The sequence below is a fragment of the Canis lupus genome, chromosome 15, assembly GCF_048164855.1.
Source record: "Canis lupus baileyi chromosome 15, mCanLup2.hap1, whole genome shotgun sequence".
Classification (NCBI taxonomy): Eukaryota; Metazoa; Chordata; class Mammalia; order Carnivora; family Canidae; genus Canis; species Canis lupus.
In genome coordinates this window covers 54,894,739-54,964,680 of record NC_132852.1, presented here as the reverse complement: position 1 = coordinate 54,964,680, position 69,942 = coordinate 54,894,739, and the positions used below count along the sequence as shown (strand labels likewise).

Genomic DNA, 69,942 nt, shown 5'->3' with positions numbered 1-69,942 from the left:
GCTGCAGGCACAGGTTTTCCCTCGGGTCCAAAAAACAGCCAGCCAATACTTGTAAGAGTTGCCCACAGCAGGCAACATGGATCTTTCAACCATTTGGAAATATTCTAATCCTTCTTTTATTTTTATAGGTGAGGAAATTGAAGATGAGAATTTTCTAAGGGTTCCTAAACCAGCACAGTAGAGCTGTGATTTGAACCCAGATCTATTTGATTCCAAGGCTCCCTGATGTTTCCTCTACTTCATGTTGCATTTGGAGCGTAAATGAGATCTAGTGAGGTCATTAGCGGCACATGGAACATAGAGTCCAGCTTTGATCAGTTCAGTAGCTGACTCCGCCTGTCCAGGTCTCAGATCCCATGTGCGGGGATGAAGAGGATACAGATCCCTTGGCTGGCTGTCAGAAGGGTTCCTTTCCTCAGAGCTGAGCTTCTTTTGCTTTGAATATCCTGGAGACCTAAATCTCCTGAGCTCTGATCCACTTTTATCTCCTTTTCAGCTACCCAGGTGACGTCCTCTAACAGGTTTCTAGCTTCAGAGACTGAAATCCCTTTTCATCATCCTGCCAATGTCACATTTTCTCTGATGGTTATTAAAGACTCAATGGTCTCTTGGAGGAGCCAGAGAGTCATCTCTTGTTTACAGGTAAATAATAACCCTTTAAATATATTTACATACTAGAACTTCAGCAGGATTTCAGTAAAGATAACGTACAGGGTAAAGCTGGTTCCCAGGGAGGATGGGGTGATTCATCACGTACTTAAGAAAGGACCAGCCTCATTTCCTCCCCAGCTTGAGGGGAAATGATCACTCAGTTCTGTGGCAGCAGATCTGTAAGAGGGAGGAGCCCTGTCACCACTCTGGCCCAGATGAGGTGTCAACCATACTAGCTGAGCTGAAGCTGGCTTGAACTATGCCCTGCTATCTCCTTGCCCTTCTCCTGGGCACTTTCTTAGGTGGGTGCTGTTCTCTCTGGCAGGCGTCCTCTCAAGTCCTCACCCTCAATGCTAACCCTATGAATCTAGAGTCTCAGTTGTTGGATTGACTCCCTTTAGTACATTCCTTCCATTTTCTCGAATGGCTACTGGGCTTTAATCCTAGTGGTTGGTATGCTGAGTCTTGGTTTTCTCTATCCTCTGGGAAGGAGTTCGCTCTGTTTGTCTCTCTTTGACCAGGGCCCTTCCACACCCTTGGCCTTTCCAGTCTACTCCCTGCTGTGGATCCCATATGCCTGGGCCATGGGAGGACTTGAGCCACCCCTGGGTCAAGGAGGAAGGCAAGTTCAGTTGGGGTTCTTCACTCTAAATGGCCTTTTACACTTCCCTCAGGTGTCAGAGCTCAGACTATCCACCAAAGGCCGCTTGCCAGGGTGCAGCTTGTGGGCAGCCTGCTCTCCCTGGAATGTACCGTGCAGGGGGCATCGAGCCCTTATCTCTACTGGTACCGGCAGTCCCTGGGAGGTGCGCCCCAGCTACTCTTCTCCTCATTAAGTGTTACCCAGATAGTCCCTGAGACACCGCACAACTTCACAGCCTCCAGGCCCCAGAACGGCCAGTTCATCCTGAGTTCTAAGAAGCTCCTTCTCAGTGACTCTGGCTTCTACCTCTGCGCCTGGAGTCTCACACTGAGTGGGTGGGGGGAGACATCTGTGCAAAAAACCCACCCTCCCCCAGAGCCCTCCCTCTGGGGCTGGGTGGAGGATATCCGGGTTTCTGATTGTCAGGCACTATGAGAACAACGGAATCAAGTCTGATTCTCCCAAAGAAGTTGACTGAGTTCTCAGGGAGAACAAAATGTATTTGCGTGTAGGGCCTGTGGATTGCACGCATGTCCTCGAGCTCATGGAGCACGGATGCATCGTCCCAGGCTGTTAACCTCCAGCCCTCAGAGTGAGCTGGGCCTTGCCTCACGCTCTCCTCTCCCCCCATTCCTGTCTGTCCACACTGGGGAGGGAGGCAGGTGGGTAGCACCAGTAGCGGGTTGCGGCGTGGTGGCAGGCAGGTGGCCGAGTGAGAGGAGGCCCACTCGGGTGACTTCAGTGGTTAATTCTCATCACCTGGAGAGTCTCCTTCTGTTGTCCTTTCTGCAGAGAGTAGACGTCTTGGGGGAAGCTTTGATGAGGCTCTGTGTCCGGGAAGGGGCGAGGCCTTCTGGAGACTGTCCTCTGGTGGGCTGGCAGTGTGCTCCTGTTAGTATCAGAAACCACACTCAGGGACTTTGATTATTGTTTTGGATTTTAGGCTTTTTAATTCGTATCCTACTGTGTCTCATCCCTTCCCTTGTAGCAAAAGGGAGCAGAGAAGCGGATGGTGACCAAAGACACACCAGAGACGAGGAAAAAGCTGAGGACACGCGTATATTATGGTAATACCCTAAAAAAGAGAAATTATTTGGATGAGAATGAAGGAGAGGAAAAGGCTTCTGGGGGTGGCTGGGAAGAGATGCTACGGTTGCCTTGGCAACCGAGCTTCCTTCCTCATCCCTGGGTCCCTCATCCCTCCCTCGTCCTCCTTATTCTTAACAAGCTTTTCTTTTCTACTGTCCCTTGTGCTCCACGAGGGGGCACACGAATCTTAAAATACTCTGTTCCTGGCATCACTTTGTCTAGGACAGTTCAGATGTTTGTTTCTTTTCAGCGCCATTGGATCTGCAGAGGAAAATCTGAGACGGCCACGCATGGTGATCCAGACAGTATTTAGGAATTCCTGGGGGCTCTCACAGCCTGCTTCTGCATTAAGCAGCTCTCCCGTGCTGGGAACTCTGAGCCATCAGAGGGATCAGAAAGAAAAACGAAGTGCACTCAGGATGGTGCTGGGTGGAGTCACAGCATGGCTTAATCAAGGCACTTGGTTTACTTCCCCCCCCCCCCCTTTATGGAAATACTCAGTTACTAAGGCAAGCGGTAGTGCCACGACAGTAAAAGTAAAGACGGGTTTACAACTCAAATTTGGTTCACACCTAAAAGTAAACAACGTTTCAAGCTATTGCTTGCTTGTTAGCTGGTTATTTAGAATTGGATCTCTCCCTGGATCTCTCCCGGTCCTGCCAGATTACTTTCAGTTACTAGACTTCAGGATTTGGAATGGGCTTAGAGAAACATAAACACTAGCAGATAATTTTTTTTAAGATTTTATTTATTCATGAGAAAGAGAGAGAGAGGCAGAGACACAGGCAGAGGGAGAAGCAGGCTCCCTGCAGGGAGCCCAGTGTGGGACCCGATCCCTGGACTCCAGGATCACGCCCTGGGCCAAAGGCAGGTGCTAAACCGCTGAGCCACCCGGGTGTCCCAACACTAGCAGATAATTGAGTGAATTCTCATATTTGTCCCTCTACTCCCCTGGTTTCCCGTTATTAATATCTGGCACATTTGTTATTTTTTATGTGGTACCTGTCTATGGCTTTTGACAAAGGGTCCTGCAGGCAGTTTTACTAGCCCAGAGCTCCTGTGCTTCACCTACTGACTTCTCTCGTTCCCTGATCTTGTCCCAGTCTCTGTATTTGTAAGGCATCTCGGTCTTTCAGTCAAAATTTACCAATTGCTTTAACTTGGGCTCGTGATCTCATCTCTCTCTTTCCTCACCTTCAAACTTCCCTCATTGGACTCAGTGTAGTGAATGAGATGTTCTAAAGCCTCATCACAGGGTCCGATTTTCAATAGATACGATTTTCCTCTTTTAGTTTACAAGATATTTTGATCCCAACTTACCCGAAAGAAAGACTTACTTAAAATAAAATATTAAATGTTAGGCTATGTAATAAATATTTTAAAATGCCAAATATACTCAGATGGCAAGCCAGTGAAACTTGTCCCCTGTGTGGTACCCATTCAGATACAGGTGGTTTCTGGTGGGGTTTTATGCAGCCTCAGAATCCTTCCTAACACAGAGCTGGTCCAGGTAATCACTACTACTAGGCAAGTGATGGGAGAGTGAAGAGAGATTTTCAATTTTTTTTAAAGATTTTATTTATTCATGAGAGACACAGAAAGAGAGAGAGAGAGGCAGAGACACAGAGGGAGAAGCAGGCTCCCTTGGGGAGCCTGATGTGGGACTCGATCCCAGGACCTGGGATCACGCCCTGAGCCAAAGGCAGTCGCTCAACCGTTGAGCCACCCCGGTGCCCCCAGATTTTCATTTTTGTAAGATATTCAGAAGTTCTGCAAAATTTCACAAAGGAGATAGACATTTAGTGAAGGTTAGGTTTTTAGGAGGCTCGGATTTAGATAAGCAAAATGACGTTCTCAGCAGGAGAGTCTGTTTGAATAGAAATGTGGAAGTCCCAGTGAATACTGTGATCTCTAGAAAAGCGGTGAGTGAACAACCCTGATCATTGCACAGAGTGACAGAGAGACAGGAGGACGTTACTAGGAAAGGGGAGGCTGGTGAGGGAGAGGCTTGAAAGCCTTCCAAGTTCATCAAAACAAATTAATATCCTCCATATTACCTGCCCTATTCATGAGTAAGACTCCTCCTCCCCAGTGGTCTCCCTAAGTCTAAGGACTCAGGAATCTACAATTACCTTAGTTTCTGGGGGACAAAGCAAACCAGCTCAGGATGGCAGATGCTGCTCAGATACACTCTCCCCTGCCAGGAATTCATCAATCTCACTTGTGCCTGGGGCAGATGAGGCTGCCTCCTTTCTAGGAGAGCTTCCAGGACCCCTTCCTTGGCTGACTTTGTAGGCGTGCCAGGATGACAATTCCCAGGCATGTCATTCCTGGGCCACTGGCACGTGGGGGGCACCGAGCCACATGCTGTTGGCCAAAGAAACTCCTCTCAAGTTGTTTTGCCTGAATGTCGGGCACTCACGGGATTGATATGGAGTGAGCTGGGGGCCTCTCAGCAGCTGAGGAAGGCAGGGAAGGCCCAGGGTGGGAGAGCTGGTGATGCTGAAATCAGGCTGCTTCGTATTTTTGTCCAGGATCATATGCTTTGCGTTGAGAATGTTATAGCCCCGTGAGCTGCTACAAGCACGCTTGGCCTGTGACACAGCCTATCATTTACCTACTCCCTCCTCCGGAGGCTTCTCTCTGTCTGGTCCTCTGTTCTCTCTGCATTACCTTCTCCTCCTCCTCTTACCCAGCTGAGATAGAAACTGTCCATCACACAGACCTCACAGGCCTCAGCAGGAGGGGATGAGGCTTTAGAGAGGCCTGGTGAGTCCAGCACACAGACTAGCTCAGATATCCAGGGACTGCCCATGTTCTGTCTGTTGATTATCTGGGGCTCTTTTCCTGTGACTCATTAGCACCTCTCATTAGATGAATGGAAGGAAGCGGGAGGTTGCAAAGGAGGGGGGGTGCATGAAGGGAACAGGTGGGAGGAGGGAGTTGCTGGAGTGATGTGGGGCCAGGAGGGACCCCAATTGGGTCAGAGCGGTTTGCAGCTGTTTTTAGTCTTCACTATCTGCTCTCTGATCTCAGGGGTCACCTCCAGCAGGTGTAGAGGTTGTGTTGGGGGTGGGGTGGTCTGCACGGGGAGCTGAGGTGCCCAGATCCCCCTCTAGAGGGCCTTTCTTCTCCCTGCTGTAGTTCTATTTCCACTGCTAGGGTGCTCACCAGAGGCCCAGTAGAAAGAGTGGCAGGGAAGGGGTTGGGGCAGGATGTGGGGAGTGTGGTTCTCATGATGCTCAGAAGGGGGGGGGGCTTTCACAGGCCCCCAGATGCAGGACCTGGTAAATGTCAAACCACATCCTGTTGTGAGTCCCTGAGATGAGCTAGGGGCAGGTGGGTGGCTGTTGTGATGTTGCTCAGAGATAAACAGCTCAGCAGCCAGCCCTGGGCTCAGACATCCCCAAACCTCCCCCAGTTGTCTCCTAAAAGACCCCAATCTGCATCTCTTTACTTCCTGCCTTTGATTCAAGGCCACTCTCCTTCAAACACTATGTTCTTCTCCTCATTCACTGCCTAACCAGGTCTCCTTCTGGAGGAGAGCCAGCGAACAGGTGTCAGGGTACCAGGTGCCTCTTGTTAACTGCGGGCTTCCAGGGTTGGCACCCCGCCTCCCCACCAGAGACGGCTGCTGGGGCCATGTCACTGTGCGAATGATTTGCATCTGGGAAGAATTAGATCCCCAAAGCTCTCTTCCTCATGGTGACTTGGGGCCTGCAGACTGTGAATCACTGAATCTCAAGAGCGGAGTTTGAAGATTCTTTAGACATCACTTTACCTAATCTCCTCACTTCACAGACGAGGTGTCAGAAGCCCCACAAAGCAAAATGAGTTATCCAGAGCCATGCAGCTGTGGACAGAGGAGGATCAGAAGCTAATTATCTATGTTTGAGCAGCTCCAGGATCTCAGACAAAGCTTAGAGGAACGTGGACTCTGTATTGAACTATGATCTTGCTGTGGGTTTTATGAGCCACTTCTGTAGAAACACATAAGGTTCAACCATCAGCCCTGAGTGGCATGAGGATGGAGGGGTCCATACAATGACCCACAAAATTAGATTCCTCAGAAATCAGACAGGTTGAAGAGATGAGCTGAAGAAATGCGATACAATTCAACAAATCCCCCCATCTCCCCTCATCTTCCCCTGAAAAGAGAAAAGCAACTGTCGGCACATAGCAAGTCTCATAGCAGGACCTGTGAAAAAGACTCAGGGTCTGAGTCAAAAGTGAATTCTGTGAGTGGGTACAGGATGTTGAAAATTGCCCTAACAGACCCAGTATAGGCAATATCGAGATTCAGGGGGTAAGCGCTCTGTCTCCCTGATATAGGTCAGAACCCACCTGGCACGGTCTTCCGTTCCGAACACCAGGCTTCTAGAAAACTGAAGGGCGAAAACACACATAAATGTTTTCAGAAGAGGGTGGCTGGGCTGTGGGGAGTTGGAAGTGCTCAAAACTGGGTCATATGCGAAAGACATTGAGAGAACTGGAAATGTCTAGCCAGAAAATAGACTTTAGGCTCCTAACAATTTTTATGATGGTGGCTAAAATTTATTGAGGCTGTGATAGCAGCTTTGCCTGTTGTGTGCATTAATAAGATGAAACCACCTTATGGAGTCGGGATTGTGATTTAGCCCATTTTATAGGAAGGGAGGCTGAGTCTCAGAGGGGGTCCTAAGGTGGTGAGACCTAAGGCTTCGGTCTAGGCTTCTTTGGCTTAGAAGTCCATATCTTTGTCATCATAATGTTCTCTCTCTGCTGAGTCCTTTTCCTCCTCTGCAAACTCAAACTCAAGCTTTTAAAAGTTGTGCTTATTCTATCTCTCTTAGATTTGTGGACTCGACTGGGGTGGGCTTGCTGGCTCTCATGGGACTATCTCAGTGGCCAATGAGGGTATGACAATGAGTTTGATGGATATGGAAATAGGAGAGAATTCTTCACAAGAGCCATCAGGGGATGAAATGGCTGCTCAGGTGGATGGAGAGCTCACTGTTCCCAGGACAGGTCAAGCATAAATGGGGGGATACAAGAACCCTTATCAGTGAGGGCATGTATAGTTCCCAGACCCGGTCCAGTTAAAGTCTCACCATGGGAGTGAGGGTGCAGAGGACTCAGCTGTGATTGCTGGAGTGGCCCAGGACTTGGGCAGGAAGGATCATCCTAGCAGGACCACCCTCAAGTCGCTATTTTAAAAAACCACTTAGAAACCATTAGTGAGTTTGATCAGGAAGCAGTAGGGTGCTGGGCCCGCAGGAAGCCCTAGAGTGCAGTCTCCTGTGAGGACCACCCCTCAGACTCCCAGAGGACAGCTGAGATACTTCCAGCTGGCTGATGACTCTCCTGGGGGAGATAGTCAGAGCTCTGACTCTGGTGGACCTACAGATCTGACCTACAGATCCACTCCCTTATCACCAGGACTCCATCCTCCCCAAGGAGGGGAGCCTGTTAGGAGTCCAAGTGCAGCAAAAGTAAAGGCAATGGGTAGAAATGGAGGAGGAACACCATGTAGTGGGGACTGTGGGTGTGTGCTGAGCAGAGACTAGGTCCTCTGTTGGAGGGACATGATTCAGGATACGGCCAAGTGCTGTCACAGTAAATCCTAAGGAATGATGGAGAGGTGTGGTGTGTTAAGGAACCCAGAGACCTCAGATCCATAAACACAGCTTGAAAGCAGAAAGTTTCCAAGAGGGGAAAGGAGATATCTAGCCCAAGACTGAGGCAGAAAATTCTTTGTGTTTAGGGCCCAGATGGGGTGGATAACATCTCAGATTATGGGGTACCAAGCCTCAGAAATCACTATTCTGGGGACTACAGGAGTCTGCCACAGACAATGGGAGTGAACTGTCATCATTGTTGTCCAGGCTTGGTGGCCTTCCATACTCTGATTCTTCTTATATGGGCATAGGGTAATTTCCATGGACAGGGTAAAAGTGAACTTGGTCATGAAAGAGAGGAAGTCAATGGGTGAGCAGAAGAGCAATTCACCCATAGGTCAGTAGTAGTGCTAAGAATTGATGTGGGGTTTTAGCCATTCCTGATCTCCATCAGCAGTTCCTGGCACCCTAGATGAAAACACATGTAGGCATGAGTGTGTCTTTGGTCTCAAGTACCAATCCCCCATTCCCACATCCATCCCTAAGCAGTGACCTCATGAAACTCCTCCTACACAGGGACATTTAGGGCTGTGTGTCTCTCTGACTGTAAGGGGCTGGGATCAGCCAGGCTGCCCTTCCTTGGGTCCCTATGGAAGAAGAAAAATAGGGAAATGTTTCAGGGCAGGAAATGGAGATATTGATATCTATCAGGATCCATTGCTCCTTTTCTGGCCTCTCTTGTTCTAAAATCTTTTTTTCTCTCTTTTCTCCCTCCCTCTTCCCCTATCACTTACTTAAGAGAGAAGAAGTCTTTGTCTCTTGGAAGGTCCCAGCACCCTCGGCTCCCATCCCCACCACCCAGCCTGGGTATCCGGGCAATAAGCCCTGCGGTGGGAGGGCATGTGGGTCTTTCGTGGATACTAGTGCTGATAGGAACATTTTTCTGGGCAAGTGACAGGGGCTTGAGCAGCCCTTCCCTACAGGAACCTCACCCCCCACCAGGATGTTCTCATGATTACATGACCAGTGGGATGCTCCCATTTCCCTCCTAATTTGTAAGTAAATCTCTATAGATCACAGGGTTGAGGTTGCTCTCCTGGTTCACTCTCCCAACGTGAGTCCAGCCGTGCCCTGGGGAAAGGTGAGAACCTGGGGACCCCGGGCATTCCCTTAGAGATGCTTGGCTTCTAAGTCTTTTCAATCAATAAGCACGCTTTGCCCTGTATTGGGCTCACTTCTGGAGTTTGCCCCTGGACTACCTTCTGCCCTCAGGTCTCTTCAACAGGATGCTGTTTAGATGAGCCCTGAGATTGGAATAGGCTGATAGGCCCAGGCCCCTGAGGAATTGCTTCAGTGCTTCCCATTCATTCTCTGGGCTCAGAAACTCTTTGGGAGCCCTTTTAATTGGAATGGCCATGTATCCTAGTTTGCAGGGACAATCTTGATTTCCTTCTTTTTTGTTTCTTTTAAAGACTTTATTATTTTATTTGAGAGAGAGAGCACAAGTAGGGGTAAGGCAGAGGAAGAGAGAGAAGCAGACTCCTGGCTGAGCAGAGCATTAGATGTGGGGCTCTATCCCAGGACCCCAGGATCATGACCTGAGCTGAAGGCAGATGCTCAACCGATGGAGCCACCCATGTGCCCCTTGATTCACTTCTCTTGTCCCAGAATCTTACCTCTCACAGTCAGCAGGGTCCCCGTTCGTGCAATAAATAAATCACACGGTCACCTGGCATCTAACCTGTCTTTGCTCAGTTTCACCTGAGGAAGGATGGATGGGATGCCCAGAACTGGTCCAGAAGGACCTACTTGGATTCTACAGAGAGAGGCCGAGGCAGAAGAGGTTAACTCCCTAGTGCTATGAGTCGAATATTGAGGAGGTAGGGAGGGTGTTGCCTGAGGGGGCAAGGAAACAGCTGTAAGAATAGGGTCGAGCAGGGTGCGGGGTGGGTGTGGGGACTAGGTGATGTTTGTAATTCTCTCCAGCTCTATTATGTCTCCCGGAGTGGAAGGGTGGAGGGTGGTTTGTTCTCTGGAGGACATTCCTTCAGTCCTCACATTGGCAAACCCCAGGTGCCCACGGGCTCCTCTGCCCACATCCTCCCCAGCTGCTTATGCCCTGCTCAGCGAGCCCTGTTTCCCTTCTGTGTGGGGTTACCCTCTCTCCACCTGCCCCTCCGTCTCTGTCCTGCTTCTGCTCAGCATTCTCCACCCCCGCCACTGCTCTGTGCCCACAAACACCCGTCCTCCACACCCTGTCCCAGGGAAGCCCCTCTGGTCCCCACAATGCCCTCTTCTCTCTGAGAAGCTTAGTAGTCCCTTTAGCTTCTCCTTTCCCTGTCCTGTCCTGTCCCTTCCTGGCCTGTGTCAGCTGTGTCTGGGGAACCCCTCACCTCCCATTCCTGGACACACAGTGCAGTGGGGTAAATAGCATCACCTCAAACTTCATGCCCACCCTGAACCTCAGAACAAAAAGTGGCCTAATTTGTAAATAAGGTCTTTGCAGAGGTACATGTTAAGGATCTCAGGACAAAATCCTTCTGACTTCAGGGTATGTCTTAAATCCAATGACTCCGGTCTTGGTAAGAAAAAATAAGGGAGAAATTCAGGCATAGGGACACAGGGGGAAGGTGATGTGGAGACAGGCAAAAGGTCGGAGCGATGTTGCCACACGCCAAGGACCACCAAGTGTGCCAGAGGTAGGGAGAAGCGGAAAAGATTCTCCCCTAGAGATTTTCAAGGGGGTGTGACCTTGTTCGCACCTGATTTTGGACTTCTGGCCTCCAGAACTGGGAGAGAATAAACGTCTACTGCTTTAAACCATCAAGTGTGTGGTTCTTTGTTACTGCAATGCTAAGAAATGAATACACTCAGGAGGAGTCAAGGTCTGTTTATAGTCTGTGCCTGTAGGTCCTGCACCGGAAGCTGGGGGCAGCTACTCCATGTCAGCCTGTGACAGTCACACCATTCTGGCCACTATTCAGAACAGGCTTCCTGAATTTCCATCTTCATGAGAACGTGCCACGGTTTCGCAGCTTACCGGTCCATGTGACCCATGAACTGTGGCTTCCTCACCCGTGGCCGAGGGAGAGTAACACCTGCTTCCAGGGGCGCGGTGGGGATGAGCCGGGACACCTGTGCCAGCGCCCAGCCCCAAGCCTGGAACAAGCAGGCTACCAGCAAGGGACTCCACCTTCCCCATCCTTTCTTGACTTTCGGACTCCCTGCTCACCTCTGCCTAAAGGAGCTCACGTCTCCTCTCTCAGTGGTCTGGGGGTCTGTGTCCTTCTTTCCCCTGTTTGTGTCCCTTCCCTCCCCTGCTGTGTGTTCCACCGCAGCGACTGTGACTTCCTTGGAGGATTTCCCCCAGTAAGATGAGTAACTGTCTCTGCCAGAGTGGATGCGCTTGACACGCTGCGCTTGGGGTGGCCGGCTGTCTACCGCATCAAGTGAGGGGCTCCTCATGTGTAACATCTCACCACCCCCCACCCCTGGAGCATGATCCCCTCCCGCCCCGTTTCTGTGAAATCTCTGGGCTTCATTCATCAGTAGTTGCAACTCTGTGCCTCCTTTAGGATTCTAACCCAGACATGCAGAAGAGAGTTAGATCTTCTGCCGAAATCTCAAAACAAGATGAGATGGAGGCATTAAGAACAGATCCAGAGAACACCTAAATGGATAATAAATGAAACCTGAGTCTGGAATTGAGAGCTGACCAAGCATTCCAGACCATAGGCTACCCTGTCCTGGGTCCCATGTGAGGTGATCTTAGGGCTCATCTCTGCTCATCCTTATGCAGGTTTTCCCCGCTCTGTGCCCTTTGGGCCAACCCTACACCCAAGGAACCCGGAACACCTGGGTATGGACCACGGAGGCCGTCCTCCAGCAGGATGGACAGGAGAAAGCAGTCTTGCTCAGAAAGAAGGAAGAAGGGTCAGTCAGGGATGGTGCCTTCCTGAATCTTCAAAGGACAGAACTTCATAGATACTCCCGAGACACCACACAGCCTGGCAGGACACTTTTATTGTTTTAGTCTATTTCAGGATCAGGCTTGAGGAGCTCAGTCTGCAGGGAAGCAGAGAGAGGGGACAGATATCCCAGCAGGAAGGTGATAAGAGGTAGAGAGAGAATAACTCTTTTAGAAACGCAGACTGGAAGCGTGCGAAGGAGAATTGAGGGTGAGGCTCATGATCATCTCAGGATGCACTTTTGGAGCTGGTCTCAGGAACCTTTTCTCTTGACCTGAAGGAGAGAGAGTATTGTCAAGGTCCCAGGAGCCATGAACAATAGGAGGGGGCTGGGGAGCCTGACGCTGGGCCTGATTTTGGGTACGGCTGGTTGACTCTCCCCATCCTCGGATGCGACATCCTGTAACGATCCCCATACTTTCTCCCCAGTCTGACAGTCCCATTATAATTTCCTTGAGACAGAGGATATATCAGGCTGAGTCAGGCTCTGAGATCCCCTCGTGTTCCACGCCTGATGTTCTATTCTATCCTTTCCCTCCAGGCCGCCCCCCCCGTCCGCCCCCCCTACCTTGGCCATCAGCACCAGGATGCTGACCAGCACAGCATACAGCGTGGCCTTGCCCAGCAGGATCTCATAGAGGATGGTGGCAGACAGGACGCCCTGATGGTAGGACACTGCGGGTGGGAAGGGAGGGCACACGGGGACCCGTGAGCAGCAGGACCCGTGAGCTCTGGCCTCTCTACCCCCACCCCAGGGCCCATGGGTTCCCTGTGCTCTGGGTCCAGGGCAAAGCCACGGGAGGCAGAGTGAGCAGCAGACAGGGGCACTTACCCGAGGTGAAGCCACAGTCTGAAAGAGAAAAGGGGGAGGGAATGGATGAGACACCCCATCTTCTGAAGCAGGTGGGGAGCTGCCCAGGTAGGTGCACCTGAAGCTAACGCAATATGACTTGTCAGCTGGGCTTCAATCAAGAACAAAATAAACACGAACATAGGAAGTGAGCCTTCTGGGGAGCAGGGACCCCAGGCCGGACCGGCCTTCTCTCAGGCTCCTGGACTGTCTTTCTGGGCCTGTGTCGATGGAGCCACGCCACCCCGGAACCCCGTGGAGCGTGGTGGGGCTGGGGGCACCCCTCGGTGCGGAGCCCTACAGGCTAGGACAGTGAGGGCCTCCGCTGCAAGGCTCTCCTGGGCTGAGGATCTGGGGGAGGAATGAGCCCGAGGCGCCCCGTCCCCCTCATGCTGGCCTTTAGTCTCCTTGCTCTGTCCTGGGTTTTCTGCACGTGGTTTTTCTTTCTTCCTGTTTTTCATGGGGAATGTTTTATTTCTATCTCGCTGCCTTCCACAAAAGGCTTGGGGTGCCTATTCTTTTTTTGCAATTTAAGTTGGATTAATGAACGTATAAGACTGATGATGCATCTCTGAACTCTACCTCTGCATGTGGCCTGCCTGGTCTTCTGCCTGGAACCCCTCCCGCCCCCCCCCCCCCCCCCCGCCCCGCCCCGCCCCCTTGCTGGGCTCTGACTCACTCCCCGCCCATCCCCCAGGGCCCCCTCACCTGCTCTGCCCCAGGCCTCAGCACTGATGTTCTGGGTGATGGGTTTGACTCTATCGTATTTCCACTCATCGTCGTCCCCGAGCCCATAGAACTGGACTTGGCAGCGGAAGTGGTTGCGCGGGTTGTGCCAGAAGGAGGCAGAGACCCTCAGCCGGCTGCTCAGACAGTAGCTGGAGTCATTCTCGCTGGGCCTCTCCTTGTAGGGCTGCGGGTCGGTGCTGAACCCACTCGTGACCTCCTTCCCGTTCACCCACCAGCTCAGCTCCACGTGGTCGGGGTAGAAGCCCGTGGCCAGGCACACGAGCGTGGCCTTCTGGGTCCGCGAGATCTCTGCTTCTGATGGTTCAAACACTGTGACCGTGGGAGGGGTGACCTTCTGCAGATCCTCTGCAAGGGAAGAGAGGTTGGGACCAGGGCTGGGCTGACAGCTGTCTGGGTTTGCTCTGTGTGTGTGTGTGTGTGTGTGTGTGTGAGAGAGAGAGAGAGAGAGAGAGAACAGAGATAGAAACAGAGAGAAATAGGGAGACAGAGAGAGAATGAGCTGGAAATGGAGTCATCATAAAGCAAAATTATGTAGTAGTAGGTCCTGTGTGTTTGGGGTCTCCATCATGTTCCTCTGTATTTGTTCTCCTGCCCTGTGTGTCCTTTGTAGTCACCCTGTAGGCATTCTGAGTAATGTCCCCTCACCGATGTTATTTGATTTCTTCTCCAGCAGTGAAACCTTATCTGTCTACATTTCTCCATATCAGGTAGTAGTTATTTGAGGGGATCAAGCACACGATGGGAATCAGAATAATAGGATCCAAATCTTAAAGCTGACTTTGCCCACCAGTGTGACGTTGGGACAACATCTTAAATTCTATGCACCATTTCCCTGCTCGTGAAGGGAAAATCATGACACCGACTTTCCAGAGTGGCTATGGAGGCTAAGTGACGTTAGTATTCAGAAAGGCCCTGTCCTCAGCCCGTGTGTTACTTCTAAATCAAAGTGGCCAAGGAGTAAAGAGGAACTGCAGGTTAGGGGGTCATTGGGGGGCTGGGGGGTTTTCTTCAGATGATAGTCTACAGAGGGCATATTTTTGTGCACTCAGGGGAGGGTACCCTTTGGTGTTATGGTGTGCTCCTGAGAATGTGGGAGCTTTGGACTTTCTTGCGGTTCACGAGGCCACCCTAGCCATTGCTCTGCCTTCAGGTGCCCCCTGAGCTTCCTAGCTCACATAGAGAACAATCGCTCCTTATGTCAAGTTCAGGGGCTCATCGACCTTCTTCACTCCTTTCTCAGTCTTATACTTTTTTCTACCCATCAGCTTCCTAAATAAGCATCTGAGATCATCAGGGCAGCTTCTTGCTAGTTTTGATACAATTTTTGTCCAAAGTCTCTCCTTTGCAGAGTCTTGGGTGAAGGCCCGGACCACCCTCTGATTTGGCTGGCTCACTTCTTCTGGGTCTGCTCTCCATTCATTATATCCTACTCCTTTGCTTTTCACTGATTTTTTTTTTTTATTCATTTCTTAGCAATTCCATTAAAATGAAAAATCTTCTTATAAGAAGAATCCAGTTTAGCCCGGAAGATGGAGAAAATGTCCTTCTAACTGACACTTCACATTCCTACGGATGTGACCTAACCTCCAGGGCCAGCTTCAAGGGTGTATGGGACCCCACCCTTACAAAGTCCACCCCCCCCCCCCCGGCTTAATGGCTGCTGTCGCCATCTTGAAATTCTAAATTATTTTTAATGAGAACCTGGCATTTTCATTTTGAGCTGATCAGGCCTCCTTTCCTATCAGCTTCCCCTCCCTGCAACTCCTGTTTGCTAACTGCGAAACTATGTCTCTAGGTCTTTACTGGCTGACCCACCAGAAGGGGTAACAGCCTATCTCCACTGCCCGGTTCCATCAATGTCTCTGCTCAACTTGGTGTCTTCACTCTCCTCTCAAAGACCTGGCTCTGAAGTTGTACCAGCCCTCCTGGCGCACTACCGAATGTACTTCTCTGACCCTCCCTCTCCGGTAAACACTCTGTCCTTCCCGCAGAATTAATGATGTGTGATGCTCTGCACAATGTGCGATGCTCTCTGCACAATGCTTATTGATGCAATGGGCAGGACAAACAGGATGCCATGTCTACACAGCTCTGCGTGAGGGCAGGGTCAGTTTATCCTTCCGTGTTTGTGAGTCCCTGTGGGATGTGGGTGAGCGTGCCTACGTGGGTGTGTGTACTAGTTAGAGTCTGTTTGTATATGCTCTGTTTGTGGCTTGGACTGGCTTTAGGCAGAATTGTGAAGTTTATCTTTTCCTGTTCCCACACATGGCTCACGCCCACCCAGCCCTCCCCTCCATTATCCATATGCCAAATCGCATCCCTCCTCAGGTACTGGGCTCATCCTCTCCCCTCACTCCCCACTGACCACCTAGGGGAAGGGTGGAGAGGAGAAGCACTGAATTATAACAATCCACCTTCCTTGCCCACTCAACACCCTCACAGCAATGGTAAGGGGTAGGTATTGCTGATGACCCTATACCGTAGAGGGGATGGAGCTTCACATAGATTCATTTGCCCAAGACCACCCAATCCTTAGCCAGCCAGCGATTGGGACCTAGGTCCACTTGGCTCTAAAGTCTGGTCTTTCCCCACCCCGGCTGATCACAGGACTCTGGCATTTCCTCTGGACAAAGCTTAGCTGAGCCCCATTGGCTCCAGCTTAATGCCTAACTATAACTGGAGCCTGTTGTTATCAAACAATCCAGGTTAATGTACCAGTATCCCGAGTGACCCTCCTGCACCACCTGGTCTGTTGAAACTGGGATACTTAGTGTGAGGCCCAAGATTGCAGGCTGGGGGACAGAGGGAGACAACTGGAGGGGGAGGGGTGAATGCACCCCAGTGGCCAAGGTTCCAGCGCTGCCCTGGGCCGGCAATGGGTGCTGTGGACACACCTCAGGGGGCTCGGGCTTAGGAGAGAAGGGCAGGGGTTTTAACTCTAATTTTACATGCTAAAGACTAAATCAACTCACCTTGCTTGTTTTGAGTCTTTTCTCCACTGACTCAACATTGATCTGCCTTTCTCTCTGGCCTCCCTTGTCTCTCATTCCTTTTCTCCTCTGGTCAGCGGCCTCCCTTGCATCTACCTCTCCCAGGAGCCGGCAGGGCTGGGTGCCCCCCACCCATCACGAGCTCGGCGCTGCTTTTTCCTGCCCCTCAGGCTCGGTGCCCCTCTCTGTAGCAGCTACACCCCTGCTATGCTCCCCCAGCCCCGGTTTTCCCTCCTCAGCCCCGTGCCCCAATCAAGCGGCTCGGAGTCCTCATCAGCGCTCTCGTCCGTCCCCCACTCGCCCTGCCCCTAAATGCCCCAGACGCGGGAAAAGAGCCCCACAGCGCCCTGGCCCTCCGCCCCGTCCCGGCCTGCGCGGACTGGGTCCCCACCACCTGGAAGGTCTGACCCCCGCCCCTCCCCGGGACGGTTAGCGCCCCACGGGGTCCCAGGGGCTGGGCGGGGTGTGGGGGGGTGACGCCCGCATCTCACCGAGGACCGTGAGCCTGGTGCCGGCGCCGAAATACCGCTCGTAGCTCACAGAGGCCCAGCCCCGCGCGCAAACCCCAACGCGCCCCAACGCGCCCCAGCCCCCAGCGCGGGAGCCCACCAGGTCTCCCCTCTGGGGTCGCCCACCCCGCGGCGCTGCCCGCTCACCCACGACGGTCAAGCGGCTGCTGCAGAGCACGGCCCTGGGCCCCCAGCCAAGACCCCCCCACCCGGGGGCCGCGCTCACCTGGCACGGTCAGCCGGGGCCCGCCCCCCAGAAGTACTGGGTGTCCAGGCTCACAGCCCCCCCCCCCCAGGGCGCAGCACAGAAACAGGCCCGCCGTCCCCTGCCCCGCTGCGCTCCCCGGCGCTCCCGGGGCATCCCCCCTCACCTGGCACGGTCAGCCGGTGCCCGCCCCCCAGACGTACTGGGCGTCCAGGCTCACAGCCCCCACCCCCGGAGCAGCACAGAAACAGGCCCGCCGTCCCCTGCCCCCCGGGGCACCCCCGCTTACCTAGCACGGTCAGCCGGGTGCCCGCCCCGAAGTACTGGGTATTTTGGCTCACAGCCCCCAGGCGCAGCACAGAAACAGCCCCGTCCCCTGCCCCTCGCGCTCCCCGGCGCCCCCCGCACCCCCCTGCACCCCCCGATTACCGAGCACGGTCAGCCGGGTGCCCGCCCCGAAGTACTGGGTGTCCAGGCTCACAGCACCCCCCCCTCCCCGCGCAGCACAGGAACAGCCCCGTCCCCTGCCCCCCCGCGCTCCCCGGCGCCCCCCCCAGCCCTCCTCCCGCACCCCCCCTTACCGAGCACGGTCAGCCGGGTGCCCCCGCCGAAATACTGAGTTTCTGTGCTCACAGCCCGGAGCCCCAGCACAAAAAAATCCTGCGCTGTCCTCTGCGGCCAGCCGCGCTCCCTTGCGCACCCCGTCCCCAAGCCCGAGTCCCGCCGCCCAGGGAGCCCCGCCTCTGAGCGCAGCCCCAGGCCGAGCTGGGCACTTGCCCGCCGGCCTCGTGCCACCCCGCGAGCGCCCGGCACCCCGCTCCACTCCTTACCCAGCACGGCCAGCTTGGAACCGGCCCCGAAGTACAGCTGCCCCGTGTTGGCACAGCTCAGGGGGCCCAGGCGCAAACCCGCCTTCCCCGACCAGGCGCCCGCTCCCTGCGGGCCAGGGTCCTGGGATGGTGCGGGCTGGGCAACCCCTTCCGCGGTCGCACCCAGGAGCGCCTTTCTTACCTAGGACGGTGAGCCGGGTCCCTGGCCCAAAGTGCTGCTCCCCATATTAGCACAGTGGGCAGGGGCTGCCAAGAATTTCTCTCCTCCCTACTTCCCTTGGCACAAGCTGAGGGGCGCTCTCCTCCCCCCTCTTGGGCCTCTCCCTCCCCACCTCCAGAGCTAGCTGGACATAGCAATCTGGAAGCTACATGAGGTCACCTCCAATTTGCAGAGAAGAATCAACTTGGTTTGGGGACAATACAGTGGAGGTGGAAAGTGAACGAGGACTGGTGACGGTGCTTTGGGCTGGAGTTGGGAAGTGTTCCGGGGACACTGTCTCTTACTCCCTATAGGACCTGCAACCTCTCTGGCCTCTCAGCTCTTTCATCCGAAGAATGGGGTGGTATCTTTCACACAGTGTCATGAGTTCTCAAGAAATAGCTCCTGTGTAAGTACTTTTGTCAAGGGCAAGTGTTCTGAAAAGTGCTGGATGACAATCCCACTTCGATGCATTGCCTTTTGTGTTCCTGGGAGGCCGGGAACTGTTCTCCTCTGCCGGAGACGCAGAGGTATTCCCTGAGTCCAGCACTTTAGGGACCAGCTAGAGAGACACCTCCCAGCCACTCCCCATCCAGGAGCTGTGTTCCCCCTAGGCTGGCTGGAGAGATTTCCTGAGGCAGAGCTTTTTGTAAAAGGACCCCCTCCACCTGAATCATGGTGAGTCCCCCAGTTCCCACAATGTTACAGCAGGATACAAAAATGTTTCTTTCCCTCTGGTCTCCTCCCCCAACCCTTGGGCAGAGACAGGAAGTGCAGGTGACAGAGGTTGTATTGACTTGGGGCTAGGAGCAAACTCCCAGTACATTGGAAGTGGGGAGGGGTTGAGGAAGGTCTTAGAGCTCGTGGGGGCGGGCAGAGAGGCCCCTTTGTGGAACACACACCATTCTGAGGGGACCTTCTATGTCACCAGGTCTCCCCTCTGGGACTCACTGTGCCCCCCTGAACAGACTGGCATTTATAGTGAGGCGGGGTGGGAGGAGCGAGGGGTGCAACCCACAGAGCAGGTGATGGCAGTTTGTGGCATGGGGACAAGTGGGTGGGAAACCCCTCTAATTCCCCATTGCTCCCTAAACAGAGTCCAAGCTCCTTCCCTTCGTGTATTCCACAAGCTCCATGAACATCTGCTGTGCGCCAGGCCTCCTGCCGGGGAGTCCACCTTCAGAGGAGCATGTACCAGCTCTGCCCAATGCCTCAAGCCTCCTACCTCTGAGCCGTGGCCCCGGCTAAGCACCCAGGAGTACCCGACCCTGTTGTTCGGCTCTGGCTCACGCCTCTGACTGTCACCACCACCCTCTCCCATGGATAATTGCACCAACTCTTGCTTTGAAGAGTTTGCCAACTTCTCAGACTCTTCCTGGAGGATCCCAGTTGGAAATCGGGTGCTAGCCTCTGACTGCATTGGAGTTGACAGCTGGCAGTGCTATGTGAAAGGGCCACTTTGCATTTCAACTTTCTATTGAATTTCTATTTGTGTTTCAAAATTTCTATTCATGAATGACCCCCTCGTGAACGGGCAGGCTCCTTGGGGACTGTGACTTGGATGTCTTTATTTTCTTGAAGGTTAATGGCAGAGCACTGCAATGATGTGTGCTTGATGAGTGTGGTAGCGCCCATGTGCATGTATGTAAATACGTATATACACACACGTGTGTGTGTGTTATAGAAGTGAGCACACACATCTGAATGCCTCGTGTGTGGTGATGGAGAGAGAAGGCCACATGCTACAGTCCCGTGAGTGAGAGAGTAGATGGCTGGTTCAGGCAGGCCTGGTGGCAATATCTGCTCTTGCACTGGGTCACACTGGATTCACTCATTTCTCCATTCACTTATTCAAAGATAATTGATTATGCACGTCCACGGAACCAAGGTCCTCTGCTGTATCCCAGGGAGACTATAATAAAACATATCCCTGTCATCAAGGACTGCCTGCCAAATGGGGATGTCAGACAAGTGAAGAGATTGTTCCCATCAAGTGTGGCATGGGTTCTGACGGAGGTGTGCACAGGGCACTGTGATAGCAAAGTATAGGGTGCATCTAAGCCAACTGCAGGGGAGTAGGGGGCAAAGAAATGCCTGAGAAGGTTTCTTGGGAGGGGGCGGGAGGATGTTGGAGCTGAAATTCAAGCATAAGTAGGGGTTGGAGTACGATGTCCCTCCAGGTAAAGGAGTGCAAAACAGTCTGAGAGCAGGTGGCTCGAAGACACAGGGTGAGAGGAGCGGGGTATGTGCGGAGCAAGGGAGCAGAGGACCACTGCCATGTCCTAGATGCCATCCTCAGGACTGTGCACTGCATCCCCTCCGTGGCAACGGGACATTGAAGAGCCCTCAGAGGATTTCTAGAAATAGCACTACGGCTGATTCTGGATTTGGGGGACCCTTATTTCCTATCCCTCCAGCAGTGGTCAGGGCACATTTTCACACCCATTTAATTCACTAGAGACTTGTGACTTAAACTGGAAGACACGCGTGCTACTTGAGAAGTCAGCACCTTGTCTTCTTGGCCGGGAAGCCCACTTGGTGAAAAATGGAGCACAGTGGCCTCAGGGACACAGCTGAAGGGAATGTGGGTGAGGGGTATGAAAGCAAGCTTTGTTAGCCAAGCATGTATGACCTGTGAGAGACACACCTGTGTAGGCAGACTCTTCCTCAGAGCACCTTCGTTCAGGTAGGACGCAAAGTTCTTATAGGAAATGGCACCATTTTTCTGGGCTGTTCCTAAGTAAGTCTCTTCAATCCCATCATCTCCCATTCACAGTTATTCAGGTTCCCCTGACGGGAGGGGCAGTGCCAGCCACAGGCGGGGTCCCTCAGCCCTGGTACCGGAAGGGCCTGCCCTTTCCTTGAATCCCTCCTGTTTCTGTCCTGTCTGGAGTCACACAGGAGGTCTGAGAAGATGTACTCAGATACTCACAAGGCAGTCAAACCAGGTCAGGCCATTTTTATTGATTCGGTCAATGTGGTCACACTAGGGACCCCCGGGGTTAGGGAGATTTGGGTCATGAGCATTCAGGTGTGTACAAACATAGGGGATAGGTGTTGGGGGTGAGCAGAGAGATGAAGACAGCTCTTGAGAAGCACTGGCTAGAAGTGGAAAAAGGAGAATCCGTCCTGGGGCAACAGCAGGCTGGAAGCTGCTGGCTCTGCCTCTGAACTAGTTTCAGGAACCCTTTCTCTTGACCTGAAGAAGAGAAGGTTTCAGGGAGTTACTGGGAGTCAGGAGTGGTAGAAATTGAGAGGAAGTAGGAGGGTCCACTGACAAGATGAACGGTAGGGCTCTTTACAATGTCTGTTGGGTTTTCAGGTGACCCCAGCTTCTCCTTCCTTGCATGGCTCTCCCCACTGTGATCCCAGAGGCACAATGTGTCTTCTGAGGCACACGGGTCTACCTCCGTGTTCCTCTACTGCCACCGTTGGCTCTGGCAGGGTCCCTTGCTACTCACTGCTCTGAGTTGTTTTGTTTCAAGTGTGACCCCCCCCCAGTGCCCCATGGGCCCCCCCTACCTTGGCCATCAGCACCAGGACGCTGACCAGCACAGCATACAGCGTGGCCTTGCCCAGCAGGATCTCATAGAGGATGGTGGCAGACAGGACGCCCTGATGGTAGGACACTGCGGGTGGGAAGAGAGGGCACACGGGGACCCGTGAGCAGCAGGACCCGTGAGCTCTGGCCTCTCCACCCCCACCCCAGGGCCCATGGGTTCCCCGTGCTCTGGGTCCAGGGCAAAGCCACGGGAGGCAGAGTGAGCAGCAGACAGGGGCACTTACCCGAGGTGAAGCCACAGTCTGAAAGAGAAAAGGGGGAGGGAACGGATGAGACACCCCATCTTCTAAAGCAGGTGGGGAGCTGCCCAGGTAGGTGCACCTGAAGCTAACGCAATATGACTTGTCAGCTGGGCTTCAATCAAGAACAAAATAAACACGAACACAGGAAGTGAGCCTTCTGGGGAGCAGGGACCCCAGGCCGGGCAGGCCTTCTCGCAGGCTCCTGGACTGTCTTTCTGGGCCTGTGTCGATGGAGCCACGCCACCCCGGAACCCCGTGGAGCGTGGTGGGGCTGGGGGCACCCCTCGGTGCGGAGCCCTACAGGCTAGGACAGTGAGGGCCCCCGCTGCAAGGCTCTCCTGGGCTGAGGATCTGGGGGAGGAATGAGCCCGAGGCGCCCCGTCCCCCTCATGCTGGCCTTTAGTCTCCTTGCTCTGTCCTGGGTTTTCTGCACGTGGTTTTTCTTTCTTCCTGTTTTTCATGGGGAATGTTTTATTTCTATCTCGCTGCCTTCCACAAAAGGCTTGGGGTGCCTATTCTTTTTTTGCAATTTAAGTTGGATTAATGAACGTATAAGACTGATGATGCATCTCTGAACTCTACCTCTGCATGTGGCCTGCCTGGTCTTCTGCCTGGAACCCCTCCCCCCCCCCCCCCGCCCCGCCCCCTTGCTGGGCTCTGACTCACTCCCCGCCCATCCCCCAGGGCCCCCTCACCTGCTCTGCCCCAGGCCTCAGCACTGATGTTCTGGGTGATGGGTTTGACTCTATCGTATTTCCACTCATCGTCGTCCCCGAGCCCATAGAACTGGACTTGGCAGCGGAAGTGGTTGCGCGGGTTGTGCCAGAAGGAGGCAGAGACCCTCAGCCGGCTGCTCAGACAGTAGCTGGAGTCATTCTCGCTGGGCCTCTCCTTGTAGGGCTGCGGGTCGGTGCTGAACCCACTCGTGACCTCCTTCCCGTTCACCCACCAGCTCAGCTCCACGTGGTCGGGGTAGAAGCCCGTGGCCAGGCACACGAGTGTGGCCTTCTGGGTCCGCGAGATCTCTGCTTCTGATGGTTCAAACACTGTGACCGTGGGAGGGGTGACCTTCTGCAGATCCTCTGCAAGGGAAGAGAGGTTGGGACCAGGGCTGGGCTGACAGCTGTCTGGGTTTGCTCTGTGTGTGTGTGTGTGTGTGTGTGTGAGAGAGAGAGAGAGAGAGAGAGAGAGAGAGAGAGAGAACAGAGATAGAAACAGAGAGAAATAGGGAGACAGAGAGAGAATGAGCTGGAAATGGAGTCATCATAAAGCAAAATTATGTAGTAGTAGGTCCTGTGTGTTTGGGGTCTCCGTCGTGTTCTAGTCTCCCTCAGCTTTGCCACTTTTCTCGCTTACCCCATGGGCGCATACTGCCAACTATCTCTTCCATCTCCCTAAGGCAGCAGGGTGTCCTGATTTCCTTGGCTTGCTTGACAGTCTCTTTCTCAAGGCCTTGGCCCATATCTATCAAGAGTCTATCTGTTTTTTTCTTCCTCATTCAAAGCCCTCTTCGGTGCATGACTATCTATTCCCTCAAACTTAGAAGCAGCTATGACAGAATTGAGTGGGCCCAGGATTTGAGGCTGAGCGTTCTCACATGATCCTGGGAACCAAGTCAACTCCTTCTAATGATCATTCTCATGTGGCGGTCTGTTTGGGTGATAGCACATATGAGAGTTCGCCTTTGTTGCCTGGAGGAGACCCTGTCCCCTTGCATCTGACTCTACTTTTTTCTAAATGTTTTTCCCAAGTCACTTTTCCCCCCTTTTCTTGTGTGTGTGTGTGTGTGTGTGTGTGTGTGTGTTAAATGTGTAATCTACTTTGAGGAGCCAAGAAGCCTCTGGCTGTTATGTTATCAGACATTCCACATTTACTTCATTTGCACTGGGGCTCACGGGGTATGTGGTAGCTTGCCCGGGATGGCTGTAATCCTATGAAAGATACTAGGGTTGAATCTGTTTTCTTTCCAGCACCCAGCAAGTCTCCCTGCCAGCTTTGGAAATACTAGTTCACGGCCAATCTTGATGGGTATGAGCAAATTCCAAAGTCCAAGGGCCATGTCATCAGAATGTTCATGTTGCAAAGTCCTGGGCCCTTTTTTTTGTGCCTGACGCATAAAGAATTTCTGGAGTTGTTGGAAGGCAGGGCCTCATGTGCAGACACAAACGGATGAGAGAAGGCACTTCCATGCCCCCACATTCCCATCTTTTTGCTGGAATGGGCCGTGACCTCTGCTTGGCTCTATACTGACTAGAGGAGTGGTTTGGGGGAGCAGAAATGTGGGCAACCCAAATGTCTCCACTTTATCCACATTTGAGATGCAGTTTGGGAAAAAGGCCAAAGTCTGTGACACAGTGATGATGCACAACAGGAATGGAAAGGATGGCCACAGTAAGGAGAGCCTTTTACAAGGATTTCAATATAAGTTAGTCCCTAATAATTTAACACCCCAAGAGGCTGGCGCTATCATCCCCATTTTATACATCTCAGAGATTCTGAGATTTCCACTTTTCAGTTGTTCTAGCAACCCCATCCTCTCCCATGAGCCCAAGTATTTGGAACCCAGTAATTGTACTTTCTAATTCTTAATCCACTTGCTGGCATAGGCACCCATCTGTCGGACAAAGTCTGCTCCAGCCAACCAGTCTGGTAGGACCAAGTGTCACATTCCTCGGGCCTTGTCTCTATGGCCCAGCACAGACCCATCCCTCCACGGCCTGTCCTCCACCTGCCCCTTCCTCCCAAGCATGTTAATGGTGTTTGTGTTTCTTGATGGGCTCCTTACCCTATCAGCCCAGCAGAGATCCCGAGGTTTGGGAAAGTGGGGCCTCCTGTCTATTTTCTCTACAACCTATGTCTTACTAAGATGGCACAATTTTCCTTGTTGTATCTCCTCTGATTCTGCCAAGCAGGGTGTCCCTCAGACACCCATACTGTGACATGTACTTCTGCCCTTGGGGCTCAGAAACACCCCTCAAAACAGCCCAGTCTCATCAGTCTGCCCCCCCCCGCCCCCACAACTACCTTCTGAGCCCTAGATCACTTCAGGAAGGCATGCAGGGATCTTTGGAAGTTAGTTGAGACAGAGAAGGAGGACAATGAAAGCAAGCACAGAGTTCTGAGTGCGGGGTAGATTCTAGAAGGTCTTCAACATAGAAGCCAGACCCATTCACCAAAATGGAGTCAACGGTGAATGATTGGAGGTGGAATAGGAGGCAAAGTGGAGAAGATCCGAATCAGGAAAGAAGAAAAGGGAAAGTAAAACAACACACCCCTAAAAAAGAAGAAATGAGAGGAGTCCCAGAGAACAATGAGAAGCAGAGCAAGGAAATACCAAGTCTGAAGACTAAACCGGAGCCCCCTACCCAAGGATCCACGACAAGCACTGCAGAGCAACCCCAGAAGCCCCAGGAGGGAGAGGACAGCTCTGACCCCCATCCTTACACCCCTGACCCCACCCCGGGCTGATCGGTCATGCACAGGCACCCCAGCCAGGAGGGCAGCCCCATACCTGTCACGGTGAGCCTGGTGCCTGTTCCAAAGTAGAGGGGCGAGTTATAGAAACACAGCTGCAGGCAGCTGTGGTAAAACCCGTGGAGGTCTCCTGCCAGAGGGCGAGTCCTCACTCCCAGGGACAGGGCTCAGCCACCCTCCCTGCCTGGATGCCTGGCTCTGGACCAGGGGGGTCCCATTAGGAGCAAGGTCCCCATAATATGCTGGCTTAAGCGGGGGAACACAGGAGAAGGATGAACCAAGGAAAGAGTAAGGAGGAAATATGAAGGGCTGAAGACTCAGGGAAGAGAAACAGAGGACCCACCAAGCCACACCACGAGGAACGGCAGCCCCAGCTCCTTGGAAGCTCCCCAGGGATGAGAGAGCTTACTTGACGCCCGACAGCCAGGGCTGGGAGGACAGACGGGGACCCTCTGAGTCCAAGCGACCATGGCCCTGTACCACCCCGGTCCTGCTCCTTACCCAGGACAGAGAGTCGAGTCCCGTCTCCAAAGTGCTGTGCCTGGTTGTTCCACAGCACAGCAAGAGTGTGACAAACCCCAGAGGTGCTCTCTGGGGCCTTTGTTTCCAGAAGCTTCCTTCCACCCAATGTCCAGGGACTCGGGCCCCTCCTCTGCTTACCAGCACTCTCTGAGCCTTTCCCCTGCTGTGTCCAAGGAGTCATCCTGGGACCGCACTCTCCCAACACACTACCCCCAGGGAAGCCCCTTACTTACCCAAGACAGAAAGCTTGGTTCCACTTGCAAAATACAATTTTTCATTGTTACACAACCCTGCAGGCTGGTAGGAAAACTGTCCTGACTGCATCCTATTCCTGTCCTCCCAAGTGTTCCTGCCCTCTCTCCCTTTCCTTAGCAGAATTTTGTCACCAGAACGTGGGAGTGGGGGGACAAGTGTACCGTGTGAAGTGCCGTGGTCAGAGGACCGATTTGGCCATGTGGCCTCCACTCCTTTCTCCCGTGTCCCTCTCCTTTCTGAGCAGGGGTTAAGGCAGCTCTGAGGCCGGAGGCTTCTCATCTATGTGACCATGATGGGGTGCCCTCCAAGGAGACAGGAGATGGACAAGGTGACCCCAAGAGGAGACTACCTGCCTCCCAATAGAGGAACCCAGACTTAGCATCGCCCGTCCATGAAATAATGGAGATGGAAGGCCGTCCCCGCCTGTCCTCATCAAGACAAGAATCCAGATCTTTTTATAAAAATGTGCTTTAACCCAAGCCCTCAAGACAGAGGTTCCACCTGGACCCCTGCCCCAACCTGGGTGGGAGTTCCCAGCCCTCCATCCCTGATGTACTTACCTACAACAGTGAGCCGGCTCCCGTCCCCAAAGTGCAAGGTGTTTCAAAAGCACAGCCTCCCAGATCCACTTCAGAACCTCCCCCTGTCTGCTGAGCTCAGCTGGGATTCAGGGACAGATCTCTCCCCTCACAGAGCTCCCAGCCCTGCTTCACATATTCCCCACTCCCTTCCAGAGCTCACCCAGGCCCCTGGACAGTCATAAAAAAGGAGCCGCAGTGTGGCCTCCTGTGAAATCCAGGGCAAGGAAAGATATGAAGCCCCTGCCCAGAGCCCAAGTCAGTGAGGAAGATGGACCAGCGTAGGGGCTCATGAGTTGCCTTCTAGGCTTTCTCGAGGCTTCCCTCTGTCAGATAACTACTCAGAGGGGCAGCACCATCTCCTTTCCCTCCTCTGCCTTACACACCGAGGTTCAGCTCTGAGTTTACAGAGGACCCTCCCCCCTCATAGCTGAACGGATTTGCCCTGACCCGGACCTTCCTACAGTTCCCAGAATTAGGGACGACCTCTCCTTAACCAGGACCCAAGACTGGGTGATCCCCTCCCTCCCGCATTTCCCAGGTTAGAATCCTCCCCTTAGGACCCTGCCGGAGACCCCCCTCCACCTTACCTACAACTGTCAGCTTGGTCCCTGGGCCAAAGTTAAAATCATAACACATCAGAATATGGCCACTCTAAAATGGACACTTGGGATCTGCTTTCACCTACAAGGGCTCTGGGAAGACCCAGAGTACGTCTTACCTATAACTGTGAGCCTGGTGCCTTTTCCGAAGAACACTTCAGTGTTCACACAGTGACATGGGGCAAGGAGGCAAACAAATTTGAGGCCTGGGAAGAAGAGGGGTCCCTGGTTGGTGTCTGGAGGACTCTGTGGATCCCCTTCTGTGGATTAGAGATACTGCATGGAACAACGTTTTCAACTTTTAACTCTTGGGACCACAGAGCACGGCCAGAGTCTATCCAGAGGGCCCTACACTACTTTCTTGATTCTTTCTGAGGGTCCATCAAAAAAAAAAAAAAAATGTGGGTCTGGAGAGGAGGGCAGGGCCCTGGAGCTACTGACCATGTCCATGGAGAGTGGGGCTATTACTGGCTCCTTCCTCTACAGAATGGGTCCCCTCCCATTCACCTTTACACTGACCTTGCCCTGGGTTCTGCGGGGCTTAGGATGAAGGAGTCTCCCTGAGTCCTTCACCTGAGGGGCCACTGAGGCATTCTTCTTACATCTGGACTCTCTGCAAGCTTCCGTCCCGATCTAAGCCCGTTCTTATCCATGGTCTTGGCTTGACAGGTGAACAGGGGTGAGGTGAAGGCATCCTGACTCACACTGCCCTCGGGTCCATGACCCAGGACAAAAGTGAAGAAACTGTGGTTTGGGACAGGCAGAAAGGTTTTTGTAAAGCTTTCCCATAGAGTTGAATCACCGTGGCCCCCTGTACCCACAATGTTACAGCTTTGTACAAAAAACGACCCCTCCCATGGTTCTGCCCATCAGAGCCTGGAAGAAACCACCAGAGCAGCTGCTTCTTCCAGGGCATTGGAGGGCAGGCCGGTGACATCACTCCCCATGTTACGAGGTTGTGGCCGGGAACAGACGAAGCCAGGCAGGGGGGCCCTCCTCACCCCCATGCCCATTCTTCAGGACACTCTTGGCTCCCCAGAGCTGGGTGTCTTTGCAGGCCATCTGTCCCAGGGGCTGCTTTTCACTGGTATCCGCCCCTCTGCAAACTGTCGTCATTCATCGTCATTCATCGTGGGAAGCTATCCCCCAAGAAGCAGCACCACCCCCCTCTCTACCCAGGGCCTGCCCCTGGGACTGTGTCACTCAGAAGCCACACCTTTCATCTGGGAATAGGATCCTTCAATGCTCAGACCATCCATTCGACCATCTCTAGGGTGATCTGGAAGGGAACTGACCTGAGCTGCTCAGCGGTAGGGCTCCCTATGTAGAGACAAAACAACAGCCGAGAGCTCGAGTATTTCCAAAAGGGTGCTGGTGTGGGAGGACTGCGTGTGTCGTTAGCCCGCCTCCCTTCTCCGTGGATTTCAGACTTCAGGGTTAGGAAAAGGGAGTTGGGGAAGTGGATATGGAGAGCTGCATCCATAAAGTCATAGGAACACTCAAATGTAATCAATGTCACTTTTCCCCTGTGGGACAGACCCATTTAAGTTGCTGGTAGGTGTTTTATTTTCCTGCGTCAGATGACCGTGAAATGTAACCTCCAGTTGAGTGGCCTAGGTCTCATTTCACTCGACGGTACGTCCTTTTATTGCCTTTCAAACTATTACTTAAAATCTAGAAGAAAGAAAGAAAGAAAGAAGAAGAAGAAGAAGAAGAAGAAGAAGAAGAAGAAGAAGAAGAAGGAGGAGGAGGAGGAGGAGGAGGAGGAGGAGGAGGAGGAGGAGGAGGAGGAGGAGGAGAAGGAGGAGGAGGAGAAGAAGAAGAAGAAGAAGAAGAAGAAGAAGAAGAAGAAGAAGAAGAAGAAAGACAGACTTCACTACATAATGATGACACACTTTCACAGAAAAATATACACAGAATCAAAAGTGAAATGACAATATGGAAAGAACATCTGCAATCCTCATCGCAAGGGCCGATCTCCCCAGTATATGATGAACTCCTAGAAATCAGTAAGGAAATAATCCAGCAGCACAAGGAAAGTGGCAAAGAACAGATGGTTCAGAGAAAAAGAAATGCAAATAATGCTTCGCCAAGGGGGGGGGGAATCTTGCAAAAAAAAAATTGCATCAAAATATCTCTGTTCACCAATGTGATTGACATTGAACTAGGGAAGACCGTTCTGTTAGCTGGTGTGTCATGGAACATACACTTCACATAAAATGATACCACCTAAGTGGATCCTTGGTCCGATTTGGAAATATCTATGAAAATTACAAATGTGTTTACCTTTTTACCTGGAACTCCCTCATCTGGGTGTTTATCCTATAATTATTCTTGCATACAAATAAAAATGTGTGTAAAATATTTGCATTATCTGGGGTAGCAAAAAGATCAGGAAAGCTCAAGTGCCCATCAGGAAGGGACTGGAGAAATAACCTGGGATACATCCACAAAACAGAATACTATTCAATGTTAAAAGAGAATACAAATGTTTCACTGCTGTGGAAAGCTCAGATAAACTGTTAACTGGGGGAAAAAAGGAAGAAAGCTGCAGATCAGCATTTCTGTACACCACTTTTTGTCCAGCAAATATACGAATTATACATTTATTAGCCGGGGTCCTGCACAGAGGCACACTGGAAAGTCACAAAAGATACTCATCAAAAGCATTGCTTACTAAGAATGAGTAGAGGAGGGGGTGTCTGGGTGGCTCAGTGGTTGAGCATCTGTCTTTGGCTCAGGTCATGATCCTGGGGTCCTGGGATCAAGTCCTGCATCAGACTCCCAGCAGGGATCCTGCTTATGTTTCTGCCTCTCTTTCTGTGTCTCTCGTGAATAAATAAATAAAATCTTTAAAAAAAAATGAGTGGAGGAGACAGAAACAAGGTGGAAGTAAATGCAAAGTTTACTTGCGTTTTACTTGAGATTACTCGAGATTTTTAAATCTCAACTTTATTGTTTCAGTTTTTGAGCCATATGGCTATATTATCTATTTAAAATCAAACTTAATAAAAATTTTCAAGAAAATACCAGCAAATTATTGCTTTAAGTAACATTTTGAAATGTGCCACTTAAAAAAAAAAAACCCTACTTGTTTAATTTACAAAGTCATTATTTTTCCAAAGATCAATTTATGTAAGAAGATGTGTTATGGTCCTGACTTTGCTTATGGGGTCTCTAATCACTCAGGAAGCTTGTGAAAAATGCGTATTTCTGAGGAGTCCTCAGGATCTTTAGTGTTAAAGATCTCCGGGAGTGGGTTTATCGATATATTTAAATAAACAATCAGGCACAAAATTATCCTAGATATTTCCATTTCAGCATGGGGCTTGGGACTCAGCTCCTGCCCCCTGAGCAGGTGTCAGCTGTGGTGAATGCCAGAGTGCTATCTGGTGGTGCCTCTTAGAATTTAGGGAAAAGAGAAAAAGAGACAATCTGTGCCTTTTATTCAGGAATAGTGATGGATCTCACAGCACTTTGCCTTTGCCTGGATAAAAGGTCGTCGACTGCTTTCACCAAGTGGAACTTCCTGTCCTATTTACCCCTTTTGCTTATCAGTAATTTACTCTCTAAGTACGTTTCTTTTTGACCATCTGGCTGGGGACCCTCAACCCAACTGGCCTTACAAAGACTACCACTCTGTCTTGGTGTCACAGCTGCTTTCAGTCCCGATGGAGTTTGTCCTATTTTGCTACTCAGTCACACTGGTGCTATGCCCAAGCAGAGCATGCAGTTTTTCTTTTTTACCCCCTGTGACCCAAGTTTAGAAGTTTAGGCGAGTCCAGGGAGCTCATTCAACATCTTGGGCAGAAGGGGGCAGCCTTTCCTTATTTATTTTAGACCTAAATCCTTGCCCGCTCAGGGTGACCACTTGAGGGCGTGAAAAGAATGTGTTTGGTGCTGGAGGGGACCCCCTCCACCACCACTATCACCCCACACCCCGCAGGGGGAAACTGGGTTACCTGCCTGCCTTTCCCAAGGCTGAGATGTGGGAAGGAGAAACACAAATTGCATCTCTCACATGTGTAATTCTGGAAACTTTTTTTTTTTTTTGAAGGTTTATTTATTTTAGAATGAGAGTGAAAATATGCATGGGGGTGGAGGGTCAGAGGGGAAGCAGACTCTCCTCTGAGCGTGCCACCCCCCCCAACCTGCGCTGTGGGGCTCCAGCTCTGGACCCTGAGATCATGCATGACCTGAGCTGAAGAAATCGAGAATCAGAGGCTTAACCAACTGAGTCACTCAGGTGCCCCTTCTTGAAACTTTTGGAGCATGTTCATAGATTCATTTAAATCCCAAATTTGGGATGCCTGGGTGGCTGAGCCATTGAGCTTCTGCCTTTGGCTCAGGGTGTGATCCCGGTCTGGGGATCTAGTCCTGCATTGGGCTCCCCTCAGTGAGCCTATTTCTGTCTCTGCCTCTCTCTGTGTTTCTCATGAATAAATGAATAAAATCCTAAAAAAAACCAAAAAAAACAAATTTGTCTCCGAATTTCCTCAGATGACACTGAATCCCAAAGAGGCTAAGTGAGTTGCTGCAGTCATGCCTGATGATGTCATGCATTGGCTGGAACCAATGCTCAGGATTCATATTTAAGTTCTGAGGCCCCAGTGGGGCCACTGAGGAAGGAGGAAGGGCCACTGCGCTTCCCTCAGCCAGACTGCCTGGCCCTCCTGGCCGGTGGGTGAGGCCTGGGGGGGTGCTGCTAAGCCCCTTTAACAATAAAGCCACCTACCTTATGGAGTTACTGAGAGATCTAAGTCAGATAGTGCACACCAAGCTTCACTGTGGTGCCTGAAAATAGTGAAAATGTGAGTGGCTGCTGCTTTCGCACGGACCACTGGCCTAGGAACACCTCGACCACATTGGCTTTCAAGCTTCAGCGTGCATCAGAATGAAGTAGAAGTCTTGTAAAATGCAAGTGGCTGGGCTCCACCTCGAATTTCTGAATCAGTAGGTCTGGGAGGGGCCCTGGAACTGGCACTTCTCCTAAATTCCCAGGTGATTCTGGTGCCACCGGGCCAGAGTCCGCATTGGAGAACCAGTGTTCTGGAAGGCAATTTTTTCCTTCCATATATTTCCCTCTGGTCCCAGCTCATACTTTAGTCATTCAATTATTCAACCTATTATATTGTAGGCGTAGTTTATTTTTTATTTTTAGTTAATAAGGGTTTTATTTATTTGAGAGAGGGAGAGAGAGAGAGAGAGAGAGCAAAGTGAGGGGCAGGGAGCGGCAGAGGGAGAGGGAGAAGCAGGCTCCCCGCTGAGCAGGAAGCCCAACTTGAGGCTGGATCCCAGGACCCTGAGATCATGACCTGAGCCAAAGGCAGACGCTTAACCAACTGGGCCACTCAGGCGCCCCGGTAGGTATTGTTTAATCACTAGATATGCCAGGATGAACAAGATGAGGTTTCTTGCCTAAGGAGCTCACAGTTGAATGCCAGGTAGATGCATCCAGAGTTACTAGGCAGCAGGAGCAGGATTGTGACAGCAGTAAACATCCGCAGCAGGAGGACCCCTCGCTGGGCCCACTAGGCCAACAGCCAGCACAGGGGTGGGGGTGGGGGGATCCCAGATCCAAAGGAGTCAGAAAGGACTTTTCTAAAGAGGGTGAAGGGCCAAGTGGGAAGGGTGTCAAGCCAGATGGACCAGTAATGCCCAGAGCCAGAGGTACCAGGTCCGTGGCTTGTTGGAGGAGCCACCTGGATTTCTGAGCACTGGAGCAGAGTCAGGGAGAGGAGGAGGGGAGAGACAAGAGATTGGAAATGTAGGCAGTGGCAGAGAAGGAAGGACCTTCCCTCTGCAGGATAAGGAGCTCGGGTCAGGAGGGGTTTTAATCAGGAATCAGTGTAACATGCAGAATCGGAGCTCAGCGCTGGGAGGTGGCCAGGGGCCAGAGCCCCGATGAAGTGCAGGGAGGCAGAGAGAGGCCTGGAGGAGAGAGAGCCTTGGAGGAGCGGAGCTGAAGGCCGAGCAGCATCTCAGACCACGGCTGCAGCAGGTGGGCAGAGAGAACTCGCGCTATGGGGCTAGGCTAGCAGGGAGCCAAACCCCAAGGTTTTCTGTGTGCTGGCCAAGGATGCTGGTAAGATAACCAGGAACTTCCTTAATGCAGCCTTCTGAGATGTCTTTTTCTTTAGAAAATAGCCCCCCATGATCTCCTGCTTATTAGTTTTTGGATTCTTTCTCTTTACATGCTCCACCGATATTCCAAGGAACGCATTTTGGGAAATGGGGTACTCTGTTCATTTTTAAGGGGGAGCCCTGTCGGACCAATGTGGCAGGAGAAGGAGGGGGCACAGACACAGACAGTTGACAGACAGTTACACTTTATTAGCATGGTGATGGTAGAGGGATGGAGGTGGGGGTGGGGCTTTAGCTGTTGGCAGCTATGGTCGACTGAATCCAGTCTACGAAGTTGCACACCTTGGTGTAGACTCCAGGTTTGTTCTTCTGGGCACAGCCGTAGCCCCAGGAGACGATTCCCTGGAGCTCTCCATTGCAGACCACGGGGCCACCAGAGTCACCCTGGGGAGGAAGAAGGTGGGACAGGTTTTATCGAGAAGGTGGAAAGGGCACCTATATAATCGGAACCTTTAAAGATTGCATTCTGGTCAGCTCTGTGGCTCTGCATGTTTCCCATGGTGGTCCCTTCTCTGTCCTGACTAAGGCAGTGACTGTCATACAGCCTGGCCTGCCTCGCCCTGTAGAAGTCCTCCCTTCTGCACGGAGCCCTCCTGCCCCAGCTCCACAGTCCTGTGTGCTCAGTCCTGCTCCCCGGTAGAGCAGGTGGATGGGCAAGGGTCTTGGCATGGGAAGGGTCAGTCACCTGGCAGGAGTCCTTGCCTCCCTCGAGGAAGCCGGCGCAAATCATGTTCTCCGTGATCTGGCCGGGGTAGGAGGCTTCGCACTGGGCCTGAGTCAGGATTGGGGCGTCCAGGCACTGCAGCAGCTCGGGGTAGTTGGCTTTGAGGAGAAGGGAGAGATCAAGGCAAGGAGAAAGGTGAGTCAGGCCAGCAAGGGGACAGATCCAGTGCTGAACACTGAGGGCAGCCCACAGAGAATGCCAAGAATGTAAGCCCCGCGGAGGAACAATGGGTTTTGGTTTCCAGGCTGAACCCTGCCAAGCCCCTCCCTTGATGGGACAATAGTAGGTGCTCTATTTGTCCTATATTTTGATTCTAGGGGGTCAACTCCTTAAAGCTTTGCCTCTTTCTAGGACCCAGCACAAAGTCCTGTGTGTAGTGGTACTCAAGCTCCAGGGCATGGCTGGTTCGGGAAATTGGGGACATTGGAGGATGAAGTAGTGAGGGCCCCACTCACTGCCAGAGCTCAGGGTGTTGCCCCAGCCGGAGATGAGGCACTGGGTGCCAGGGGCTGCGCAGGCCCTGGGCAGAGATATGGTGGCCACCCGGGCATTGAGGACCGCAGGTGAGGAGAGCTTGATGAGCATGATGTCATTGTCCAGGAGCCAGCTGGTATAGTTGGGATGGCGGATGACCTTGGCGGAGTTGATGAACTGCTCATTCCCCTCCAGGACATCGATGTTGTACTCTCCGAGTCTCACTTGGATGCGGCTGTTGGGAAGACAAGCACAGGGAAACCCTTTTCTCCATTATGTTCGCTTTTCTCCAGGGTTCTCGAGCTCTCTGCTCGTGAGTGGGAGTGTGGCAATATCACCTGGCAGGAGAGGGGTGGTGGATCCGTGCAAATGTGAGACCAAGAACTTTCTCCCCGAGAGGTAGGTGGTCATAGAGTGGGGTGACATAAAGGGATCCAGTTGGGACTGCTCCTCAGCCTGCTTTTCCAGCTGCCTTCCCCACCCCACCCCTTCCCTGGCACCTGGTGCCATAGGCATACATTACTGACTTGAAGTTCCCCATGTATTCCTTATCCTCTGTAATTTGCTGACTACAGGCAGTGACTTCTACTCCCTCCCTTCTAGGGCTGGTCCGTGCCATCATCCTGTATGATCTACTCCAGTGGTTCTCAGTGTTGCCCTGGGATGTGCAGCCTCAGCATCCCCTGGGAACTTGTTAGCAGCAATAGGTTTTTGTTCCCACCCCAGACCCGCTGAATTAGAAGCTCTGGGGTGGGACCCAGTGGTCCATATTTTTGCAAGAAGCCTTGTAAGTCATTCTGATGCTCACTCAGTTTTGAGAACCTTTGGTCTAGGCAGTGACCTTCAGCTCTGCTGCAGAATAGAGTCACTAGAGGTAGAAAGCATTAAAAAATCACCAATATTCAGACTCATCTTCCTGAAAATTCTGAGTTAAGTGCCCTGGGATAGGAGCTGCACATCAGTATTGTTTGAACATAGCTTAGGTGAGTGGGTGGGGCTGCTGGGGACAACTTCTTGTCCCCACCCGCCCCTCTTCCTTAACCTCCACACTCCTGGGCTGACCCCAGCTCTCCACGAGGATTCTGGGCATGGAGAACAAGGTGGGAGACAGAGCACTTACGACTTGTAGCAGTGAGCCGCGGACACCACCCACTGGTCACTGATGAGGGAGCCCCCGCAGAAGTGATAGCCTGCATTCAGGGACACCTGGTAGGGGACGGAATTCTCCTCACAGGTGTAGCCCCCGACGATCTTGTCATCGTCGTCTGTGGGGGTAGCAACTTGAATGGAGACAGGAACAGAGAAGCCAATTCAGTAGATGTAGGCAGGTGGAGCCCAGAGCCCGTGTGGCTGGATCATGCTGATTAGAAGCCCTCAGCAAGCACAAAGATGATAGATGGGCCAGTGGGGAGTGTTACATCCCTGATAGGCATCATAGTGCGAAGCTCTGCTGAGACTCTTGGCGTGTCTACAGGGCACATGGCCAGGTGCCTGCTGGGGCTCCGGCCCAGACCTCTTCTGGGGGTGCCAGGGTGAGGACACAGTGCACGCAATGTAACACGGGTCCGAATGTGGTTTTCTCATCCACTGAATGCTTCTCTTCCTCATCATTGGTCTACTCCTCATGGCTGTTTGAGCCCCAGATTGTCAGGATGGGTTGGTCTAGCTAGGAAAATCTGGCTAAGTAGCCCTGGCTATACCTAGCTTTTCCCATTGCTAAAAATCTGCACCATGAGGCCCGGGAGAGGAGGCCCCAGGCCAACTGAATCAGAATTTCTAGGGCTAAGACTCTGACATGAATGTTCTTTCAGCTTTCCTAGGCGTATCTGGGATTGAGAACAGCTCCAGGGGAGCTATCCCAGAGCTGATGGAACTAAGCCTCAAGCCCCCTATTTCATTTCATGGCCTACCTGCACCTGATCTCCCTTTCCAGGCTCTCCCAACAAAGTCCCAAAATGGATGAATGACAGGGTCTGGAGTGGGGTCAGTGCAAGGTGGGAGAGATGGGGCTTACAGAGAGCCCAGGAATGAGAAAGAGGGCTGCCGGGCAGGGGAGATAGACTCTCAGAGCCCAGGCAAATACAGAAGAGCAGCAAGAGTGGAGCAGAATTCCTGCCAGGAAGGAGGCGAGTGGGGTCCAAAGCCATGTATGGAACTCACCAGCAGCTCCAAGAAAAGCAAGGATCAGGAGTGGATTCATGATGGCAGAAGTATAACTGAATGGGTGGTGGAGAGCCTTTATACCTCCCAAGGTGAGGGAGGGGGTGTACGCCAGGGTGGAGGGTCACCACTCCTCCCAGGACAAACACACCTGTAGCTTTCCCTTCCCTTGGCCTTGTATCACCTCTGCTGTGTTTGGCTGTCTGGGGATTTGTGACCCTCAGGTGATAAGAAAACCTACATTGTGAGAGCAGAGAGGAAGACACAACTGACTCCTGGGAGGATTCTGGGGTGTGAGGAAGAAGCCAAGTCCCCATATGTCACAGCTGGACCTTCTGAAGCTGAGATGAGAAGAGGAGGAAGAATGAATGGCCTGGGCCCTCTGACATGGAGTTCATTTAAGTTGCTCTGAGCAAGGCCTAATACTGGAAGGAAATCTGGCTGCTAGTGACCTGGAACCCCTACGAGGGGAGTAAAGTCTTGCATCTATAAGCATGAAGACCCTTCTCCCAAGTTTAAACCACTGGGCAGGAAGGTCACATCCAAGGTTTTAGGGAACCAGGATCCCAATGTCAAGAGGCGATGAGAAGGGAGACGGGAGATGGGAGTCTGGGCTTTCAGCTGTCTTTCCTTCCCATCAAGGCTTGTGGACAGGAGCACTTGGAAGGAGAAGTTCAGTGGGCATTTACCTGATATGTTTGGAGGATGTAAGCTCAAGATCACATCCTTCCTCTTTCTCACCATTAGGACATTGGTCTTTTTCATCACTCACATTGTCATGGGTTCACTTTTTTTTTTTAATTTTTATTTATTTATGATAGTCACACACACACACACACACACACACAGAGAGAGAGGCAGAGACACAGGCAGAGGGAGAAGCAGGCTCCATGCATCGGGAGCCCGACATGGGATTTGATCCCAGGTCTCCAGGATCGCGCCCTGGGTCAAAGGCAGGCGCCAAACCGCTGCGCCACCCGGTGATCCCTATGGGTTCACTTTATGTAGTCTCCTGGTTGCCCTGAGAATCGGCACCACTGGTGATGAAAATTGCTCCCACCTGCTAGGGGCTGACAGCCTGAGCTCTGATTGTATGCTCCAGATCAGACATTAGACAGGCTCTGGGTGATGGTAAATGTAGGTTCCAATCAAAGAATCAGCAGTAGGTAGAGAGATTAGCACATAGTGAAGGGGTGGAGTATTTGGTGATCATTCACTACAGTGGAACGGGGGAAATTCTAGAATTTTCTATTGCAGATGCAGTGAGATTATTGTGCTGGACTCAGCACAGAGGTAATCTTCCCAGAAATGGCCTCAGTTTGGGACCTTCCATGCGACCAAAACACAACCCCGTAATTTATTGAGGCACAACCTGGCCAGAGGGGAATGGAGGTGGAGAGAGTGTGTTGAGTGTAATTCCATGAGCCAGGTGAAGGAACCCTCTTGCAAAGACAGTTCTCCTTCCCAGCTCCTCTGAGCTCTGAGGTGATGAAGGGCAGGGCTGGACACAGTTCACTTTTGAATTTTTTGAAAAGTGGAAATGAGTAAATGTTCTGGGACAAAGTGAAAAAGGCTCAGACATCCGGCAATAAAATAGGAAGTGGGCTGAGGGAATGGAGTCAATGGAAACTAGCAGAAGTTGGCCTTTGTGGGTTCACAGAGCTGGGAGGGGCCCATAGGAAGTCTTCCAGTCCATTGCCTGGCATGGCTGGAGGCTGGCCTCCCCATGACGGGAGCACTGCCCTCAGAGCTCTGGCCTCTCTGATAGCACCCCCTCTCATCCTGATGGGCTCACACCTCTGTGGGAAGGTGCTATATTTGTACAGTGTCCGACAGCCTTCTATAAGGCTTCACATACCCCAACAACAGCAGTATGCTGGTCTTCATTGGCATTGAGTTTTGAACTTGTCTTTTCACAAATATTTTAATTGTGAAATATACAAAATGAAATTATTTCCATTTGTAGAAGAAGAGAACAGCACGGTTCTGTGTTACCCACAAATACAGATCTAAAAATGGCAGAGCTGGCTTCAAGGCTACCAGAAGATGTGGACAGCACTGGAAGTTTGGGAATTGGGGCAGGTGCCACATGAGAAGGTTTATTTGGGATTTAGCCAGAGGTTCCCAGAGGACAAAATGTACCTTCAGCTCCTTCCTGGTGCTTGGCTCCCTGGCAGAAATAGGGATTGAATGAATATTCCACCTCGCACCTGGTCTCAGAGCTTTACCTTGCCATGGCCCTGGTCTACTCTAAACCACATTTAAGGCACAGATGACATGTCTCTGTGCTCATGGGTAGCTGAACCAAGTTGTAGAGCTTTATAACAGAGGCTTTCCCTATAATGTCACCAAATATGCTATTTAGTTTTGTCCCTTTGTCGTGGGGTTTTTCTAGGAAGTCCTGCTGTAGCAGAGAAGGAGAAGAACACATACCAGTGTTCCTGGACAGGTATCCTACCAGGAGGTGCCCCTTGGGAGAAGACAGGAAATTGAGGAATAGGGAGAAAATGTTTGTGGCCTTGACTCTGTCTAAAAGGGAACACCCAAGAGCTCAAGGAATTTCTGTGTCTAAAGCCTTAAGACTAGCTTTTTCCTGATATTTTGTGCTCCTCCTCAGAATAAACTATTATACCCACAACATAGTATGAAGTCAGTTTTTGTTGAATGTAGAAGGAATCACTTTTTAGGCAGAGAAAATAGCTCTAAGTGAGACTATGACCTCATGCTTTAGGCTCAGACAGGTAGGGTGGATTCAGGTCCAGCTTTGCCCAACTTTGGTTTGGTTAAGTCTATGCAACTCTTATAATCTTCCTTCTGAACTATTTCTCTAAGGCATTCTCATAGTTCATAGTTAATAATTAGCCTATCAAATCACTGAGTTTTTTTTTTTTTAAAGATTTATTTATTTGAGAGAAAGAGAGAGAGTGTGTGAAGGGGCAGAGGGAGAGGGAGCAGACTCCCCATTGAGCACAGAGCCAGATGCGGGGCTTGATCCCAGGACTCAGATCATGACCTGAGCCAAAATCAAGAGTCAGTCGCTTAAATCACTGAACCACCCAGGTGCCCCATTCCTGGTTTTTAATTATAATAGTGAATAGTTTCTTCACTATAGTTTCTGACTATATCAGACATTGTCTAAGTCTTTTATGGACCTTTTTTCACTTTATTATAACAACCAACTATGAGGTTACCCATTTCATAGATGACAAAACAAGCCTTATAGAGATGGAGTAGTTTGCTTAAGGTCACACAGCCAGTAGGTTGTAGAGATGGGATTTTAGCATGATAGTTGACTCTAGAGCCTGCCCGCTCTACCAGAGACCATTCAGCTTCCTGTCTTCTTGTTTGATCCCGAGGGCAGCCCCATGAGGGAAGCAGCAGACACCACTTTCTCGGGCACTTATAATGAATACTAGGAGTTATATGGAAGTGATGAATCACTAAATTCTACTCCTGAAACCAATATTACCCTATATGTTAACTAACTAGAATATAAATAAAAACGTGAAACAAGCAACCTAAAGCTCAGAAGTTAAGTGACTTCTGCTGGGTCACCTGGACAATCAATATGGAGTTGACACCTGGGCCTTCCCCTACTTGGGGTAGTTCATTTCCCATTGTGTTGCTACACACGGGGGGCTGTTGGACCTTTCAGTGGTCTGAAAAGTAGATTTTGGTCAGATTCCAAATTCCAGCCTTTTTTTTTTTTTAACACTTTCTTCCTAAGCCCTTCCCCCTGACTCAGGTATTTTTCCTCCACTCATAGTCAACTCCGCCTTGTGCCCCATATCCTTCACCGCTCTTCAACCATGTTGTCAAATTCTGAGCTGTCTTCTCTCCAACCTTCCAGCTCCTTTCCTGCATTATTTTTTTTCTAAACTACATATTTTCTCCATGGCACAATTTCTTCTTGTCCAGTAAGAACTGCTTTCTTGAATATTGGAGCCTGGGAGTTGCTGACTCTGAATAGTGAAGGGGGTTTTGTGTGGTCCCGAGAAAGAGAAACACTGAGACAGAGGTGAGGATGTGTAGATTGGCCATGCTAGTTGGCTAAATGGGGGTATCCGTCCTTTCTCGCCCCTACATCTTGCTCCCCACCTTGAAGCCAAAGAAGACAAGTGAGTTTCAGGCCCAGAGCAAAGTTCCATTTGCATATTTTATCTATTGCTCAGGCTTGAGGGGTAAGTGGGCAGTGTCTAGCAACTGAGGTTTTAACACTAACGAAAGACTGTTTCCTGTAATGTAATGGTCATTCTGTTCACATTTCCATCCCTCCTGGGCCTATTAGATCTTCTTAAGTCGCTCCAGCATCTTCTAGAAGGTAGTAGCAGAAGAAAGGCAGGAGAGAGTCCAAGAGGAATACCCATGTGGGCTGTTATTATTGTAGCAGCCGTGAATTATTCCATGATACTCAAAGTTTAATAAATAACATGTGTTTTTATTTTTCTAAATCGTGTTAGGTCCAGATTGAGCTCCACAAGCCAAGTTCAATAATAAGTCCAATCAGAGCCCAATTGGGCTCTCTCCACTCATTTGGCTTATAAAAACTCTAGAATGTGTTGTCCATTTGGAAGGCAGCTGCTGGTGACTCCAATTCCTATTGACCAAACTATCCAGAAAGATCTCCAAATGGCTTCCAAGGCTCAGCATTGAGTGCTTAGTCCACATAGGCACCAAGACAGTTCCAATTTGAGGACCATCTACTTCAGGGCCACTGGGTTTGAGCACGTTCTGGGCTTTGGTCTCTAGAACCCATAACATCTACTCCCTTTCCCAGCCGTGGGAATGCAGCAGAGGGAGCTGGCGATAGTTGGGCCACCTTTCTATTCAAACATAAGCTGAAGCATCTGTTCTGTCCCCATTAGAACAATTCATTTGCTTGTTGGCTTACATTGTCTAAACTCAAATACTTTTGTAGACTTTTTCTCCAGGGAAATCCACACTGCTGGTCAAATTTTCCTCTTTTCTTTTGAATCATATTTATTTAGTCAATGTATTAGTTTGCTGGGGCTACCATAACAAAAGAACATAGACATAGGTGTCTTAAACAACAGAAATCTTCTTTCTCCTAGTTCTGAGAGCTAGAGGTCTCAGATAGAGGTGTTAGCAGAGTTGATTTCTTCTGAGGCCTTTCTCCTTGGCTGGCAATGTGTCCTCATGTGGCCTTTCTTCTATGGGTACAACCCTGGTGTCTCTCCTAGGATGTCCTCATCTCTTCTCATAAGGATACTGGCCAGTTTGGATTAGGGTCACTCTAATAGCATCTTTAAAGGCCAGATCTGTAAGGGCCAAATCTCCAAATACAGTCACATTCTAAAATAGTGGGGCTCAGGGCTGTAATTGTGTGAATTTTGGAGGAGTCGAATTCAGTCTGTAACTCTCAGTAAATACTGGCTGAATTTCTGTAGCGTTCCTGCAGTTTTCTTAAGATGAAAGGAACTAGCACTGAAGAAGATAGAAGTGTCCTTGCTTTCACAGCAGTTATGTGTATTTGTGTGTGTATGTGTCCACACATCTGTGAGGAGGTGTAGTGACAGGAAGCAGACAACAAATGATGTATATATGTCGTGTATATAGAGTATATATATTTATATCAGACTGTGGTGGTTAGGTATTGTTAAAATAGGATAAAGTGATAATAGGTGTGAGTGAATGCCAGGTTGGCAAATGCTCTGTTAGCTAAGGTGGTCAGGAAAAATCTCTTTGGGGGGGGTGGTATTTGAGCTGAGACCTAACTAAGAAGGGCCAGTTGTAGAAAGGTGGGACAGGGAGAGCTTCCATTATTCCTTGCCGAGACTGCAATAGAAATAAATCAGTACACACGCCGTTGCTTTTAAATTAAACCTTGTCATCTAGCATATGATATTTACCTTGCCATTGGTTTTGATTGTAAAAATTGATATATAAAGGACAGTCATCAATATATTGAAATAGTCTTATAAAAGTTAATGCAGGGTACATTTTTTGACATGAAAGGGTATTTATGAAATATTCTTGGGTTGAGAGAATAAATGGTAAAACAGTATGTATCATATGATCTAACTTTATTTAAATGAGTGACTTCAGGGGTGTGTGGGTGGCTCAGTTGGTTAAGCATCTGCCTTTGGCTCGAGTCATGATCTCAGGGCCCTGGGACCAAGCCCCGCGTCGGGCTCCCTGCTCAGCAGGGAGTCGGATTCTCTCTCTGCCTTCACCCTGCTTGTTCTCTGTCTCCCTGTCTCTCCTCTCTCAAGTAAATAAAATCCTGAAAAGAAATCATAGCTTGTAATGGCAAACCTCTATTAACTTCACAGGCTTTTCCTATCATATTACAACAGCCCTTAGATTATTTGTATTAAGGATTGGGTTATACTGTGATCTCCAGGTACATTCTTAAAGGATTTGTAAGCCCCAAATGCCCATTATCCATCATGATGTAATTTGGTGAAGACAAACTGTGGAATTGTTTTCAGCAAACAATAAACAATGAATTGTGGACTTGAAAAAAAAAAGAAATAAACGAGCAATTTCAATGTTTACAATAATGTGCATTGATTTTGCAATGCAAATAGCTAAAAGAAAGAGAAATGATGGCAATAATAAATGAAATTTTCCCAGAGAAGATGATACATAGCCTTGAGCAAGGAGTGGCTACTGATAAAATTTCATATGTTACAGTGAGCTCATCAATGTGGCAGGTCTCTGAACTTCTGCGGATCTTACATTGGTCTGGCGTGCATATGTCATGCTGAGGCATTGCGAGTGCTTTCTAATTCCTACTCACTGAGAACATCCTGAATGATGCCATTGGTCTAATGGACCTGTATGATATCAAGGTGACTAAGAGCCTTCTGGACTGTATTGATGGAAAACAAGCTACATAGAGCTTTGAGATAAAATAGTTAAAGGTTCATTCTGACCCTGCCACTGGAAGGCAAACTATCCGATGGTCTCTACTAAGTACATCTTAACACTGTCGTGGAAGGAATTTTATCCTTAGCCTCTTGGTAGCCACCTTCCCTGTATTTCATCCTGCAGTTCGTCCTGCAGATTGTGTCCCTGTGGCTAGTTGACCTACCTATTCACACCCAGATCTGCCAACAAGCACACAATGAGCAGCTCAAGCTGTGGTCTTCCCCTCCCACCTGCCTTGACTGGGGCCTTGAGTTCACCAGGCTGGAAGCTGGGTGGGAGGGAGCCAGCTGAGGTTCTTGTTCAGATCTTTGATCCGTGCTGGGCGCTGTGTCTCTAGCGCTGCAGAAGTAAGAGCTGGTGTCTTCGAGGCTCAGGTTGCTCACAGTCAGAGTGGAGAACATTAGGGTTCGGCGGCTGATGGGAAACTTCTCCCTGGTAAATCCACTTTCGTAGGTGGCCTCTGCACCCTGGTTTGCGGTTGCAATCAGTATCAAGCTCTGTCCTGGGAGCTGACGGTACCAGAACATCAAGGTGACTTGGGTATCGACCTCACAGTGGATGGTAATGGAGGTCCCACGTTGACAGATGTCCCTGCGCGGCTTTTGAGAGACAAGAGCTCCAAACACAGAGCCTAGTTTCAGAGAGAGCGAGAGAGCGAGAGAGAGCTGACAGGCCTGTCCCCAGGCAGGAAGGTCTTTTTGCCATTAGCTTCAGTGTCACTTTGGATCCCAAAGAACCCTTGGCACTGCCTCCGTTTTGTTCTTCCAACTATTATTGGGTCAGAATCCACTAATCACTTAACCCATTTCCCTCATCCTCCAAAGGGTGGCCTCAGGCCCTCTGCACCTCTACTCGGCATCAACATTAACCCCAAACTTCCCTATGGGATTAGCCTCATACCTTGTCCCAGGAGAAGTAGCAGGCAAGTCAGCATCTTTAGGTGCTAGCCCTTCACCGTCCTTGAAAAAAGGCAAACTCCAGGGCCTCTTTCCTCCCCAGTGGGTTCTTCCTTCCCTACTGCATTTCTGTTCCCCTCTTGTAGTAGGACGGTGAGCTTCTGCAGAAGCTTTATTTGCCCCCCAGTGGAGCTATGTGGCTCTTCACTTTGGATAGGTCTTCATTCACAAGGAATCACAAGTGAGTCACTGTCAGGTGTCCACCGAGTATCCACCCCTCCCCATCCATCACGGAGTACCACAGTGTGCCACCCTTTGGGTAGCAGCCCTTGGGGAGGCCTGAAAGATCCCACATAGGCTTTTAACCAGATCCTGCCTCCTCGTAGAACCTTTGCATTTCCATATGCATTTTATTTTTTTATTTTTATTTTTATTTTTTTTCCCATATGCATTTTAGAATACGTATTTAAGTTTCTTAAAAAACGTCCAGTTGAGACAATAATTGGGATTTTTCTGAAGCTATAGATCCATTTGGGGAGAATACTCATTTTTAACAATAGTCAGACTTCCAATTCATGAATGTGATATGTATCTCCATGTTGTAAACTTGTCTTTCATTTCTCTTAGTATTGCTTTTTAGTTTTCAGTTTACAGGTCTTGCATATCTTTTGTTAATTTTTTTCTTAAATATTTGGGTTGTTTTTACATTCTTTTAAATGCAAGTTTTAAAATTTAATTATCCTGGGATGCCTGGATGGCTTACTGGTTGTGCATCTGCCTTTCTTTGGCTCAGGGTGTGATCCCAGGGTTCTGGGATTGAGTCCCACATTGTGCTCCCCACAGGGAGTCTGCTTCTCCCTTTGCCTATATCTCTGCCTCTCTCTCTGTGTCTCTTATGAGTAAATAAACATCTTTAAAAATAAGTAAAATTTAACTATCCAATTGTTTGCCATAGTATATGAAATGCGATTTTTGCATGTTAATATTGTAACACATGCCCTTAAGAAATTCACTTATTAATTTTATAATTTTATAGGTTTCTTTTGATATTTAAATGTAAACGGTGATTTCATCTCTTAAAAGGTTCTACTTTATCATTTATTCTTCAGCCCTTTCATCTTTTTTCTTGTCTTAACGTGCTGCATAGCACCTTTAGTAATGTGGAGTACAAGTGGTGTTAGTGAAATTATTGACTTGTTTATTAGCTTAGAGCTAAAAAGTTGAATATTTCTACCATCAAGTATGCTCTTAGTTGTGGGCTTCTTGTAGATGTCCTTCATTAGATTGATGAAGTTCTATTCTGCTCCCAATTCTGAGTGTTGCCATTATCAATGGGTATGGAATTTTGCTAAGTGTTTTTTCTATCTCTAATAATAACTGTGTAGTCTTTATACACGTATTAATAAGGTAAATTACAATGACTGATTTTGAATGTCAGAGCAAACATATTCCTAGGATAGATAGACCCTATTTAATTATTTGAAAAAAAATTTTAATGCTATTTTAATTTGTTAACTACTGGAATTTTAGGTATATTTCTTTAATTTTTTTAATGATTGCTCTAATAATTATCATACTCATTTTAAACTTTTTACAGCTTACTTACAATTAATATGGTAAAGATTCACTTAAAATATAGAACTTTGCAACTAAATGTGCATGTTTTCTTCATCCTCATCTTTTACATTATTATTGTCATTTTTTTAAAATTTATTTATCATAGGCACACAGTGAGAGAGAGAGAGAAGCAGAGACATAGGCAGAGGGAGAAGCAGGCTCCATGCACCGGGAGCCCGACGTGGGATTTGATCCCGGGTCTCCAGGATCGCACCCTGGGCCAAAGGCAGGCGCTAAACCGCTGCGCCACCCAGGGATCACTATTATTGTCAGTTTTACTGTGTGTATCCACTACATGTCTCACAAGACAATGCTGAAATGTTTGCTTTCACTAATCGTACATATTACAAAGAATTTAAGAAAAATCTTTAATATCTATCTACATTTCATTTCCTGCGCTCTTCATTTCCACCTCAAAATCGAAGTTTCTTTCTTTTTTCTAAAGATTTATTTATTTATTTATTTATTTATTTATTTAAGAAAGAAAGAGAGAGAGAGAGAGAGTGTGTGCAGGTGAGTGTGTGGCGGAGGGGCAGAGGGAGAGGAGAGAGAATCTTGAGTAGGCTCCCCACCCAGCGTGGAGCCCAGCACAGAGCTCCATCTCATGATCCTGAGATCAGGACCTGAGCCGAAACGAACTCAAATGCTTAACCAACTGAGCCACCTAGGTGCCCCTCAAAATTGAAGTTTCTTTTTCTAAGATTTTATTTAGTTGAGAGAGAGAGAACATGAGCAGAGGGGAGGGGCATGGGGAGAGGGAGAAGCAGACTCCTCAATGAGCCGGAGCCCCACGTAGGGCTTGATCCCAGGACATAGGGAACATGACCTGAACTGAAGGCAGACTTAACCAACTGAGCCACCAGGTGCCTCAAAAACTGACTTTTCATCCAAGTGTTGACTTCCCTGTAAATATTGCCTTCTTTTGATTGCTTTTCAGTGTGTTAAGGGAGGCCTTTAAATTTTTTTGTCTGGAGAGTATATTTGCTATTTGAGGATGAGTCTTACAGGAGTTCCCATATCATCAGAAGACCTACCTCATTCTTTTAAATGGGTATCTAGTGGGACACCTGGGTGGCTCAGTGGTTGAGCATCTGCCTTCAGCTTGGGGAGTGATCCTGGTGTCCCGGGGTCGGGTCCCGCATTGGGGCTCCCCGCATAGAGCCTGCTTCTCCGTCTGCCTGTGTCTCTGCCTCTCTCTCTCTCTCTGTGTCTCTCATGAGTAAATAAATAAAATCTTTTGAAATAGATAAATAAATGGCTATCTAGTAATCAGCAGACTTTGTGGTTTAGTTGCTACCTATATCTGAAACCTCTGAATAATCTAGATTCCTTTTAGTGGAGTCATCTTCTCCAGACTGGATCTGGGTTTCTGCACATGTTAACTCATGCTAGATTATGTTATGGAGGAGTTTCTCATTTCGTGTATCACAGCCTATGTTTGGGCAATATTTGAAAATGTACCCTGGAGTCTCCCTGCTTCTGTCTGGATGCGTTGCTAACCAGTTCTACTGCACAATTCCTATCCTAGGGCTTTTCTTTGTTGTTATTCTGAGTTGGATTCCCTAGTTCCTGAATCCTATGATTTCTTCTCTTTTTGATTTTCTCCCACAGATTGCTGATACACATTATCCAAGAACTTTCTAAGGAAGAATAAAATAAGAATTTATTTAGGTTTGAGATCCTGGCAGAAACAAAAATCACATTTTTATGGATAGCTTGGGTTAGTTGAGAAATGCAGGCTGAAAATTATATTCTATCGGAATTTCATAGTTATTTTTTACACCGTTGTTTTCTAGCATTCAGTGTTGCTGCTGAGAAATGTGAACCATTGTGTTTCTCGTTCCTTCATTTATACATTGTTTTGGTTTTTAACACTTTTCCTTGTCTTGCATCACTTTAAGATCATTTTATCCACCTCATTCTGAAATTGATTGAAGATATGCCTTAGTTTCAGTTGTTTTATATTCATCAAACACACCTGACTTTCTTTTTCTTTTTATGGCTGTCTCCATTTGTCCATCACTAGGATGATACCATTTCTTCCCTTAACACTTCATCATTCCATTTCAAGATGGAAGTGTTGGAAGTTTACGCTATATCATGAAAAGTGTCTTTGGTGCTGGCTATGCTGCTGGTACAGAGATAGGGGGTCCAATTCTTTGGCTGTGTGAATCATATCTTTGCATTAATGGTAGGATTCGAGACCCATTTGGCTGAAGCAAGGATATTTACCCACCTTGGACTTGAGTTTACCTCAACTTGAGTTTACCAGCTGTGTGGCTTTGGGCAAATTATTTAAATTTAGGTTCTTCATTTGTAATGAGTAGAAAATAGTCCTTGTATGTCACAAGTGTATGTTCAGATAAACTAGTTGGGATATCTCACTCTTGTCTAGAAAGAAGGGGAAGTGCTTTCTTCTGTAGCATCACCCTTGTTTGATATTTCAGTTCTTTTCTAGAAAAAAGGAAACATTTTTTCCTTCCCTTTCATTGCCCCTGTTTCTTAAGAAGCCATTTCCTCTTCCCCATCATGTCCTAGTAAACCCTGCTTTTATTTTCATTTAATACAGAAGAATTTGTTATATTTACCCATGTCACAGAATTTTAAACCTTTGATTCATAGAAGGAAAATAGCATTTTTCCTTCTATGAATTTTTCAGGATGTTAATGTGATGACTCTTTATCTAAAATCATGGTTTACATTTTCTGAATTCTTCCTTGTATTCTTATGGTAAACATTAGTTAACATTTTATGTGCTTTTGAGAGTGTATTTTGTGAGTTCTCCTTAGAACACTTCGATTTATCTCAAAACTCAAGCCTCCTACCCCAATCTACAATCCTTTCAACCTCTTGAGACATCTTGTGTAATTCATGAGATGTATGATATTCAGTCTCTGCACTTAATTCATGTATTCTACATCTCTGCTTGGGCGACAGTTCCTTAGTGAGATGAGATGCATCAGAAGAAACAGGTGGCACCTTGTTGAGACAGCCGCTGGGCCTGGGGTGGTGCTCTTCCTATAAGGGTCTCAGTTGCGGTGAGGATGGTCCCCGAAAGCACTGGGAGTGAAACCACAGTGCCTGTAACTGTTCTCCTCTCTCAAGGTTGATCTTCTGAGTGAGTACAATGCTTCTGGTGGGAAAGAAATAATTTGTTGGACATCACAGGACTCCCAGACACCCTGAAAGCCCCCTGAAAATAAATGTTTGTAAATGTGTCTTGTCATTTAATAATATTCTGTGAAGGTTTGTTTTCTCTGTTCTAGGCATTGGCCTCTGCTGGGAGACCTCTGATCCCTGCCTTTTCTCAGAGAAAAAAAATTCACTTTTTCGTTCTGGCAGGATCTCTCACAAAAACATTGCAGGATATTTCCTTCTTTTGATACTTCCTTTTGCCTTTATTTTGATCTAAAATCAGCTCAAGTCCTATCACTCATGTGAACTTGATCCTGAATAGTGTAATACACACTGATTTTTTCTTTTCTCTGAATTCTACAACATAAAGAACTAGCACTGAATCAAAACTTCTTATATACCTGTTTTGTCTCATTAATACTTTGGCAAATTCCCCAACATTTGGGATTTCCAACACCCTTTATATTTGTTTTGCATTCCCAAAGCAGAATAGGCTCAATTAATATTTCCTGGCAGGATCGTGTATGTCTCATTCCTAAACTAAACAAATGGATACTTACTCCTGATGATTGTGATTACAGGTATGGCCTGACTCATTCTTACCACCTTCTGTGTCACAGGGTACTCCTCTGATCAGAAGTTTCCAACACAACAGTATTGGCCATTTAGGGAACCTCAGAAAGATTTATTTTTTATCAGTATTTTTCTCTTTTTCAGTTGAATGAACAGGATCCAAACTTCACCAACTTTCTCTTGAATCAGCACATGGATACTAAAATTTATCTAAAGAAAGGGTTTAGAATGTGTGAATGACCTCTAGCGAAATATCAGTCAAGAGCAAAGACATGGGGCAAAGTAGCAGAGTAGGGAGCAGGTTAGGAAGGGGAGGAAAGACCAATGAACAGGGCCTCTCTGGTGTGAATATGTGAGATACGTCTCCTCTAGCTGGGGTGGGGTCTCATGGTTTTAGGCTGGGGATGACACATAAGGTTGGGTTGGTTGGGTTCGGAAGGCCCCCTGAGTTTTAAAGGGCTGGTGAATGAGGCCTGAGAAACATTGCTCCCCTGGCCCAGCTGTGCGCCTGTGGCCTGGGTTCCTCTTTAGAGACTGCCTTTCTTCTAATCGGCACAAATGTGCCATAGGAGCCAATGCAGCTCAGCCCCGAGTTAAGGTCACTTCCCCATGATCTCTGTGCATCTTGTGCAGAGAGGATGTGGCTGTGGAGCACTGTGGCTAACTACTGGCGCAGAAGTACACAGATGTCTGGTTGATGCGAGCAGACTCCAGAATCAAGGGGAAGGCATCCTTCTTCTTCCTCGAGACACTGTACCCATAAGGGATGTCTCCTGTCTCAACACTGTCAATATTATAGGACCAGTAGAGCAGCCGCAACCCCAGACCTGGGTCTTGTCGATACCAGAACATTCTTTCATGGTCCATATTCTGTGAACATTTCAACAAAACTTTTGCTCCCACTTTTTTGATGAGTTGTCTCGGGGTTTGAGTCACTTGTGCGTTCAAAAGGCCTATGAGAGAAGAGCAGAGGATGTGACTCCAGAGGCCAGGAAGCCTAAGGAAAGAAAAGGCTCATATCAGGGCCTGGAAATAACAGCACAGGGGTTTTCCCCTAACACTCCACACTCACCTACTCCCAGGAAACAAAAGGCCACACCACAGAGGAGTCCGATCCCCATGGCAGACTTGAGGCAGGACTGGCTCCTCTCAGGCTCAGGCTGGAGGCTGGTTGTCTGTGATGTCACTGTCCCTGCCCACGCTCACCATCCCTTAGTCATCTTCTAGATTTAAGAGAGTTTAGAGTTGCCAAAGTGAAAGCCATCTCTGTCTCACGTGGCAGCGTGGGTGCATGTGTGCATGTGTGTGCGTGTGTGCGCGTGCCTTTGTGTCTGTGTGTGTATGTGTGTGTGCAGAAAACAGCTAACACAATAGGTCCCCTTAGAAGGACCGGCTCTTGCAATGTAGGCTCCAGGCTGGCGTCTGGGAACTTGGATTTCAGGAGTGTTCCTACCATTGAGTAACTGGTAAGTGTTGTTCATTTTGCCTGGACTGCTTGCACAAACATTGTAGTGTATGCCAAACACCCACTTTGTCTCTTCAAGTCTGCAATTTGGGTGTGTGTTAGGCAGAGAGTGCCTGTGTGATCAGCTGTGTTACTGTTCCAGGGCTGCCCCGATGTACTACGAACCGGGTGACTAATCCAATGGAAACTGCTTTTCTCACTGTTCTGGAGGCTAGAAGTCCAAGATCAAGGTGTTGGCAGGATTGGTTTCCCAGCGACCTTGCTTCTCGGCTCGCAGCTGGCCTCGTCCCTCTGCCTTCACACAGTGTTGCCTCTCTCTGTGTCTGTGTCCTAATTACCTCTCCTTATAAGGACACTGGTCATATTGGGAAAGGGCCACCTCCACAACCTCATTTAACATTAGCTACCCCTTTAAAGAACTTATCTACAAATACAGTCACATTCTGAAGTACTGGGTGTTAGGACTTCAATATATGAATTTTGAGGGGACATACTTCAGCCCATAACACTAGCTTCCAAAAGTGTCTAGGATGCTGAGCCTGCATCTTCCTTGCCGGGGAAGGAGTGCATCCTCCGGGGAGGGCAAGAACATAAGGAAGTCTCCATGGATTCATCCAAACTCTGGCTGGTTTCTTTCCCTTCCAATCTGCCTGTGTATCCTAGCGAGGTCTGGGTAGTAAGTCTTAACCACATGGCCTGAAATGCGGGTCCCCTAAAGTCCTTCTAGTGAGTCTCAGGAAGTGAATCTCCACCAGCAAGGATTTTCTTTTCCTGATCAATTCCGATTAGGAAAGCATTACTGTCCTCTGTCTGTATTTCTCTCCCTCCCTCCCTCCCTCCCTCTCCATATATTTTTCCTTCACAGCAATTTTAGTTTTTCATACAATCTTATTAAAGAACAAGAATTACCACAAGTAATGTGTTGGTTACAAGGCAGGCTTTGGAGCTACACTGTCTGGGTTTGAAATTCAATTCTGTTGTTAATTGGCCATGACCAGAGGCAAATTCTGGGTCTCAGTGCTCTTATATGGAAAATTGGACTAATAAAAGTATCAACTATTAATAAAAGTACCAACCACTGTAAGAACGCAACAGATTGGTACGTATGAACTGGTTATATCATCGCAGACCTCGATAAATCCAGCCTTTAAACCCATGAAGTCTTACTACTACTACTGTCATTTACTGAATACTAATTTTGTGTCAGACAGTGTGTTAAAATTCTCCACTGATATGATTTCTTGTACTCATCCTTATGTTACCGTTTTGGGGTAAATCTTCATCCATCTTTTTATTTTTCTTACATTTTTTAAAAGATTTATTTGAGAGAGAGAGCATGCAGATGAGTGAGGGGGAGGGACAGAGGGAGAGGGAGAGAGAATCCCCAAGCAGACTCCCCACTGAGCACAGAGCCCCATGCAGAGCTCAATCCCTTGACCCTGAGATCATGACCTGAGCTGAAACCAAGAGTCAGACATTCGACTGACTGAGGAAGCCAAGCGCCCCAAATCTTTGTCTTTTTAGATTTGCCTTCCAAAATGTTTCTGCAGGAATTGTTTTTCAATGAATTCAAAGCAACAAAACTGAAAGCACACTTGCTATGCCCTTTTAGGCCACCATGGATATTAAATTGTGGCTCGTTACCAAGCGTCCTACAGCTTTCCTACTGTCTCTAAGCTTCATGGAACTTGTGTAATAGGGACCTCACTCAGACAGCATCAGATCCTGCTCACTCACTAGGAAGGAAAAGCTACAAAGCCCAACATAATTCTGACTTAGCCATCAATTTATTTTCTCTGAATTCCTGGTGAAGTTCATAACCAGAAGTGACCAGAAGAAATATGCCTAACTCTGGGTTCTGGCTCAAATTCTATCTTCATGTTTTGCTATTCTCTGCTTTTGAAATGATTAGCTTTAGCATTTAGGGGATTTTTATCAGATGCCTTAGTAGCCCTTATACTAAGTGCCATCCAGAGCACATCCTCGTATTCAGGTGGCATCTCATATTGCAAAAATTTACCAATTCCTCAGTCCACATTTCTTATCTGTCTGTCCTAAAGTACACATTTAGTGTGCTGAAAGTATTTAGTTGTAGATATTTCTGTTCTAATTGTTACTGATTTGCCTTCATAGATATAGGTACATCGAGGTGTGAGTCTTCCCATAAGCAATAATCTCATTCCTTTTATAAAACACTTGCCTTTTCTGTCCATTGTGTTGGTGGTGGAGACACAATGGAGACATAATGGAGACATGATGGTGCCCACATGTGCAGGCTCCCCCTGGAGATGTAGTGGAGACAGTAGGGTACCAATGATGGGGTGCAGTCACTAGAGGTGCAATGTCTGCAAAGAAGAAGAAGAAGAAAGAAGAAGAAGAAGAAGAGGAGGAGGAGGAGGAGGAGGAGGAGGAGAAGGAAGAGGAGGAGGAGAAGGAAGAGGAAGAGAAAGAAGAAGGGGAGGGGTGCAGGAGGGAGGTGAGAAGATGAGACATCACAATCAAATGCAAAAGCAAAGATTTAAAAGGGCATTTTCCAGGTAATAGGAGAAGTTTAAATATGATTTTGGCTATGCATAATATGAAGGAATTGCAAATAATTTTGTTAGGTTGGCAATATGACTGTATAAAAATATTATTTTTTAGAGCTTACTAAAATCTGGAATAAAATATTATGATGTCTGGGAAATTGCTTCAAAAGATATCAACCAAAAATGCTGGAGGAATGGAAGATAAAAGTGTGGCAGGTGTTAATTATTGAATCTGGGCGATAGGGCTCATTGTATTACTCTCTCTGCTTTCATGATTGACAATTTTCTGAATAAAATGCTTGAAAATGTTATATCAAGAGGAACATGGAAAGTACGAATTATTTTCATCTAATGCTTCACCTTCAACATGCTTTACCATAGTATTACATTAAGTACCAGGCTCTACAAAGCAACTGGTTTATACTCTTCAAAAGTATTGAATTACAAAGGACAGACGGAGGGGCATTCCAGAGTAAAGAGAAATAACAACTAAATGTAAAATGTAATTCTGGATTGGATTATAGACCAGAATCTGTTTTCCTTTTTTGTTACAAAGGACACTATTTGGACAATTGCCAAATATGAAAAAAGTAATAGATACTGATATAAAAATATAATAATAAAATCCGATTAAAAGTTATTCTGTTTGTGTTATCACCATGTGCCAGAAATCCTAAACAATTTTGGTGATGAAAGACTCCTTCCTTCTGTGTAATATCTGCCCTTCTGGGACTGCCTTAGTTCACTTAGCACAGGGACAAATACCTGGAAGCAGAGAGAATGGCAGTTGCCAGGGGCTGGGGAAGGGGAAACGGGAGTAGCTGTTCACGAGATACCAAGTTCCAGTCTTGCAAGATGATGACATCTGAACAACATTGTGTCTAAAGTTAAGGAAGCTGGAGTGTACATTTAAACACTTGTTAAAAGAGACCTCATGCGAAGCGTCCTTGTCACACACGTGCACACACACAATTTTTAAAAACAGCAAAAAAGGAGATCCCTGGGTGGCTCAGCGGTTTAGTGCCTGCCTTTGGCCCAGGGCGCGATCCTGGAGACCCAGGATCGAGTCCCACATCGGGCTTCCTGCATGGAGCCTGCTTCTCCCTCTGCCTGTGTCTCTGCCTCTCTCTCTCTCTCTCTCTCTCTATGTCTATCATAAATAAATAAATAAATCTTTAAAAAAAAAAACAGCAAAAAAAAAAAAAAAAAAAAAAAGCCCAAAACAAACCCTCAGTGGGTGATTTTGGTGCACATGGAGATTTGTAATTATGTACATGACTATTAATGAAAATAATATCGTTGCATACAGGAGGGGATGCTAAAATATTATTTGTTCTGGCAGCCAGGTAGGCATGATACGCCATGGGTAGGAGGCAGAGGATTATGGCCCTTTCTGCTATTTGTTATGATGAAGAGGAATTCCAAACTAACAGATACTCGGGTGAAGCTTACTTCTTTTTATTTATTTTATTTTATTTTATTTTATTTTATTTTATTTTATTTATTTTATTTTATTTTATTTTATTATTTTATTTTTTTGAAGCTTACTTCTACAGGATCCCTTGGTCAGAGTCTTCTTCTTGTCCTCCGAAGAGCAGTCTGGTGGCAGCGGGCCCGCTTGCCCGCTCTGAGCTCTGTGACGTGGGCAATTCACATGAGGGGCCTCTCCCCAGGAGAACTCACCTCCCTCATCCCCAGTCACCACAGCTCCTCTCTGGGCCTGGAGCTGATTTTAGTCTGTGTCTGGAAAAGTTTGTCCCTGCAGCTGTGATGGTGAGCGTGTAACAGAAATGGGGCATGTCTAGAGCAGAAATTGGTAGCCTCTGTGTTCAATAATAGCATTATCCAAGTGAAGAGCTTGTCTCTTAGAGAATTTATTCATAAGCTTTGTTATTTAAGCTGCTTATTAAAAGGCTCATAGCTAGGAAAGAGAGATAAGGAAGACAAATCCTGATTAAAATTCTTGAAGGCATCTTAGAATCCTTGCATTGATATTTCTTGAACACTTGCTATGTGCTGGGCACCGGGAACACAGTCACAGACCATGGACACATGCTCCGTGCCTCGCAGAGCATTCATTCCATTCCAGAGCCAGTGGACCAGGCATAATGATGGTTTGGTGATGCAAACATGGGAGGACACATTACCCTAAATCAAAGAACAGATGGCCCCAAAGGGAGATTTATAGCAAACAATAACAACGACACAGTGAAGCTGTTGCAGACCTGAACTGAGATGTATAGAAAGGGTGTGTGTTCGGGAAATGACCAGAGACATTCTGGGGAACATGCGAAGCAATCATGAGATCGGGAGAGTAAGAATGAGTTTGCTGGGTGGGCTTGGCAGAGCAAATGACAGCATGATCAGAGCCAGTGACAGCCGACATGAAAATAATGCTGAATAAGAAGTTGAGCCCCAGAGTAATGAAATCCAGAAGCCAACACCTGAAATTAGGAAGGCAATTTGTCTAGAGGTGGAGTGCAAGTGTTAGATGGAACGTGGGTGATGGGGAACAGGGCACTGCCCAGGGCTGGTGGCCCATGGCCCTGGAGACAGTCCCCGAAGATCAGTGCATCTGGGTGGAACGACGCTCCCTCTTGCAGGTGGTGCCAGGGAAGCTGAACTGGTACCAGGTGAGTTCTCTTAGGTGGCCTGGGCTGTGCAAGCCCCATGCAAGTCCCGAAGGGAAGTGAGGACTCTGGCATCTCATTCATAGGTGCTGTCCCTACCACTGTCTCCTGTGGGTGCCACCTTCCCCCCTGTGACAACCCTTTCAGTGCAGAGAGGAAGTGGCCGTGCAGCGCTGTGGGTTCACTGCTGGCAGAAGTGTCTGAAAAAGGCTGGACGTCTGAAGGCTGGGAGGAATGCTTAGGCTTATTTAAAAACACACCATATCTCTTAGGGACTTCTCATCTGTCGGGGTTCTTGGCATTGAGTAAAACAGTAACTGTAGCCTCATTCTTGGCTCTTGTCTGAATCAGCACATACTGGTCATGGTACATGTTTTGGCCACAACACAGTCACCCTTTTTGCCGACACTGAGATTTCAGCGACACTAGCATCCATGGACACTGGTGGATAAAGTGAGATGGTAAGTCAAGGGAAAGAGCTTCAGAGGGATGCCAGTGTATAAACCACCAGACAAAGCCTTAATGCAGAGGTCGAGAAACCAAGTTCAAGGACATAGACCTGTGCCCATGAACTACCTATCCCAAGGAGGATGTCACAGCAGGTGAGTTCATGGTGGGGTGTCTGCATTAGCTCTGGTGTTAGTGAAACAATACCTCGTGAGCCCACTTGTAAGGGAAGAGTATATATAGAAAGAGTAGGGTACCAAGGACATTGACAATGGGTGAACCAAAAATTAATACTTAAAAAAAAACTGTGACTAGTGTCCAAATCTGAAAATTCACTAAATCTTGTAGGTATTTCTTTAGCATGAGTGAGTTTGGTTGAGGTGTGAGTAATCAAGAGTAGATCCCATAAAGTAGCTGAGGATACATGCCTCTTCAGAACTCTGTGAACCTGAGCCCTGCTGGTCCTGGGAAATAAGAGTAACGAGCAGGGTAACCTGGTGCCTAAAGCAGGTCCATGTTAAGAATCAGGGCATCGTAGCTATCATCTCTAGGTCCTTGACAGAGGGCTCTAGGTGTGTGGGATCCTACAGAAGTAGGAAGGCGTCTGTCTACATCACGGTCCCATGGGCTCCCATGGGATACAGGGTCACCCAAGATGACTTCCAGGAAATAAGACTAAGTCATTAGATGGTAGATCCCCATTCCAGGGGGAACAATCTTTGATTTTATAATTTCCACTTCCATCTCCGATTTAATTAGTATAATTCTATTTATATTGAGGATGTGATAAAAGTAGTAATGGAAACTCAACTTAGACGTGAGAAGCAACAATTTTTGTAGTTCAGAAATATCTGAGCCAATCTTTCAAAAAGGAGAGATACGTCCACTGGAAGCCCCTGTGTGTAACAACATAAGGTGCCTCCTAGAGGGAGCTCATCCTAAGATTAGGGCAAGGGGCCTACGGGGTGGAAGACCTAGTAATACAGCCAGTTCTTGGAGGGATGAGTGGATTTGGAGTTCAGCTGGGTTTCCTGCTGGATTTTGCATCCTGGATGAGGTTCTCTGCATTTCCTTATCCCAGGATATAACGACTATTTTGGTGGTTAGTGAGGAATGTATGTAATTGAGTGAGCCTTCATGCCAAAGTCTGGATAAGATATTTGGGATCAAGATGAGGAGCTGTAGTTTTGCCCTTCCAACCCAAAGAAAGAAAAGGAAAAGCTTGAGCAAATTTTTCTTCTTGTGCTTCATTAATAGAGGTGCCACTCTGCAGGAGGCTCTACCTGGGAGGGATGTTGGAACCTGTGGGCAGCAACGATGAAGTCTGCTGTATTGTGCTGCATGGCAAATGAAATGGTACAGAGCTGAAGCATCAGCAGTGGCTGGCAGGTATTTTAGGGCCCACCCGAAAAAGAAAAAGATCCCATGGGAACAGTGGTACCCAGGGAGGCAACTTCGTCATCAGGGGGACATAGAGCTCAGGGGCTGGAGTAGAAGAATAGATCTCTGTTAGAGCACACGATCTGACTTGCTTGGATACACATATGAAAAACCCTGGAATCTCCCCAGACTATGTGTAGGAGAGGACTTCGCGGGGCACCTAGATACTGGACTAGTCAGAGAGGTGTTGGAAAGAGGATCTTGAGACAAGACTGATTCACTCATTCATTTAACACTACTACTGCCTTCAGGGACTCTGGTAAGTACGGAGATAAGCAATAGAGGCATAATCCTTATTCTCTTTAACCTGGATATTTATGACTGTAAATGTTAAACAATAAACAGTTGAGTGTGTTGACTGCCATCAGGATAGAAGTTCAGGCTGTCATAAGAGCACAGAGCAGAGGAAATGACCCAGCCAGGGATTCAAGGAAATCTTTCTGGAGGAGGATGTGACTTCCGAATTAGCATCCAGAGGAGCGATCGGTCAGGTGACCGGGTAGGTAGGGAGAGGAAGGGCGCTCTAGGGAGAGTGAACCTTGGTGGTGAACACCCAGCAGTGAGTCAGCAGAGGGCATACGTGGTAGTTGTGGTCACTGAGGGAAAGAGGACATTCACGTCAAGAAGGCAGGTAGGTACACAAAGACCTCGTCAAGGAGGAGCTTGTAAAGTCTTGAACTTATACTTTATACTGGCAGTGGGGGCGACTACGTGGAAGGCGGTTAAGGAATCCAGGTGAGAGACGTTGGCTGGGCCACAGCGTTGTCACTGAAGTTAGAAACATTAGTAAAAATTGCAAGGGATGTAACATCTGCACGTGCGCAGGGTAGGAGATGCGGGACTAGGTGTCTCTGAGAGATGGTGGGGATGACCCCTCCGTTCCTGGCTTGGACATTTGGCCAGAGGGCGGGACCATTTGCTGAGATGTGGAAGAAAGAGGGACGTCAGATTTTGTGAATAACTCAGAGCGTGCTCTTCCCCCCGGGGCAAGCAACCGGGAATAGGACGTGGAATATGGGACAAGGTTTTGTTGAGTGACTGGACTGAAAATGCGGCGTTTGGTTTGGGCAACAGTGAAGCCCAGTAAGGAGTACTGGGGGTGATAGTAGTAGTAGTAGGGAGACAGGATCACTGTGTGCAATCCTGTTCTATCCTGTTCTAGGAAGAGAGTCCCTTGCCCCTGGCAGTAGACCTACCGCGGCCAGCGTGTCCTACCTCGACTTGGACAAGCACCTTAGTGGTGAGAGGCCCCAGGAGAGCAGCACCCTGCAGGGGAGCTGCCCTGACAGCGTCTGCGGAGCTGGGGAGCCCGGGAAGGACAACTATGGGGCAGATGGTGGAGGGAGTTCTCCTCGTGGTTGGGGTGGGGCTCCCCAGGAAGGCGCCTCCTTGTTCTCCAGGTGCCCTTTCTGTGCAGCGAGCATCTGGCTGAGCAGCGCTGTGGATAAACCGCTGGCGCAGAGGTGCAGCGAGGTGTGGTTGGTGCCTGCCGACTCCAGGGTCGGGGCCAGGGGGGAATTTCTCTTCTCTTTCCGAGAGACCCAGTACCCATCAGGGACATCTCCCTTTTCAGTAAACTGAACGTTCCTTGAAGAGTAGATCAGCTTTAGACCCAGCCCTGGGTCTTGTCCGTACCAGTACATAGCGTCGCGGTTCATATCCTGAGAACAAAGCAGTGTCAACTGCCTCCTGGTCCCTGTGATGAGGTATCTCAGGGTCTGGGTCACTCCGGCTTCCACGGGGCCTGCGAGGGAAGGAAACAGAGCTAGAGTCAGCCGAGAAGGGCACGGCCTCTAGAGAATGTCTCGAGATGAGACCTGCAAGGTGCAGCCACCTTGCCCAGGTGTCCTGAAACTCACCTGCTCCCAGGAGACACAGCACCACCCAGCCCAGCAGCCCGAAAGCCGTGGGTGTCCTCCAGCCCCGGGGGCTCCAGTCGGCTTCTGTGGCATCTCCCTCTTTGCAGCTACTTGGCCCCCATTTTCGGGAGCGAAGCCACTTCCCTTTCTCGCGGGGCTGAAGGGAAACACAAGCGACTGGTGGTGGCCGCTGTGGGCTGGCGAGGCTTGTGGTCACCAACATTTATTAGCCTTGCTCTCCTTTGAGGCTAGCAGGACACTCTTGTCAAACTTGGAGGGTATCTGCGTATTCTGAATCTTTATGATGAAAACTGATAGAGCACATTTATCACTTAGAACTGCGAGAGCATGAAACTTCCACTGTTGTCACAGTTGCACTTTGGTATTTTAGCTGCCTCACGTCCACCCTGCAGAGGCAAGTCCAAGCATGTTCCTACCCTTGCTTCTCCACCGGCATGGGCATGGGTTTTTTAGCCACTACCTTTTCCAAGAGGCTCGTCTGTAAAACCTCGGACAGGCCCCCAGCGTGGATTAGTTCACGGGTCTGTACCCAGTTCACACTGTTCGGCGCAGGGCTCTATCCTCGTTAGCCGACTACACACCCCGTAGTTGCGGGAGCTGGTGGCTGCTTTCCTCAAGGTTGGGGTTTGCTATATCTTTCTTCTTTCTCCTCTTTTCTCTGAAGCAGGCAGGGATGACAGCTGCTAACTTCCGTCACCTCACATTTTTACCAGCCAACGTGGTTTCTTCTTCTGCTGCGGGCATGCAACCTCTTTCTGGCTTTCTGGTCTCCACCTGCTGCTCCACGCAGCAGCACAGCTGTGCCCCTGGGTGCTGAGAGTCCTGGGGGAATCCCGGCCGTGGCTGGGGGGCATCAGGGCGTCTCTTCGGCAGTCCAGCTGCGACATACTGCTCCCTTTTCTGGGTCACTGTGTCCTTCCTGCGTTGGGGTGACGTTTGTGGGGGATTGCACAGTGTTTTCCCTCTTGGATACCTTCAAGTTTGTTTTGTGCTTTGTTGGAGCCAGAATATTCTTGGCTGGGGTGGGAGTGGGGGATGGAGGAGGAGGAGAGAGCAGAGACTGCCCTCCCCCCCCCCCCCCCCCGCCCCCAATTGCTTCCAACCACAGCCAGGGCTTCACGGAGTCCTTCTCTATTTTGCCAAATCATTGTCATCTCCAGGCAAGAGGTGGGTCCTCATCCCAGTTTGGGGGCAGCACTCACACCTCAGAGATGGCTTTCCTGCTTGCAATCCCCTTCATGCTGGGGGCGCATCTCTGACCTTCCCCATTCCCGGCCAGTGAGGCGCATCTGCTCTCAGGACAGCAACTCTGCCCTGCGGAGGCGTGTTTTCTCTTCCTACGTTGCTACCGGTGTGGTTCCTTTCAGGAAAAGCATGGCAGGGAACAGGCTTGGTTTCACGTCAGCCCTTGGTGTTTTTCTGTTGTCCTGGGAGTTTTCCATATTCTAGCTGTGGGGCAGGTGTTCTCTGTGGGAAAGCAAGCAGCTTTCATTCTCAAGAACCCTCTTCAAGCCAACAATTTCCTTATTACTTAGTAAAGCTTGGCATCCCGAATTTCGTCTTTAGAAATCTTTCACAGTTGACCTGCGTCTACAAAGCTAAACCCAACTCTCTATTTACACCCCGGTCCAGTGGATTTCCCCAGGTTCTATGGTGCTTCCAACACCATAGAAGTGGATAATTACAGCTCATAGATTTATAGTTCATCCCAAGCATTCTCCATATTAGATTAACCCAAGAGTCAGGAGGCACCTGATTTTATATTCCCAAACTCCCCCCAACCCAGCAGCAAATTCACTCTCCTCAACAGGCTGCTTCCCTCCTCTGCACCCCATTGACAGGGAGGCTGCTCTGGTCTCTCCTTTCTTTCTCTACATCAAAAGCGATGTTGTTGACCTGAGTCCCTAATAGCCTTAGATCGTGAGCCAATTGCTGTACCTTCCCACTCTTCTGTCCTAGAACCTTCCTTCTGATCTCTCCTTCTTCAGGCCACCACCTTCAAGACTTTGGAAACTTTTCCCCAATGTGCGGCAGGCGTCTAAGTCTGGGAATCCTGGAGATGGCCAGGAGCCCTGAAACATCTCCCTCCATCTTTTGTACTTTTTGTACTTTAATGTAATGTGTTCCGTTGTGTGCTGTCCATCTGTCCATGTCTCTCCCAGGACTTCTTCGGTGTCTGCTCTCGGCCTCCCTCCTCGGAGGCACTGCTTAGCAAATCTGTTGCGTCTCCCAGCCGTCCTTCTGGGCTAACAGTCTCTGGACAACAATATCTATGCCTGCCTCTACTCCACTAAGGAGCCATTTCTGAAAAACCCCTTTAGGAGAACATTAAGTGCCCTTTAAGTGCGCAGCAAAATGTCTCCTATGGCTGATCCAGAGCCCAGTTATAGACTCTAGAATGTTCACTACACCTCAAATCCTGTTTTACTTATGCTCAGGCCCTTGGAGTTGTGAGGAAGTTGCTCTGCCCTCTATATTTTCATGTTATATGATTAACCTTTGAAAGATCTCATGAGAGACTTTTATATAGTGAGTTCTCTTTTAATTGGTGACACGGTGTTCAATTTTATCAAATGTTCCCCTTTATCAAGATCTGAAGTGAAACATTCATAAGGAATGCGTTAGTGCCCTCTAGTGGAATCTTATTGAAATCGGCAGAAAAAAAATGGTCTTAAAGAGGTTCACATTTCATTATTTTTTAAAAGATTATCTATCATCTATCTATCTATCTATCTATCTATTTATTTATTTATTATTTATTTATTTATGAGAGCAAGAATGAGAGAGATCACAGAGAGAAGAAGGAGAAGCAGACTCGCCACTCAGCAGGGAGCTCAATCCCAGGTCACGGAGATCATGACCTGACCCAAAATCAAGAGTTAGTTACTTAACCCACTGAGCCACCCAGATGCCCTGAAGATGTTCACATTATATTTTAAAGATTTTATTTATTTATGAGAGACACAGAGAGAGAGGCAGAGACACAGGTAGAGGGAGAAGCAGGCTCCCTGCAGGGAGTCTGATGTGGGACTCAATCTCCAGTCCCGAGATCATGCCCCGAGCCAAAGGCAGCCGCTCAACTGCTGAGCCACCCAGGTGCCCCTGCCGTTTACATTTTAATCTCCACAAACTGTGAATGTTTGGATTCAATTAAAAAGGGAACCAAGGTGCTGCATACAATTAAGGTTACTAATCAGCTGGCCTTGATCTAGGGAAGCCCAGTCTAATCACATGGGTCTTTGAAAGAAGGGAACCTTTCCCAGCTGTGTTTGGAGGGGGACCTGGGTATGGAACAGGGTCTGGGAAATGGAACATTGCTGGTTATGAAGGTAGAGGAAGCAGGTCATAAGGCAAGGGCATTTGATTCTTTTCTAGAGCTTTCAGAAAGAAACATAGAGCCCTGACAAAACATTGATTTTAGCTGAATGAGACCGGTATTGGACTTCTGATCTCCAGAACTGTAAGATAATAAATTTGTGTTATTTCAAGCCATTGAGTGTGTGTTAACTTGTTCTAGCGTGCAATCACCGAGACTATAAATTCATAGCGAGATGTGGTAAGAAAGCGATTCAGGGGCAGCCCCGGTGGCCCAGCAGTTTAGTGCCACCATCGGCTGGGTTTGTGATCCTGGAGACCTGGGATCGAGTCCCATGTCAGGCTCCCTGCATGGAGCCTGCTTCTCCCTCTACCTGTGTCTCTGCCTCTCTCTCTCTCTCTCTCTGTGTCTCTATAAATAAATAAATAAATAAAATATTAAAAAAAAAGCGATTCAGATGGGGAAAAGCGAAGGAAAGGCTAATAACTGGGTGCTGATGAGCATCCGGGCCATCTTGTGGGTGGGGGTCAGGCCATGCAGCAGAGGCTCTGTGCCTCTTGGGTTCGCCATCTATGTGCAGAGGATGTGGCTGCATTGATAAACTGCTGGTGCAGAGGGACTCAGGTATCAGGTTCCTGCTGGACTGTTCAAGGGTCAAGGGGAGACCATTCTTCTCCTTTCTCTCTCTCTCCCTCCCTCTTTTTCCTTCTGCATACTTGAGTGCCTTTGTGTGGTCATCTTGCAGGGGGATGGAAGCTGCAAAATGTATGGGCTTCTGTGGCTATGCACAAAGACAACAAATTCTACTTTCCTGCCATTTGGAAAGTGACATCCTCCCTGCCGGCCTCAGCCACCGCACCTCGCTGGTTCTGTGCCACTTAGCAGAGGCCACGGAGTGCACTGTGCCAGCCACGGATGGTCCCACCAAAGGCAAAATTCTTCTCAAGAGAATAGGCCCTCAGAGGCTGGCAGTAACACCTGCTGGAACATTCTGATCCAAAGCCTGTGCAGAGGAGGCATTTGCAGAAATGGAGCATGCCAAGAGCAGAAACTGGTAGCATCCGCCTTTAAAAACAGCATCATCTGATTCAAACTCCTGTCCTTAATATCCCTTTGCCTCTTCAGCTTCTCCCAGAGTGGCTTTCTTCAGCAGCAGCCTTCTTTCAGGGGCTCAGAAGTAGGGCCCCATGTTGGTTTTCTATTGTTGCTGTAACACAGGATCGCAAACCTAGTGGCTTAAAAGAACACAAATTTATTTTTGTGTACACCTATTGCTGCAGGTTAGAGGTTTGACACGAGTCTCATTGGGTTCAAATCAAGGTGTGGCAGGGCCATGTGCTCTTCTGGAGGCTCTGGGGAGAATCTGTTTCTTTGCCTTTTCCAAGTCCTGGAGGCCACCTCCGGTCTGTCTGGGGCCCCTTCTTCCATCTTTGAAGAGAGCCACAGCAGGTGGCATTCTTCCCACATCACTCTGTAAGGACCCATGTGTTTAATTGGGCCCACCCGGATAATCCAGAACAATCTCCCCGTCTGTCTCAATGTCAACTGATTAGCAAACTTAACTGTATCTACAAACTTGATTCTCTTTTACCATGTTGTAAGGCAATATATTCACAGATTCTGAGGATTAGCAAATGAATATTTGGGGTGGGGCATTACTTGGCTTATTAGGAACCCTTAGCTAGAAAAGGAAGGTAAGACTGGGAACTGTTGAAATGTAAGAAATATAATTTTTAGGGGGAGGAGAGGAGGCAAGCCCAGGGCCCAGTCCTCTTAGACATTGCTGAGCCATTCTATCGTTTCCTTTAATGGACATATAATGAATATCAATTATGTGGCAGGTGCTGTTTTAGACTATGGAAATACACGAACAAAAAAGATGACGTGCCTGTCTCCAAGACGCTGATGATTTTTCATATTGATGATTGACTGAACTTGTGTGCCACGCACGAAGGAAGATTCTGGGAAAGGAATGCTGGAAACACGTATCTTCTTACCATAAAGATTTTGTAATCACTTTAATTTGGCATCTGCAGAAAGGAAGAATTGTGGAAGGTGTAGTGGGAGTACAGAGGAAGGAGCCCACGATCTTGGGAAAACAGAGCACATTTTAGATAGTGCTATTTCAAGTAATATTTTGAAGAACAAAATGTGTTTGTCAGATGGGCCATTCAAGGGAAATATTATGTGCTAGAGTTCAACGTTGCTAGAGTAGAGCATGCGAGAACGTGAGTGCTAGAAGGTATGGTGGGATTTTCTAGTAGGGTTGTCATTTTACCTTATATATGCAGGAAGTTTGTCCACCACCAGACACCTCTGTCCTGGATAGTTTACTTATGTCTCTTCCCAAACTCACCACCATCCGCAGGGCTCTGCTGGCCTGTATCAAGCTTGGGAGCAGAGTATACACATGCTTTAAATGCTGGTAAGCATTTGGAGACAGAGGGGCAATTACTTTGTGTGTCGGAGGCTGGATCTGGTCAGGTCATTTGGTTTCCTCCTCCTCTGAGAAGGCCTGAAGAGTCTGAAGCACTGGCCCATTCCAGCTACGTCCAGCTCACTGGGTCTGTCCTTCCCAGTGCCCGACTATGATGGACTTAATGGAGAAAGGGATCTGTAACTCAAGAAGGAAAATAAAGAGCTCTTTATCCCAGACTCTCATGAGAACTTGACATTCTAATACAAAGATGTCTTTTTGGCAAGGGATTTAATTTCTTTCCTTTCCAAATACTAAAGGAATCATCATATGTTTCTTTGCATGATAATCAGTTTAGATTTTATATCTGTTAGACCACAGAGGGCCACGGAAAGACGAAGGGGAAGGGAGTGACATGGCCAGAGTTTTGCAATTAGGAAAGTTGCACTTGGTACTGGGATGCTGATGCTTCATTAGTTGGGGGAGGCTGGAGCCTGAGACATGGATAAAGAGGCTACTAAACTTACCTGTGGAGCTGATAAGAGCATAAACGTGACAGTGTTGCACTGAGAGAATGGATGAAAAGAAAAGTTATGTGGGAGTTAGAAATCAAAGCTCTTGGAGAAAGAGTGGGTGTCCGGGGTAAAGGAGGAAGAGAAATGTAGCACAGCTTCAATCTCATGCAAGTAAATGACTCATACTTCAATTCACCAAACCAGGAAACCAGAGAATAGCTTGCAGGGCCAAGATGACATATATCCAAACTCCAGGGGGAGGTGTTCAGTTGGTCTCCTGAATGGACTTAAGTTCAAATTAGGAATCAGGGTGAAGAGGATGGATCTCGGTTTCATTTATTATGAAGTAAGGTTCTTGTGCTCCCAGCCCCAATCTTGGGATGGCAGACAGCAGCCAGCTTGTAGAGAAAGACAGGAGACTGATGCCATCTCAGAAAGTACCTTTTCTCTCTAAGAAATTAACTTTTCTTTCCTCTTCTAGTTATCAGTCTCTCCAACTATGGCAGCAGGTGACAATTCAGTCCTGCTTAACTCATTAATACTTAGGCTACCCCAAAGAGAGTTCTGTTGTCTAATCATGGAAGGGGTAGGTCAATTCATGAGAAAGACAGCTTGCCCCCCAAGACACTGATGAGTGTTCAGATGATCCCCAATTTCTCCAGGAAACTTTCACAAATTGGCTGATAAAAAAATTAAAATCACACTAGATATTGTCTTGTTAATTGGATCCTGGTATTTGTTGTTTTCCCCAAGGTCTTGCCTTGAGGTTGCTAGTTTTCTGACTCATTGGAATTTCAAAGGATTGTGCTCCCCAAATAATCAATCAACTGAAAAGTTATGTCTATGTTACCTCAAAATTCATAGGAACAAAGCTCATTGTAGATTGCATTCCCTTTGCCAAACAATTTTATTCTCTTCTAAAAAATTCTCTCAACCTTCATTCCATCCCTTTCCCTGGCAGCTGTTCTGGTCTCATTTCTCATCCTTTTCCTCAACCCATGGAGTAAAACAAGTCGGTTTCTTACCCTGAGGCTTTGGTGTCCTTCCAGTAGGAGCTAGATCTTTCCTCTTTATCTTTCCTTTGTATAATTTCCCTTTGCTCCCTTTACCAAACTCCAGGCCACTCTACTTTTATACTGTGTCCTTGATAAAACAGTAGGAGGAAAACTTGATCTATTGTGTCCAGGACTCAGAAATCTCTCTCAAGTAGTTTTGAATTCTAATTCAATGTATTTGATTGCATCTAATTCTCTGTATTTCTTGTCCCGATAATCTTGGCATTTGTTCTCCTTTGGTGTGGTAGACAAGATTCTAAGAACAACCTGCAGTGCCCCTTGCCTGTGAGTAATCCCCTCCCCTTTTGAGTGTAGGAGGTACCGGTAAATATAATAAAACCTCGCTCCTGTGATTGAGTTACATTGTTTGGCAAAAGGGATATTATCCACATGACCCTACCCGAACCTAATCACATGAGTGTCCAAGGCACAGTTTTCTCCAGCTGGTAGCAGAAGGGGAGGCCACAAAGCTTTCAGACTATCAGCAGGATTTGATGTGCATTTCTGTCTCTGAAGGTGGAGAGAACAAGGGAGACTGCAAGGAACTGTGGGCAACTCCTAGTGACCACAGGCAAGGAAACAGGTGATTGCCATACTCACTCCTACCACCACAAGTAACTGAATTCGGCCGATAATAAGAATGGATGGGGAGAGGAGTGGGCTCCAGAAGAAATTGCAGCCTGATGACACCGTGGTCTCAGCTGACCTTAAATAGAGACCCACCACCCTGGTCTTCCGACATGCAGCACTGTGGGATGATAAATCAGTGTTGTTGTAACCTGCTTAATTTGCACCATTTGTTATGCAGCAACAGAACATAAATACAGCTGGTTATCACCCAACATTTTCCTTTGGGGACCTACACAGTGACCCTGTTGCATCTCTGTCTACTCAGAATCATAGGTTTTGATTTTAAAAATTACACTTGCATCTACCCAGGTGAGGTTCTGCTCCCTAATAATCCCTGTGAAAAAAACACATTTCTTTTGTCTTATTACCTACCCACCTCCCCTCCACTAACTTTTCCCTCCTTCTCAGTAATCCTGAGCCCACGGGTTGTCTGAAAACTTGTCTTGACCCTCTGTTACTCAGGCTCGGGATTCTACATCTGAGGAAGCCCCTCTGTCCTAGTGAATTTCCTGTATGACTCCATCAGTCATCGAGAGACACCATCGTAGAATCTTTGAAGGATCTTTGTTAATCTGAGGATTTTGTTCTTTACTTGATCAGAATTCAGTTTTTTTTCAGAATTCAGTTTTATCAAAATTTTCCCTGCATCTGTATTTGAAAATTGAAGTTTACCATAGGAAATAGGATACTTTAGGTTAATGCTCTCTAGTCTAGCACAATATCATCAGCCAGGGGTAAAGACTTGGATTACAACAGGAAAGATGTCTTGGAGGGGAAAAAAGAAGTAAGGAATATTACAGTCAAGGCCGGGCTTCGGTTCAATTTTTGTGAGAAAACTCCTAATTTGAGTCAGGAATCTTGAGGGCAGTGTTCCTTCACTCCTTGGTTGGCTCCTTTCTTGTGCAGAGAGGATGTGGCTGTGCAGTGCTGTGGCTAACTGCTGGCACAGAGGTACACAGATGTCTGGTTGGTGCTGGCAGAGACCAGGGTCAGGGGAAAAGATTTCAGCTCATTTCGAGAGACATCATACCCCTCAGGGGCATCTCCTTTTTCAAAGTTGTCAGTACCAGTTGAGTAGTAGATCAGCTGTAGCCCAAATCCTGGGTCTTGGCGATACCAGAACATTGAAACATGATTCATATCCTGCAAACACTGTAGGGTTAATTTCTTTCCTGTCCCCAAGATCCTATGTCTTGGGAACTGATTGACCAGAGCATCCTTGAGACCTGTGGCATAAAAAAAAAAAAAAAAAGTGGCCAAATAAAGACACAGCCCCGGGAGAGGGGTCTGATGCTACCATCCTGAAGAAACTCCTCTAGTTGGAGCCCTGGAAACCTAGTGGCAGGTGCCCGGGACTCACCTACTTTGACAAGACAAATGACAACACAGCAGAGCAACCTGTTGCTCATGGCAGCGTCAGATGAAGAATGCTGTCCAGCGCTGTGATGAATTTAGTCTCTGAGGCCAACGCTCTTCGTTTGCTTCCT

General features: G+C 48.7%; 2 protein-coding genes, 1 long non-coding RNA gene and 1 gene segment (V, D, J or C); 1 reads left to right on the top strand and 3 right to left on the bottom strand.

The window, feature by feature from the left end:
- Positions 1–11,985: 11,985 nt before the first annotated feature.
- On the bottom strand, positions 11,986–18,260 carry LOC140604531 (T cell receptor beta constant 1-like; the record flags this gene model as incomplete). The annotated part of the segment is given in 5 exon segments: positions 11,986–12,222; positions 12,517–12,623; positions 12,781–12,798; positions 13,507–13,893; positions 18,083–18,260. Coding segments are annotated over 5 exon segments (711 nt in total), but the record flags the coding sequence as incomplete, so codon positions are not given.
- Positions 18,261–18,593: 333 nt separating this feature from the next.
- On the top strand, positions 18,594–20,221 carry LOC140605267 (uncharacterized). The gene is made up of 2 exons (XR_012007967.1): positions 18,594–18,690; positions 19,378–20,221. It is a non-coding gene; the product is annotated as an uncharacterized lncRNA (long non-coding RNA).
- A 1,004-nt stretch (positions 20,222–21,225) lies between these two features.
- On the bottom strand, positions 21,226–61,416 carry LOC140604530 (M1-specific T cell receptor beta chain-like). The gene is made up of 8 exons (XM_072775758.1): positions 60,503–61,416; positions 59,975–60,387; positions 59,840–59,909; positions 27,636–27,722; positions 22,781–23,167; positions 22,068–22,085; positions 21,804–21,910; positions 21,226–21,480 (listed from the first exon to the last, which is right to left on the bottom strand). Exons 1-8 carry the CDS (start codon positions 60,723–60,725, stop codon positions 21,460–21,462), a joined length of 1,326 nt encoding a protein of 441 aa, XP_072631859.1. The 5' UTR covers positions 60,726–61,416; the 3' UTR covers positions 21,226–21,459.
- On the bottom strand, positions 33,829–37,177 carry LOC140605263 (anionic trypsin). The gene is made up of 5 exons (XM_072777504.1): positions 37,019–37,177; positions 35,979–36,138; positions 34,840–35,093; positions 34,346–34,482; positions 33,829–34,044 (listed from the first exon to the last, which is right to left on the bottom strand). The coding sequence occupies exons 1-5, from the start codon at positions 37,056–37,058 to the stop codon at positions 33,892–33,894; spliced, it is 744 nt and encodes a 247-aa protein (XP_072633605.1). The 5' UTR covers positions 37,059–37,177; the 3' UTR covers positions 33,829–33,891.
- Positions 61,417–69,942: the final 8,526 nt, after the last annotated feature.

Excerpts from the sequence above, each read along its gene's own strand:
- LOC140605263 (XM_072777504.1), bottom strand. The coding sequence starts at position 37,058 with ATGAATCCACTCCTGATCCTTGCTTTTCTTGGAGCTGCTG. Across the intron at positions 35,094-35,978 it reads GCGGCTCACTGCTACAAGTC|CCGCATCCAAGTGAGACTCG; the intron begins GTAAGTGCTCTG and ends TCTTCCCAACAG. Across the intron at positions 34,483-34,839 it reads CAACACCCTGAGCTCTGGCA|CCAACTACCCCGAGCTGCTG; the intron begins GTGAGTGGGGCC and ends TTCTCCTCAAAG.
- LOC140604530 (XM_072775758.1), bottom strand. The coding sequence starts at position 60,725 with ATGTTGGTGACCACAAGCCTCGCCAGCCCACAGCGGCCACCACCAGTC. Across the intron at positions 60,388-60,502 it reads GCTGTGTCTCCTGGGAGCAG|GCCCCGTGGAAGCCGGAGTG; the intron begins GTGAGTTTCAGG and ends CTTCCCTCGCAG. Across the intron at positions 21,481-21,803 it reads TCCTGGTGCTGATGGCCAAG|GTCAAGAGAAAGGGTTCCTG; the intron begins GTAGGGGGGGCC and ends TCTCTTCTTCAG.